This window comes from Chlamydotis macqueenii, chromosome 9 (assembly GCF_036417535.1).
Source record: "Chlamydotis macqueenii isolate bChlMac1 chromosome 9, bChlMac1.mat, whole genome shotgun sequence".
Classification (NCBI taxonomy): domain Eukaryota; kingdom Metazoa; phylum Chordata; class Aves; order Otidiformes; family Otididae; genus Chlamydotis; species Chlamydotis macqueenii.
The window spans coordinates 2,538,561-2,599,508 of record NC_141564.1 but is presented as its reverse complement, the minus strand read 5'-3'; the positions used below and the strand labels follow the sequence as shown (position 1 = coordinate 2,599,508).

Genomic DNA, 60,948 nt, shown 5'->3' with positions numbered 1-60,948 from the left:
GAAGGAACATTTGCAGCATCTGCATGAGTCGATACTGATAAAAGAGGTCCTTGGTAACTAAACGGGAGCCTAGCCTCAAGCAAGATTAACTAAAACCTGCTCCAAGTGACGCCAGCTGCGATGGCAATCGATGCGAAATGAGCAGTCTTTGCTCAGTTCCGTCACCAACCTCTGCAGCAACTGCCGCTCGTGACACCTTCATTAAACACCTCAGACTTGGTAAAACCTTAACGGCAGCCTCAAACTCTGCTGTGCCTGCAGCGTTTCAAAAAGAGGACGCCAGCAGCTCGGCCTGTGCCCCCGCGGCAGATGGGGCAACCTGGGGTACAGCCTCGGGGGGCCCGGGCCCTGCCGCTGCAGCTCCCGCCCGTTTTCCAGAAGGAGCTCCAGGACGTCAACGCTTTACAGAAAACTAAGTTAATGAACAGGCTGCTCAAAAATGCATCTTTTGAGCTCAAAAATGTATCTTGACGTGCCTCAGGGCTCCAGCCAACATCAGGTAACAATGGTATTGCAGCACCCAAGGCAAAATTTTTACATATTCCAGACATTTCTGCAGCTGCCCATCACCGTGGGAGCGCCCGTCAAAGTAATTAAATTAATGTCGGACTAGAGGTAACGAACAGATGTTTTAATGGAGGAGAAACACATCTCCGGTAAGGCAGGCCCGCCGCCTCCCGCCTCGGCGCGGCGGGAAAGCAAGGCGCAGGCGCAGTGAGACCGAAGCGCGGCAGGGCTGACGCGGCCCGGGCGCGGGGAAGAGGGGGCGGTTCCCTTCTCGCCCCGCCCACCGCCGCGTCTGACCTGTAGTAACCCCGTCCCGCCTCCCCCTATCCCGGGGAGCCCGGCCCCGCGCGCCACCCGGCTCCAGCCAATCGGCAGGCGCCGTGCGGCATACGGAATGAGGGCACCCGGCGGCGGCGGCGGGCTCCCGAGCGGCCGCTGAGCCCGCGCGGCCGGAGGCGCGCACTCGGCGTCGGCCGCGCCGGGGCGGCTGGAGGCGGCCCGGTGAGTGCGGGGCTGAGAGGGGCGCGGGGGAGGCCGGCGCGGCCGCAAACCCGGGGCGGGGCGGCCTCCCGCCGCCTGCGCGGGGGCCACGCGGGCCGCGGTGGTGCTGAAGGGCCCGGCGAGGTGGCGGCTTTTTTTTCCCCCGTTCGCGTTTGGGGTTTTTCCGGCGGAGGAGGTGGAGGAAGGCCGCCGTGAGCCACGGAACCGGCCGGGGTTTGCGGGAGGGAGCGGGCTGCCCGCCGCGGCCTCGCCGCCCGGCGCAGGTAACATTCCTCCCCCCACCCGCACCCCGCGCCGCTGCGGGGAGGGGGACAGGCCGCGCCCCGCCCGCTGGGCCGCAGCGTGCCCGGGCCTGGGGGTCCGGTACCCCGCGGTTGCGCCGGGTCCTCGGGCCGGACGCGCGGGGTGCGGGTACCCAGGGCAGGTGAGGGAGGAGCGGATCCGGATTTCCAGTCGTGTTTTGCCGTTTTCGGTCTGATTTCCAGGGGTCTGTAGCGCTGGGGTGCCTGCCCTTGGTGGGCTGGCTCGGGGGGGGACACAGGGACGTTCTTCCCTCGAAGCGTGCGCTCATTTCAGATAGTTCCACAGAAAGCCTGAGGTCTGGTTTGTGGGAGCCAGACAGAACCTGTGGGAAATAAGCAAACAGTAACCCTCAGAAAAAAAAAAATTGAAACAGTGGCGTGATTAAAAATAGTTGTGAGGTAATTTATGGGCGCTGCTAGCTTTCTTCTTTTAAACTTGCTGAAGAAATAACACCCACAAGACACGTAATAATTACGTATGACAAATGGTATATAGCTTTTTTAAAAGAAGAAATACTGCGTTTTGTTTAGGAGTACCAGATTCTAAACCATGGCTCTTTATTTGGCCTCTGAAATGGATTTGATAACACAAAACGTGAAATTCTTTTATTTAAATAGTCTCACTCTCTAACTGTAAAGGTGCGTTTATCAACACAGAATTTGTGAATAAAGAGCAAAACCAATGATAAATGATTTTGAATACTTCTAAAAAGTCTCTTAAGGGTCAAAATATTTTAGAATATTGTAGAAGTCTGTATTGAATGGAATGTGAAAGATCACACAACACAACTCTAGGATGCACTTCTACATTATAGAAGTCTTAAGGAATATTTTAGTTGACATGAAGCTTTTTTATTACGTTGTTCTAAGCAACATGTAAAGAAAAAGCTCAAAATGAAACCAGAAGACTTCATGGGATTTCTGTCTGGTTGCGTCCTGCTGTAGGAGTAGTCTTTCTGCAGAGTGGACTTAGCATCTCATTGTGCAAGATTCTCTGTGGCATATGACTTTTTTAATCCCTAGGGGTAAAAAGTAAAAGCGTTATCAGGTCTTAATTATGTCGTAAGAGAAAAATAGTCATCTGGGTGCGCTCATCAGACTTTCTGCTCGCATCCATCTGCAGCACTGAGCAAGCACATCTTGTAGTATCTGCCTGTTCTGTGTGCCTTGAAAAATTAAGAAAAGTAATTGTTAAGCCTGGTAATTCCTCCTTGTCCTGTGGCTTTATGCTTCAGGAATGGTTGAAGTGAAACGTTGTGAATGAAAGGCCGTTTTCTTTGTGGTGGTTCAGCGTGTTTGTTGTCGTTAGTCCCCAGAAACAGGAGCGAGGTCCAGATTTCATGCTTTCTAAGTTCAGTTTTGATGGCTGGCTGACGAGTGGATCTGACGGATCTGCTGATCTCTGTGGTCAAGACACACTGATGTCCTGAAGTGAGGTGTCAGGACTGTGGTGTGTTGAGTCTGGTTCCTCTTTTCAGAAGTGTTGATGGGTATTTCCTTTTTCCCCCCTCTATTCCTCTTGATTGGAGGATCCTGATTACCTCAGACCACTGAGTAGAGCACATTGGGCTGAGTATGCTGGTACGTGTAGCTTTTTGATTCATGACACTGGTAGAAAACCATAATGCCTACAGGAAATAATTTCTCACATCAAGAGGTCTGGTTCTGCCTGAAGCCTAAGAAAATCTAGATGGTATTTACCGGAAAACTGATAGTCTTTGAAGAACTAGAGGAACCGTCTTCATGCTTGACCTAAAGCATGGTGTGTTCTTGCTGAACTGGTGAGCACTTAAGCCATTGATTCCCCCAGCACACATTTAGTGCTGAGGTAGGGCTTTTCTTCTTCCTTTCTGTTGGCCACTGTGTGGTTTGAGCCACAATCAAGCTAAAGACCAAATTTTTATCAGTGAATCGTCAGGGCATCTGGAACAAAGTGGCACCACGTGGCTCAGGACCAAATGAGAGAGAACTGGGGATAAAGCAAACTTACAGAATCATTCTTGTTCAAGGAGATCCAGCTATGGAGTAAATTTTCAGAAGGTAGCGGGAGGACCTGAATCCTGAATTGTTAAAAAAAAAAAAAAACAACTACATTTTCTTTAAAAATACATCTTCTGAGGGAAGAGTAACTAAACTAAAACCTGTCCCCTGGCAAACAAGCTGCTACTTACTGCCATGGTGACAAAACCAAAGGAATAATGCAGTCTGACGCTGCGTTATTCTTAAAGACTGAGTTCAGGTGGCCTGAATTCCTCTCAAACCCCTTTTCTCAGTTGTTGAGGAAATCTTAAGTAGTTTTGGAGAGCAATTCAGAGAATTTACATAAGACGCTGAATGGGGAGCTGCCTGAAAGCCAGCTAATAAGAAATAGGAGGCCGAAGGATTTATGTGGAATTTAGGCCATCTGAATATGGCCCTAAGATGCGACTTAGTACTACTAAGTAAGGTGTATTAACACTAAGAAGACTTGGCTTCGATTTCGATCCATTTCATCTGCTGCTGATTACTAAGCAAATTTACCATTTAAACAGCTATTTAAGGGTGGGGGGCTTCCTGGCTTTGTTTTCTGGTGGGTGTGGGGCCAGCATGGCTGGGGAGCAGCTCTGCTGAGAAGGTCCTGGTCCTTCCCAGGACAGGGGCAATGTTGAGTGGGGAGCTATACCAAGATTGTCTTGAGGTGTGAGCTTTTGTTTTGTGAGGAGAGGCAGAGAATTGTCACTGTTAGGGACAGTTGTCTCTGTTGTGGAGTGGAGAAGACCTGGCGACCTTTCTGGCACCTATGAGGAGGTTTTCAAGAGAGTGAAGCCAGGTTCTTCAAAGTGCTCGTGGTGGGAGGGCGAGCAGGCGTGAATTGAAGTCAGAGAGGTCTATAAGGCATTTTTCACCGTGACGTCGGTCACGCAGTGGGACTTGCTGCTCGTTGAGGCTGTGCAGCCTCCTTCCATGGAGGTTTTCAAAATCCACCTGGATAAAGCCCTGAGAAAACTTGTGGTCTCACAGGTGACCCTGCTTTGAGCTGGAGGTTGAACCAGAGGCCCCTGAGGTCCTTTCCCACCTGAATTATCCCGTGGCCGTGTTTAGTTTCTGCCCACAGAGCCATTGCAGTGGAATTTTCTGAGCCAGCCTATTTTGGACCACGTGTGGTCTGGCAGTGCAGCTTTACTCATCATACTTGAAGGAATATAGCAAGCACTCAAGCCAGTCTTAAGTAGCAGGACTTTTATTTCTTTAATAATGCAGTTAGAGTTGGAAGAACTGCTTTTCATCCTAAGATCCTGATCTACAGCAGGGTTCGCCATGTAGCGAGGCCTGAAGGGTTCTCAAGGATTTCAGTACTTGGCTTCAAGGTGCAGTTTGGGATCTTAACGATTTTGAGGATGTTGAAGGAAATCACCTGGACAAGGCCAGAGCCTAATCACAGTGCTTTTAAAAATACGTGACAGTCTTTACTGATCCTTGGGAAGGAATCACTCGCACATGTGTCCTCTCATTCCGTGAGTGAGCCTGCAGCTCACGGGCAGTCAGGGTGCTGGGCTTAGTGTCTGTAGCCCTGTGAGGGGAGGAGGAGGTGGCAGCAATTTGTCAGCGTGTGTGTGTTGGGAAGTCGTGTTTCCCTCAGTGGTATTGAGTCTTGTTAATTACCAAGATGTCCCAGTTAATTACAGTATCTGAAATGGGACAAGCTGGCTTCTCGGTTTTATGAGTTTCCTGAAAAGCAGGGAAGATAGGATTATTGCAAGTTACTGACTTACGGATTTTCACCATTGGTTGTGGAAAACAACAGTAAGAAGCTGCAAGTCTTTTCCCGTTTCACTTCAAATTGTTTTTGTAGGTACTGTGTGAATATCATCCTCAGCCTGAATGCTTGTATCTACTAGATGAAACCAGTATGAGACTGGGAAGGGGAAAATAAATGATAAAGATTAGAAGTGACGTGCTGTCGGTTAAGCAGCAGAATAGCAGTAGTACTGCGCTGCCGGTTCCCCGTCTATTTGCTGTGTTATGTTACTGTCTGTGTAGAACAGTCTCTCCTCCTGTGATAAACTCTAAGGATACTGTGAGCTGAAAACAGTTTTTCTGCATCTTTACAGGAAAGACTTTTCTGCCTTTCCCTTCCTGCTGTCCAGGACAGGGTGTGAAACGTGCCTCGCTTTGTTCAGGTTGGCTACTGAAACACGTGAGAGACCTCGACCATCCGCAGGAAGGTTTTGCATGTGTTCTTTGCTGCTTGGCTAGAAGACTCCAGAGCAATTAGTGTGGTATCATACATCAGTGTGCATGAGGACATAAGGTTTGTTGGATCAGACATACAGTATGATTTCTATCAAACAAAATTTTAAGACAGGTGGGGCTGTTCAGCCTGGAGAAGAGGAGGCTCCAGGGAGACCTTGGAGTGGCCTTCCAGTGCCTAAAGGGGGCCTACAGTAAAGATGGGGAAGGACTTTTGACAAGGACAGGTAGCGATAGAACAAGGGTTAATAGCTCTAAACTGGAAGAGGACAGATTTAGATTAGACACAAGGAAGAAATTCTTCACTGTGAGGGTGGTGAGGCGCTGACACAGGTCGCCCAGAGAAGCTGTGGATGCCCCATTCCTGGAAGGGTACAAAGCCAGGTTGGACGAGGCTGTGAGGGACCTGGTCTGGTGGAAGGTGTCCGTGGCCAGGGCAGGTTGGGTTCCGTCTGTTCTGCACCAGTAAGTCCACAAACTACTTGGAAAGTTCTGTCACCAGGGCTTGTCAGTCATTGAGAGCTGCGGTTTAATTGTTCCCATGGTATTGCTGCACTGTGTTGTTTAGGGAAGCTGTGAACAGAGAAATAATTTTCCTAACGGACAGCTTTGAGATGCCTAGAAAAGGTTTTCCAGTTCTGCAGTGCTGATAACTGTGTAGATTTTATTTTTTACCACCCCCTCGTGGGGAGGAAGGTGCTTATGGAGATTTTTATATCGTTCTCTTACAGTCTGCACAGATAACCTGATAGCATCCAATACGCTCAAGAACAAGGCACAAATCCACTTCAAGCATACAGGGCTATGAGCTAGTGTGTGTCCTAGCCACAAAGCCAAGGATCAGGAATGCTGACTAAACTAGACATTCGTAAAGAAACGTGTCACAACTTTTGTTTTCAAAAATCTATCACTTAGCAATAAAACGTTTTAATAAAAGAAAAAAAAATACTCTCTCACGTCCTGTGTTATGCATTCACATATGCAGTTGTGGCCAGGTCCAGGGGGTGAAAGAATAGAGAGATCTGCTAGCCTGACTTTTTTTACAGTGGTTGAAAGTGTATATATTTTAATTATGTCATTAGCTTAATCTTTCATGACTCTTTCGGCGATTTTTTTAAAATGCAAGATGTAATTCTTTTGGATTTTGAAATGTTAGGGGCTCGTGAAACAGATGAAATATTTTATTTATATTCTTCTTCTAGAAATATTTAATAGTTTATTCTGGACTTCCAACTTGTCAACGTGTATTAATCTGATCTGACCATCTGCATAACACAGGGGAAAATAATTTTGCCTGAAAATATTTTCAAAATTCCTGCAAATACAGTTGGTACTGTGACACCTTTCTTTTTAAAAAAGGTCAATGTTCTTCTTTGAAAAGCTTAGCAACGAAGGCTCTACCCAGCCAGGTACTTCAATAGTTTGGTCTTGTTTATATAAGTCTAAGGGTGTGTTTATTTTCCCTGAACAGAAAAACAGAATTCCTTTCTGCCAAAAACTCCCATCTACCTACATGGTATTTGTATACTGACTCAGAGCTACTGGCTTGAATTCTCTCCTGTGAGGACTTCCTCACCTCCTCACCTTCATCCCCTCCGGTCCATATCTGTGGGCACTGGATGTTGTCCTCTGATTTTCAACACCTGAGTTTGCAAATTTTGTTTTTAAGGATGACACATAAGGACTTGGAGCTGAGGACCATGCCTCTTTACATAGAATAAAGCGGCCTCTGCTTTAATGAGTCCTTGTTTTGCGTTTGTTTCATGATATGGAGTTGTTCAGCATGTTCGTAACGGATCCTGCCTTGCTTTGCTTACAAAAAAAAAGAGAGAGAAAAATAAAAAAGATAAAAGGATATTTGTTCCAGTGTGATGGAGGAGAGAGATTGTCCTGATACTCTGTTACTTCTAAGATTAGAAAATAAGATGATAACTCAAATGAGCAGGGTGGGCATCCTTATGCCATACTTAAATAAACTCCAGTGCTGGGTTTTGAACAAGGAGGTAATTTCCCCAAGCTGTATCAATACAAAACCTAGACTTAATTTGAAATATTTTCTTTTTCCTTTGGTATTTCTTTATTTTGTAATATTATATTCCCCACTGTCCCTAGAATTTCAGAGCAGCCAAGAGAAATAAAAACCTTACAAAAGTGATTTGCAGTAAAGCAGCCTGCCGGTCTTTTTGCAGCTGCAGCTCTTGTGTGGCTCTCTGTGGGTCACTCCCCACTTTCTGAGGGCAGAGAGAGAGTGCTGTCTGCCCGTAAATACATGGGGGAATGAAGTTGAAACCTGCTTCTGTAGTAGCCTTCCCTGGGCTTCGTAAAGGGAGATGGTTTTGTCCAGCTTTGACGTTGTGGAGAACAGGGCTGTGCATCTGTGACAAGGGACAAAAAGTTCTGAAGTAAGTGGCTTCCAAGTGACATTCCTTTTGGGAACTTCACGTTTATAGTGTTGTGCTTATATCCATAGGAAGCGTTTGCTTGAGTCCTGTTTCTGCTGATTGACCAAATCTCAGTTTGGTTTAGTTTGAGCCTGTTTGAAATCTGGACTTAAATATCCACAGAAGTTTGAGTGCGTTTCACTTCTCCCTTTCTATTTGTGCTGAGGAAAAGCTCCACGAGTTATTTTCTGCACCTCTATAGTTGCTTTTGATATGCCTCACGGAGAGGCTCACTTCATGACATACAGAACACCCAGTGAGGCTTGTGCAAGTGTTGGCTTGTGGCAACGCTTCCTGGGTCTGTGATTTTTAGAAATGGTGTTCCCGTTGCTTGTCTGCTGTGTGGCTTGGGGGAGGATCTCTTCATTATGTTCAGGGTGAATGTTACAAAGCGCAGTCTGAAGCATGTACGTGGGCTTGGGCGTAGTCATCTTTTCCTTAAAAGGTGGTGGTCCCCTCTGAGGAAGGTGTGACTTCCATCGCTGGCCAGAGAAGAAGGCTTGCTCCTGTTCTGCAGATGCAGTCATCACAGCGGAAAGTGGCAGGGGAGAAAAGCAGATGTTCCTGTGGAAACTTCTTCATTGGATTTGGTAGTAAATCCTTGTAGATGACTGGACACAATGATGATGTTAAAAAAAACCAAAAACAAACGCACCAAAACTCAAGCCATTTGAACCTGAAAATGTATTTATCCTTCAAAAGAGAAAGTATGTTGAAAATGTCAGCACCTCTGCCTTTCAGATCAAATGGTGAAACATCCCATTTGATCGCTTTGATCATGCTGTGGATGTCCCTATTCCTTTGGAATGTGTTATAAAGCGTTGTTCCTCTGGCTGATGTCTGTCTGTGAAGAACTTGAAAGACTTGGAATAAATCCTTTACTTTTTCTTCTGAAGCCTGTATCATAATTTTGTTGTGTCAGATTTGCTTTGTTGTTTGCGTGTATTTGTCTGCTGCTTTTTCTTTAAAGAGGTTCTGGCATAAGGTTAGCCATAACAAAAGCCCATCAAATAAAGAAGAAATGGTAGAGAAACAAGGCAAAGGTGATGTAAATACAGGAACTTCATAAATTTTGGAGCTGGCCACCTGGTATTTTTAAAAAAATGAACATGGGGTAATAGGTAATTATGTTTAGTGGACTCATGTTCATCTAAAAGTAAATGAGAACATTTTTATGCATGTAAAGCTTCTGCTAGAGAAAAATCCACAAGCACCTTTACCGCTAAAAATCTCTGGTACCATTACGTTACATTTTTGTTCTTCTCTGACAAATACATGACTAGCATACAGCACGCAACCAGATTGAATATATGGCAACAGAACATCTATTTCTGTTTTGATTTCTGAGAAACAAAGCAGACCTGTTCACTTCTTAGCATTTCAGGTTTCCCAGAAATCAGAGAATCGGTTTAAGGCTGTACTTTGTTGTAGAAAATGGTATCTCAAACCATTCTGGTCGTTCCCATCTGTTCAAATGGAAAACAGAGTCTGCCTCCCAGTGGAAGTGCTTAGGAAGGTTGTCTTGAACAGCTGGAAAGTGATTGTAGGAATTTGGACAGTGATAAACTGGGCTGTACTCCACTTGTCCGGTAGCCAAGGTTACGCGAAGGAAGGAAGCAATGTATTGACAATACCTGATCAATCAGTGGCTGAAAGGAGCAAGGTGCTTGTTTGCCATGAAGCAGTGTTACGTAGTGGGAAGAAAAGGAGACGAAGATGCAGCAGCACTGGATTGTGCTCCTGGCATAGCCGTTACTTTGCTGAATGATTTAGAATAAATGTTTTCATGACGCTGCTTTTTTCTCTGTATTAGTGGTAACAGTGATGTTAACTTCTTGGGAACTGCTTCCAGGTTGGCTGACACTTGTTCCCTTTAGAGCTTCGTTTCGTTACTCTCACTGATAGAAGATGTATTCATCAAGCCGTTAAATATTGCATCTGTCTTGTGTAATTTAAAAAAATTAACTTATTTAAGGTAAATAAGTTTTAAAATGTTTTGAATAGGAAAATTTCAAAGATGCAGAATTGCAATAAAGTTCGTGTTTTCAACTGATTTTACTATCTTGAAAGGATATTTCTGTCAGAGGTAATGGTAGCTTTAGGAGGACTTGCTCGAGTGTTGCTCCTGAATTAGTGCTGAACCCATTTTATTTAGTTTTAATTCTCACCTGTAACGAGGGTTTAAATTTAAGTTTGTAGCCCATGCAGTCAGACTGTGCATTGAAAGCCCCATAGTTTTTTGGTGTTTTTTTTTTTGGGGGGGGGGGGGGGGAAATAAAGCTGTTTGTCTGCTTTATGATTGTCATCTCAGCTTCTGGGTCTACTAAGAGGAGAAGAAAATGTTAATGTATTGTAAACTCTTCTAGATAATACAACTATTTTCGTCCTCTCAGGATTTAGTTAATGTAGTAGAAAGTCTCTCCTTAGGGTAAAGGACTTCTTCTGTTCATGTAAGTCCTACCATCATGGTATCCTGCTGTCTGACAAGTGCATAATGACATATTTATCCTAATAACGTGCCTTCTGGGTGCCTCCTAAGGAAATAGGGGTATGATTTTACAAAGGTAGCATTGAGATGCGAAGGATGTAAATTAAACCCCTTTGTATTTATAGGAATGTTTAATACCTTTAAACTTGGGATACAAGCTATTTAGACTGCGGCACTTGAAACTGCCAGGGGTGAGCTCCAAAAAAAGTAAGTACTGAGATCATTAGTAGTGAGAGCAGAAGGTTAATCCTCCAGACCGCAGCTCTTCTCTGATCCCACAGTGCACTGGTTACGACCGAGTCACAAGGTGTTTAGCGTCTGGGTCTGTGCTGATCCTGGTTCTCCTACAGCCCAGCGGAGGTTTGATTTGGAGGTTTGATTTGCAGCGTGACTGCAGGGCTCCTTCTCTCTCCTCCTCCAGCTGTGTCCTCCCTCTTTGGGGTGGCATTAGTGCTTGTCTATTCATGATTAGCCAGTTTGAGATAGCAGAAGAATAACTCCTTTTGTGGTGCTAATTTTCTGTTGATTTAGATGCCTGCAGTGACTCACACGAGGCTCAAGTGAGTACCAAAGTGGATACAAAGGGAAATCCACCCTTCTGCCCTGAGGAGAGGGCTTAAACGGGATCAGCAAGCTAATCGCACTCATTCCTAGCCACACAGGCACTCCTGTGTTGGTACGATGGAGGGAAAGACTGGATTACGTTTTGGAGATGAACAATCTGTTTTTATTAGCAGCCCAGCGTTAAATCTGCTTGAGCCAAACTGAAACCATACCCTCAGGCCATGCGTTAAGCACTATCCTTGGAAAATGGCTTGTTCCAGGTCATGATGTGTCTTTCCTAATGGTCTACGTGTGCCCTCCTGTACTTCTCAGAAACGCACTGGAGGTGTCTGAGTTGGCCATCAAGACTGGGGTTCAGCTGTGGATTTGCTTATGCTGAAGCCTCCCAGGCGGATATGTTGTGTGAGCAGGAACAGGAATGCTTTACGTGGCTCTGGGAATCCACCAATGTGTGTTTGTCTATTGGAAGCATTTGAAGAGCCTGAGTATTCACCCGAGGTTGTTTGAGAGCTGAAGGCTCTGGGGTGATCCGAGCAAGGTAGTTCAAAATTACCCTGGATGTGTATGCAGGGAGCAGTTATTCTCCCCACGTCCAAAAAATCTGGGTGGTTTTGAGAGAAGAGTTATAATCAGTAGAAATTTTGGTCTCCCACTGTACCTCTTTGTGTGAAGCTAGTAGGGTTTCACAACGTATGTAGTGATGAAGAGGACAGAGTCCAGGGAGAGACGAATGTCTCTTTGTTCAGGACTTGGAAGTGAGAAATCAGGGACTGGAGGTGAATTAAGTTCATTCTGGGTTTGCCTGCTTGAAAAAGTTGGGATCTGTTCCCAGCTTGAGTCAATAGAGGCAGTTAATTTTGGAAGAGGGTTTCAGGTCTAGCTGGTGAAGGGTTTTGTGGATGATGGGAGGTGTGTGGAAGGTCTCCCTTGCTCTAGAAGTGATGCTGAGACCTAGGCACCAGCCTAGGGAAGAGTGATGTGGAGGGGCTGGAAAATAAGCAAGCAGGGGATGAGGATGGCATCTGCAGTTGCGTGGAAACCACTGGGCTGGAGACAGAGGGGACCACCAAGATGGCTTGGGGCAAGCTGGGCCCTGAGGAGCGACACAGATCTGGCAAACAGTCCCGGGGCAGGGGCTGTCTGGGGATGTGGGAGGTGGTGGACTCTGGAAAGCAGCTTTAAATTCAGGAAAACGTGTTGAGCCCTTCTCGGGGACCAGAGCATCATTTCCACCATTCTCTAGGGCTTGTTGGGATTTTAGTCCTCTCCTTTTCAAGAAATGTGTGAAAACACATCTGCTACAACTGTGAGGAACATCTACTTTCAAATGTAACTGTATCATAAATCTGTATTGCAGAACAGATCTTCTGCTTCGGTGGTTGTACATTGAGGATTTTTTCCTGAGCACCGTTCATTACCTCAGCTCATAGTCCAGGGAGATTCCTTGTGAAGCATCAGCTGTTGCTTCTGCCTACGCTTGGTTTTCTTTTCTACTTTTATATGGATGAATACGCGAGGATTTATAAATGAATAGTAGTAATTTGGGGTTTTTAGATCTCGTCTGGCAGCTTTAATAGCAAATTCCAGATGTAGTAAAAAACCTGCTTCCTTAGGGTTGTTCATGTTGCTTTTTAAGTCCGGATGTGAACTAGGAGGGGCTAATTTCTGATACAGCTAAAATTCTGTATTATGGGCTCTGTTATATTGTCTTGAGTCCTCAGATTGTTGGTTTTTATTGTTGGTGAAGATATCGGGCAATACGTGAAGATAGTCGGTTATTTTGTCCATTAAAGCCTAACCCTGTAAATAACCTTTTCATCCTTTCTATGAATGTTAACAGATCAGAGTTGGGTGGTTTGTTTTTTTTTTTTTTTTTCAAGATTTGCTGATAAGAGAAATCTAATGTATGTTCCTGCAACTTTAAGTTGATGATGGGAATGTTTTTATTTTGCAAGGATATCTTGTAATCTCCAGATTTGAGTTGATTTTGTTTAATTTTATGTGTGAAATCATGGAAGCCAAGAAATGGGGCAGTGAGCACGCTGGGTGCTTACCACAAGTAGCAAATAGCCAATCCACTGAAAGTGTTTTCTGGCAAAGATTATCTGCCTAAGAACTGAATAAATGTGTAAATAACAGCGCTTGCAGACAGGTTAATAGGTATGAAATGTGTACGTTTGCTGCTTATTTTGAATCTGAATGGCTGGCACAGGTTTTTAAGTAAGACTTAACTTCTGCAAAGAGCAATAAATAAAACGTTGACGTATAGTAAAGCAAAGTCAATACGTGTAACGATTACTATTTAATGTAGTCCATTTAATAAAGTGTCCAGGAGTATTTATTACTGGGGCTGAACTGTATTCTCTGCATAGGTAAATATTCCAAGATAGGAATGTTTTATCTGCCACAGGTGGTAGAACCAGTGCTACACTGGGGAAACAGAATCTGAGTCTATCAGGGAGGCAAGTAGCATGGGCTACTGAATGTAATGCTCTTCCAGCCACCTTAACTACTGGGCTTGAGTAGAAACCATGGCCAACTACGTTGTGTGTTAGAGTTGGTTTTATTTTAGCTTAGATGTAGTGGGCCTAGCCTCTCCAAGGCGATACAGTGCAGCGTTAGATGGGCACAAGGTTTTAGTTATTATAAAAGACAAGTGAAATAATGTTTTATAGCCATATTTAATGGAGATTTTCCATTTTTAGATTTCGTGCAGTTGCCTGTGACGGCTCCTGTTGAGTAAACCGAGACGGGAACATCTTGTATCGGCTGTTGTACCTGTACCTGCCATGATGAGAAGTTGCATAAGGTTTATTTTTCTTGTTAATTCGTGCCTTTATTGTAGTGTAATTATTATAAGCAGGTCAATGAGTAAACACATTCCTTTCAGGATTTTTTTATTTCCTCATTTAACAAAAGTTTTCTTCTAAAACTAAAGGATGTAACAGTATTAGTATAAGCAGTGTATCAGGCCAAATCACTGATTATGTGTTAAGCAGGATCAGTCCTGAAAACTGCTGGTTTACTTCTCCAGGCTCATGAATGGGGTTGCTGGTGGCTGCTTCTCTTTGCTGTTGAAAAAAGTCTGTAATTTTTACTTGTGGTCTTACCCTTTCCTCTTTGGTGGCTACTTCAAGGAACAGAATAATGCATAAACTGAACAGCTATTATGCATGTGCAGAAACATTTCCTTGCACAGTTTTTCTGCGAGTTGTATCCTTGCATAGATTAGCAGCTCTTTCCTGCAGGTTTTCATCTGCCAGCCTTCCCTGCATCTCTGGTCAGGGTTTGAAGGCTGAATGAGGCTCTGAGCAACCTGACCTAGTCAGGGATGTCCCTGCTCCTTGCAGGGGGGTTGGACTAGATGACCTTTGAAGGTCCCTTCCAACCCTAACCATTCTATGATTCTATGATTCCTCAAAAACCCCAACGTGAAACCAGGATGGATGTGTGTTCTGGCAGAACCTGAGTGTTTATAGCTAATCTGCAGACCGAAGCGCTAAGTTAAAGATATTTTCCTGTCGTGTATTTTTATTTGTCAGTGATTAAGCAGGAGTTACCCAGGAACAAAATTCCGGTATTCTAGAGGCAGTGGACTTTCTCACAGTGTCATAGTCTAACATTTACTAAACCTGCTTAGGATCCTATTGTCCTCTGCTTTCCATTCCCTGCCCCAAAATGTTGGGTTCCATTACCCTCTTTTTACAGTCAAAAGTAGTCATACACTCCCAAAATTAACAGGGTGACCACAGATTCTGTTTCAGTGAAATTTTAAAGCCCCGGTATAGTATTTCACTAAGTCTTTCAGAAGTTTTTTGTTTCATACTTTTTAAAGGCAGAATGTTAATCAGCAAACAGTGCATCCTTTTCAAGCCTTTAAAGTCTTATATAAACTTGAAAATTTAAAAAATAAAGTTTAATTTTCAGATTAGTTCTGCAAAATTTATTATTAATTATGTTTTCGTTTTAAATTTAAAATCCCATACATTAAAGGTTTGAAATAGCAATTGTTATAGGGAAAAATGCACATACAAACATTGTATCTTAACTAAAACAATTTTTTTACAATGTAATTAAAACTGAGGTTCTTGGAGAGATTAAATTATTTAAAAAAAAAACAAACCCAAAAATTCACTGTTGTGTTCAGCTGCCTTGATTTTGCTTGCAGTAAAGAAAAAGATAATTGTCTTACTGCTAGGAGCCCAGTCTCAAGTTAGGGTTACGTTTTGCTTCTACATTGTCATAATTTTTTTTTTTTTTTAATTGGGTTCTTACTGTTCTGTTCAGCTGACTTTGATGTTCTGCTGGCAGTGGGAGTGATGAATCTGTTGGATGAAGGCATTTTAAACTCAAACTAGGCATCTCCTTTGCTTACCCGGAGCTTTTCTCTTCAGCAACGTAGCAAACAAATAAATGAAATTTTGGATTAAAATGCTTCTTGTCTTCTTCAGTTATACAAGGAAAGAGTGGAGCCTTTACATTCCCACCAGGAAAATTCCTTTGTGTCGTGGCTCAGCTCTCTGTAGACCCATTGCCCTACAAAGATTTTGGAACTTACCGTTCTAATGAGAATACTAGAATGTATTTTTCTTCCTTATTCAGAAAGAAATTGCACTTTTCCCGCTCCCAATTACAATGGCATAGATGCTCTGTAAATATCACGGTCTGAAACCAATTCCCAAATTGTTAGAGACCGGCACAGCAGCACTCTCTCTTGCTGAAGTTTGCTATATCCTAATTAAAAGATTTTAAAGAAAAAACTGGAGTCTTGTTTGGCCTTTAAAGGCAAGACACTGCATTTGCAAAAGATACTTTTTAAACCTTAAAAATTGACATTTTAAGTGAGAAATAGTTTTGTAAGTGTTAATTTTTAAAATAAACTGTTAGAAATGGAGGACTTTTAATAGCCTCACTTTACTGAAGGATAAACGGAAATAATTACCAATTTACTCAGGGTACCAGTTCTGCAACATAGAGTTCTAGAGCTGGACGCTTACTTTTCTGAACCAGGGTGACATTCCAAAATACTTCCTCTGTCTGACCTCTTGGGGTGTTCTTTAGACCCGTTTTTCTGATGCAGACTACGGTGGCTGTAGCGCAATTAATGGTTTGTGATTTAAAGCGAACATTTCCCGGTTTGAGGTAAGCCAGAAGAGAGAGTGTGACGTGGTTATTTTAGAAAGGGTGGAAAAGGTTCCTCTCTCCTTCCGAGGTAGGAATAAAGCTGTTGGCATGACTGCAAAATCAAATGAGAAACTGGTGTTCTGGAAGGGCTCGGTGCCTCTCTAATCAAGGAAAGTCATGACATCCAGGGTTGGACAAGCTCAATTGTTTGTCAAACAGGGAATTTCCTTGGAGAAGTTTTCCAGAAGGTACTAAAACAGTTGCCTTCATTTTTGCTTGTAACAGTGCTTGGTTAAATTCTGTTTCTACTTTGTAGGCACAGAGAAGTTCTCCAGCTTCATAAGGAGGAAAAAAAGTGTCCCCATCCACCCTGAATTGGGCCAGAGAAAATTATAGTTCAGTGTATAAGTTTATGAAAAATTGGTAGACTTTTATTGTGTGAACTCTGGATTCAGCTTTAAATCAGCGCGTTCTATGCTGCTCTCAACAAAAGCACATTTTTTCTGGACTGCAGTAGCTTATTGGCTGGCACGTGGTTATTTCCGTTAAGTATCCTTCAGCGACAGCCTAAGAACATAAGTCTCTTCAAACGATTACTCAATTTGCCCTTTAGCCTATTTAAGTTTGTGGGGTTTTTTTTGTTATTGCTTTTTGCCTTTGATCTGAAAATTAAGATATATACACTTCAGGGTTTGGTGTGTTTTTGGTTTTTTTGGTGTGGTGTTTTGGTTTTCTTTGGTTTTTTTTTTTTAAGCTTTTAAATCCCTTTCCCCCTCTGCTGCTTGATTCAGTAAATCCATACTGTGAAGAGCTTCTGTGTTTTCTTTGAATTTGTATCTCCAAGACCTTGGTGTTGCTTGGTTCCATCAAACTGCCTGTAATGATGCGCTGTTAACGATGATGAGGTTACAGCAGCTTGTTAGGGAAGAAGTTGATGGTGAAATAGTTTTGCTTTGGAGTTTTAAGACATTGCATGGCTTAGAGAAAGATGGAATGAATCTCATCCTACAAACGAAGTATGTTGGATTGATCTGCTCTCAAAAGGACCTACAAATCTTAAGATTCATGAAGTTTCTTTTTACACTGAAGGGTGTTACACGATTTGAACATTACTTTTTCAACTAAAATGTATTTCCATTAGGGTTTTCAAAGAGTCAGTGAATGCAGGACATCACCAAAGAATAATACAGTATTGGCACTGTGTCTTATGAATGAAAATTTATTTAATTTAAAAACAATTATAAATGTTGTGCATCTTATGTACACATCGTTCTTAGTTGCTTGATTTATGGTCCTGCTTTTAATTCAGTTACATCAGTACATTTGAAAAGTTAACTGCGTGAAGTCTATTTATAGTTCATTATGCTTTTATATGCAAAACATTGATTTTATAACTAGTAGCTCATTCAACATTGCAGGAATTAATCTTTAGCCATTATGACAAGTGTCCCCGTTTTCTATAACAGTTTAATTACTTTGTTGATTTTTTTTTTTTAACCTTTTAGGTAGACGGCATAATTTCTCGCCTTCATGATAGACTACATTAGAAAGTTGCATCGTTGTGTTCTTTAAATATGATAAACGATGCTTTAAAAAATGTCAAAGTGGCATCATTAGGGACCCTGGAAGAAGTTGCACATCTCTTCATAGTGCTGTTGCTGTGATTTTTGGGGATATTTCTCAGCCATTTACCAAATATTACTTAATATTAGTTTTCCTCATGGGTCATTTTTTTTTTTTTTTTGTTTCTGTTGAGGATTGAGACTTTTAGCCTAATTTCTGCATAAAAAGACCTACTTTGATATGGATTGCAATAATAAGTTTGAAAATAACCCTCTATTGCCAGCAGCTGTAGAGTTTGCCACTAACATTTTCTTTTCTCTTTTCAGATCTTTTTGGATCCCTGTCTAATTGATTCATGTTTCCGAACTCTTCCTTGTAACCTTCGCAAGCAGCCAAAATGAAGTTGAAGCATAACATCAACCCTGTTCTTCTGCAGTTAATAAACTTTGTAATCTTGGTGTACTCCTTCGTAACGTACATTCCGTGGTACATATTTTCAGGGTCAAGGCAGGCTATCGCAAAAGCCAAGCAGGTTAAAGCCAAACCTGTGAATAATAGGCCTGGGGTCGCGTACAGATCCGTTAACAGCCTACATTGCTTAGCTTCAGTTTTATATCCTGGATGCGATACACTCGACAAGGTTTTTAAATATGCTAAAACTAAATTTAAGGACAAAAAACTCTTGGGAACACGTGAAATCCTAAAAGAGGAAGATGAAATCCAGCCATCGGGAAAAGTTTTTAAAAAGGTAAGTCTTTTTGCAGTCTGCCTTCAAGAATTTTTTCGAAGTGTATTTACTTTCTTTTGCAACACTTCTAGTCCAGGAAAGCAAATGGAGGGGAAAAAATAAGCTTCTCTACTTAGATTAAGTAGTTGTGAAAATAGCTAAATTATCTTAATTTGGAAGTTTTCATTACTCAGCTTTTAAAACAAATCTAAACCACCTTTTTGCATTCTTGAGTAGATACGCTTTTTTATGGTTTCAGTAAAAGAAAAAAAAGCAAATATGTTTTAGGTATTTTTTTAATATTTAGCTGATGATGTAACTGGCTTTAAAGTTTTCCTTTTAGATGAATTAAAAAAAAAAAAAAACCCCAAAACCAACCAAAACAACTCCCTTTGTGTTATTCTGAACTATGGTCAGATAAATACAGAAAAATTACTAGGTGCCTGTACTCAGATGTGCCTTTTCAGTACACTTCATTGTTACGTAAGGATTTACTGTTTGGCCCTATGAACTCAGGGCTTAAATTTAAATTTTTTTGTTTGGAAAAGAATTGTACAGACTTTAATTGGAAGATACTTTTTTTTAGTTGGTAGGTTTGTTTTTTTCCTTTCTTTCAGTCTCCTTTAAGGTGAACTATTTATCTGCTAATCTGTAATCATGGTGTATGTGGGAGATGTAATTTCGATAGAAAACTCTTGTTTCAAGGGCCTGACTTTTTATAGTCTTTTAAGTTCAGGGCTGTATTGTCAGTTGCTGCTTTGTATTTGTTCATTTAAAAACGCAGTTTTGCCTGAAGAAACAAGTTACGATACCATTAACAGCATACGCATCTACGTGTGGATCAGTTAAAGGTTTGCGGTTCTGTATTAGAAGTTGTTAACCACATGCTATAAAGACAGTTTTTACTTACTATTAGTTTTCCTGCAGAATAAAAAATTATCTTTTATTATAATAAAAGATTCCTTAATACTGCTAGTTTTAATTCTGATATAGGAATATGATGTTTAAAGTAGAACTTAATTGTTATTGAGACTTCCTGCCGGTAATGGAGTTAATTTTTCGGTATAAGGGAAATGCTGGGAGAAATGGGTACGTGTAATCTTTCTGGATGTCTGTTTTGCTGCCTCATTGCCCTGTAAAGAAACAGAAAGTTCATGTTGCACAAAGCTGGCTTCTGAGCACAAATCAGAGTTTTGCCTGCCTGGGATCAACACTCTGTTTTTTAGACAAAATTAGTATTATAAGGCTTAAGAGCTGAGGCGTTTTATCCTTTTCCGTTATGCAAGCAAAGTGTTCTGAATATTGGAAAGCTGTATAATGTTAGTGTTGACCTACTTGTTTCTAAGTATTTAGACTTAGAAATTACCTAAGTTAGGTAATTTTATCTAAGCTGGACACAACAGTTCATTATGGTCGATTGCCATACTTGCCCTCGTGGTATTTTGTTCCAAGCTGTGGCGTTATCGCCTAAGTCTACTTTTTTTTTCTCTTTCTTTTTTTTTTCCTCCCCATTAAGGAATACAGTGTTTCTCAGTGCCTCATAACATGTTCTAGCAAGTGCAGAAAAGTGGAAAATTTCACAAAATACCTTGTTGATTCTAAATACCAGGGTTTTTTCCTTTGATTTTTGTCTTTATTGCCTGGAGAACTAAGTGTGCTCCCACTTCTAGCTAAAATTATTCAAAGCTCAGTATTCAACATCTTTAAATCAGATACTACATTAGTCTGAGAGCAATAAGATCCCAGAAAATCTGCAATTCCTTTAGTTTTTATGATACTTTTCAAAGATTTTGTTTATTCCTATGTAGTTCCTTGGAAATTCAGACCTTTACTCGTTATAGCTGATACTGAAACTGTGAAGTTGCAGGAAGGTTCTTGCCATGCCAAGTCATCGAGCAGTGAAAGAGTAGCTTATGATGTTGAAGAACAGGGTGCAATATAAATAATATTTTAGGGGGGACTTTTTCAGAAATGCTCACCTGCAATCTGTATTTTCATATGAGAAAGGCCAAAAATGGACGTTTCAAATAATATTATTTTTAATATATTTTCCACAAGGAAATGTATTTAATTTGTGATGATGGGTTTCCAAATTGTAGTCAAGGTTCTTCAAGCCCTATAAGCTACTTTTAAGAAGACCTTGAAAGGTAACTGAGGTCAGGTAGTTTAATCACAAAAGCTTGGAGCTTTTTTTGAGAACATTTTATGACACCTTCACACTAAAAATTTGAATATGGTTGCCCTAAAATCCCGATTAAAGAAATGTTTGCTGTGCAGCAAGTATTTAATCTCTATACTTCGCTGGATTTTGAAATATTAATACAATACTGATATTTAATAGTATTTTCCAAGGCATTTAAATGTATGTTAAATATTTTTAATAACTTGCGGTTTAGAAGCTGGTGCACTAGAGGGCAGTGTCTTTCTATGTAATGTCATATTTTGAAGTAGACATTGAGGTGCTCTCTCTTTTGATTTAGTGTTTGGTTTTACGTGTCTCTTGAATCAGTTCTCAATGACCTTGACTTCTTGGGTCCTTTTCTTGCAAACTCTTGCACGGTTACTTTCTTTACGTGTGTAAGTAGTTACCTAGCAGAAATAAAGTCTGAAAGCTGTAAATTCAGACTTGTGTCTATGTTTAATGGATTCTGGCACTTAACATCGCTCTCAACAGCTGTTTACGGTAGGAACTGTAAAAATATTGGTGGAAGCTGCTGAGGGAAGGGTCAAGAAGGGAGATGAATTTGAAGACGTACTCAAACGTAAAGAAGGATGAGAGAAACGAAATGCAGAAGAAAGGGACGTACTGATAGAGGCGGTGAATTGATGTGTTGTAGGGAGGGAATAGAGAAATGATGGGCATGAGGAGGAAGGGAACGTGGGAATTTGAGTGTATGGAAGGCAGTAGGAAAAGTAAAACTCAAAATAGCTGCATTGAAAAAGGTGCTCTCATCTGTTTTCTTCACACGTCAATATTCTTTGGAAATATAACAGTATATTTCTATATATTTAAAATAACTGAAACAGTGCTATACTTCCTTTCTGTGGGGTTCCTAACCTCTTAAGAAAGGAAAGAAGCAATAAGACCTTCTTTCACTCCTTTATATCAAACTTGTTTAAGCAATGAGGATAAATTATTTAAGAGAATAAAAAAGGGAAAAATTCAGAATCACAAGTGTTGTTCAGAAAGATCCATTTGTGATCCTTGAATGTTTTCAGCTACTGAGCTTGTCAAGAATTTCCAAGTCTGACAAAACTACTGTGTTTGGGGAGAAATGTCTCAAACTGGCATTAAAATTTTGGCTCTGGAACAGCCTATTTATTTGTCCTGCTAAACAAGTAGGTTAACAAGCAATATGTAGCAAGGCTGTAGTAGGTACAACTCAGTTACCCAATAGTAACTTCACCAGTTGTAAAAAGTGTTTTGATAAAAGAAATCTAGTAGGTCTTATTTTTCTATTTGAGTTTGAGAGAGATTTTCAAATTCATTTTATTAAGGAAGAGGATGTGAAAATATGGACTCCTTAGAAATGAGTTACATGCCAAAAGTTTACTAGATTTTACAGCCCACAAGTTTGAAATTTAGTTAAAGTTGATAAATGAAATCTGGGAAACAAAATGGAGTAATTTACTTTTATAGATTTTTTTCAAAATTTTTAAAATAATTTGCTTGCAGTTATTACTAATGCCATGTAGCCAAAGGAAATGTCTGAAATAATAGACTAATAAAAATTAGTTTTCAGAATTGTCTAGGTGCTCGTATAACTAGACAGGTAAGATAGAATAATTTGAGTCTGATTTTTCAGTGCAGAGTTGGGGCTGTTCAGCCTGGAGAAGAGGAGGCTCCGGGGAGACCTGAGATCGGCCTCCCAGTGCCTAAAGGGGGCTGCAGGAAAGGTGGGGAGAGACTCTTCAGCAGGGCCTGTTGTGACAGGACGAGGGGTAATGGTTTTAAAATAGAGGGAGGTAGATTCAGATTAGATACTAGGAAAAAATTTATTACAAGGAGGGTGGTGGAGCACTGTCCCAGGTTGCCCAGAGAGGTGGTGGATGCCCCATCCCTGGAAACATTCCAGGCCAGGTTGGCCGGGGCTCTGAGCAACCTGATCTGGTTGGAGATGTCCCTGCTCCTGGCAGGGGGCTTGGACTGGATGGGCTTTGAAGGTCCCTTCCAACCCTAACCATTCCATGATTCTGTATCTGTGTATGAAAATTTCTAGGATGTCGTCAAAGGAATAACCTCTCACTCGGTGAGAAAATAGTCCTGTGAGGTGCCAGTGCACACGTAGAAATGGATGACAGAAAGGGAACTGTAAATTCAAATCCAGTTTTACTGTGCAGCAGCTTTCCCATGTAGAGGAAAAGTGAGATTGCTTAACTTTTTCCATGTGACTTTTCAGTACTGAGATTTGCCAGTCATTTCCAGTCCAGTCTTCTGTCCCACTTTTGTCTAGCAGTAAAAAAGGGTGAAAACATTACTGCTCTTCCCTCTGACCTTTGTTTTGGAACAAAGGGAGGGGAATTTAACAATTTCTGACTGAGGACCCTGTTGATATACTGCTTTCTGGACTCCAGTTTCCCTGGTTTTCTATTTTTGTTGTGAGAACAAACACCTAACTATCGTATTTGTGTAGGGGAATAATCGTGGCCCAGATATCCGAGAAAGCAAATACAGAGTATGTATTGTACTGGCTAGTGCTTGTCGCCTTTTATTTAAAATAAAAAAAAATCCTTTGTAAAAAATCAAAAGGCATATGGGTCAGATAACCACAGCCTTTCAGACGGATTCTGGAGCTACGAAATACGGTGGGAATTGTGCGCTTTCCTAAAGCGAAAACCAAAATTGAGGTGATAACACGCGTGGAGATATGGCAGTATTTGTGTTGGAACTTCCGCAGTCCGTGTAGTGTTTGGCAAGAGTATTGTTCGTTATCTTGATTGAACTGCTTTCAGAATTTAAGCAGCTTTCACTTCAAACGTCATGTGGATAAAGATGTAGTAGGATACGTATTATGGATTTTCGTTTTCTAAATTGAATTTATTTTTCTTATTAGGTCATCCTTGGCAAGTACACCTGGCTTTCGTATGAAGATGTATACATTAAAGCTGTTAATTTTGGAAAGGGCTTAGCAGTCTTGGGTCAGCAACCAAAGACTAACATTGCTATCTTCTGTGAGACCAGAGCTGAGTGGATGATTGCGGCGCAGGCCTGTTTCATGTGCAACTACCAGCGTAAGTATGCGTCTCTCATGAAATATTTGTGTCTTTTAATCTTACAACACAATCTAAAAACAGATCTTGCTTCACTTTACACACCGAGAAAACTTTATATGAAGTTTATATGGAGCGTTTAAAACTACAAATAAAAAATACTGCATATGGTAGAGATTGCACTTTGTAGTGTTTTTCCTTACTGAATGGAGCCATGTGTGTCTGTCTGCAGCGGGAGTATGGTTTCAGTAAGTGTATCTTGCTCAGTGAATTTTTGAGAGGTTTCTTTTCTTTTAATCTCAAGTCAGTACAGATTCCAAAGTTTCTATAAACAAACAAACAAAAATCACGCATGGATTCACTGACTCAGTTTCAGGAGCTGACGTCAAAGCTTCATCTGTGCCTGGAGGTTTTGTTTTAACTGGATATTTTGTCAACTCTTCGGTTTTGATTTAGTTAGTTTATTGTATTGTTATCTCTAAAAAGTGAAAAGGAATGAAAGTCCTGAACTTATTTTGGACAGCTCTTTCCAATTAAAAAGTTGCTTACTAATTCCTTTACCAAACTGTAAGACATTCCTTACCTCAAACCTTAGGCTGGGCCTGATATATTCTTAAAATATTTTAATTTCTTCTCTCCACCTCTTGACTTTGTCATAGTCCACTGCGTGTTGTTTAGAACATCCTAATACTCTTCTGCTGTTTCATTGTGGAGACCGCTAGCTGGCTGGGGCAGAGCTGAGCCTGCTCAGGGAGGAGAAGGTGCTTTCTTGGCAGGATGCGTACGCTGGGCAGGCGCAGGCTGTGTTGGAGGTGCCTTTGAGGAATGGTAGGGTTGAACAGATGCGCTGGAGGTGTCTCAAATGTCTGTTTCATCATCACTCCTTAATATGTCATTCAGCTAACTGGGCTGAATGCTGAGTACTGGCCAAGCCTGGCCTTCCTGGGTTCTGTGTTGTTCTTGGAGGACATTGGTCATTTTTCCACAGGGCACTATAGGCCTCACAGGCTTTGGCCTCTCCTCTCCCCATGCCGCGTTTACCCTCCTTCAGTAAGGGCCGTAAAAGCCAGATGTGTAGAAATTTCTGATTTACTACCAAGCTACACTAATAGATGTATATCACTTAGAGATTTTTTTCAAATTTTGGAAGCAAGCCTGACTAGAAAATTGTATCTTAAATGGTCCCTCTCTGCTCTAAGCACAAGCCTGTTGCAGTTTGAGAAGCCGTATGTTCACAAGTGTATTGCAGTTTTCATTTGAATAAGTCCTTACTGCAGGTCTCTGGTTATTTTGTGTGTACCCTTACGCTGTATTTTACTCCCTTGGTTTTCAGGGTGGAGTTGGTTACAAGCTGTACTGCCCTAGCCCGTACTATTTCAAAATCAGCCTGCTTGCCTCGTATGATGGCTGTCTCTGCGGAGAAGGAGACAGCGGATGTTGTTGAAGGCCAGCAGTATGCTGGGTGGTACTAATGCCAGTGTACCAGCTAGGTCCAGCGAAGTGGTCCTTCTCCTCCATTGGGATGCTGGTGAAACCACATCTAGAATCCTGAGCTCAGTTTTGGGCTTCCCAGTAGAAAAAAAAAAAGACCTTGAGATACTGGAGTGAGTCCAGTGGAGGGCTGCCAAGATGCTGAAGAGATTGGAGAGTGTGACGTAGGAGGAGAGGCTGATAGAGCGGGGTCCGTTCAGCATTCCGATGAGCGAGCTGAGATCTTGTTGCCGTCTAAAACTGTCTAACGGGAGTGTACAGAGAGGATGAAGCCAGCCTCTGCTCAGAGGTGTTTTGATAAGACTGGAGGCAACAGGCATAGGTCGAAACGTAGGAACATTTAGTGAGATACTAGGACACAGATCTTCATCGTGAGGGTGGCTAAATCCCAGAACAGGAGCCTAGAATGATTGTGAAATCTCCATCCTTGGGGGTCCTTAAAACTAGCCATGGCCCTGACCCCTGTGCTCTAATGAACTGGTTTGTGCAGATCTTCCCAGGTGCCTTCCAAGCTAAATTCAGCGATAGTTTTGGTCCTCTCTTTGGTGAGTGGCTGCCGCTAACTTGCCTGCCGGAGCTGCGCAGACTGTTCTCCGATGAGATGTCTGTGTTGCTTTTAAACTACGTGTCTCATAATACAGTGTCGGTTCCCTTTTATCCCTTTTGGGATCTGTTGGATTCCTAGTGACTATCCCGGGAATAAAATGCAAAGGCTTGTATCAATTATTTTTTTTTCTTTGGAAGTGAAGTACACTTACAAATCCTAGGAAGACTTCGTAATTTGAGGGGAAAAAAAATGGGAGATAGTGGATGGATGTCGTGTGTGGAATGGTATGCCTGTGTCTTTGGCTTTGCTGGATTGATGTTTTAAATTCCCTTACCGAGACGTGCTTCGGCACGCTGACGTGGTATTGGGCATCGAGGCTGTCTGTCATTTTACGTGAACTCGGCTGACTCGTGTGCCGGCAGATGATGATGTTATTGTGCAGTATTCACGTAGTGGGTTTGCTGAATGAATTAAACATTTGGATGATGCTGAAGAAGCAGCATGGCAAGATTATTGCTGAATGACTGATATCAGCCTTGTTCAGTTTACAAGTTTCACAACAGCGACCTGCCCTGGTGGTTTTGTGACATTCTTGCCAAATATGAAATGGATTAAATCTGATGGTACATGCCCAGAACCGATGCCAAGAGAGCAGGTTCCTCTGCTTCATGCCTAGTGTTGGAGAGAACGCCTTTTGTACTCCAGAATTAAGACAGGGAAGGTAATTTTTGTTATAAATTACTCAAACAGGTGGTTTTATGATTAGAAAGACTTGCTTGATCGTAAATTTTACGTTGTTTGAAGCCAAGTCCTGTATTTGCAGGAGGTAGAGTGGGATTGCTAGTTTAAAAATGACAAAAAAAAAAAAAAAAAGTAGTAACATGAAAACAGATTATTTTCCAAAGTATCTCCTCCTCATCTATGTCAAGAGCTCTTCACGAGCGTGGGCAGATAAAGCACCTGAGTGTAGAACCAAATAATGAAATAAATAGGAAGGGTTATGTTTCATTTTTCAATCGTGCCTTCCTGAAGCTTGAGGAGAAGGGGTTTTGTCAGAACTGATTTGGCAGAAGCCTCTAAAGGTATACTTTGCTTTTTATTTTTTATATATGATGGATGCTGAAATACTCAGTTTCACATTTTAGTTACATGGAAGTGGCAAAAGTTCTGTTTGTTTCTTTAGGCAAGGCTTTCTTCTTGTATGTTAACTGGCAAATTTAGTAGTGTTGAGATTTTTCTTTTTGTCAGACTTGCAGAGCAGTATTCCTAGCAGAAGTCCAGATATCAAAGACTCACTTCTACTATTGCATGTGTGAAGATGAACACAAAAGAGAATCCCTTGTCGGTGTGTCAGGAGAGAAAAAAAATTACCTGAATTTTCAAATTTGCCTGAAAAAGTTGTAGGTGTTGATGTGGAGAAGTGAGAATTTCACAGATGGGAGTCATTGCTCCGATTTTTTTCTCTCCGTGACGCCAGTACCCCATCGTATAAATGGTATATCTCTCTTTGGCTCTGTTGTGTAGCTCTAAGCTGTCCTTGAGGTACTTGTGGATGAGTAATTAACTACAGAAATGGTGATTTCACAGATTAGACTTTTCTTTCCGGGCGGTGTGTCATCTCGGTCATGCTTGTTGGCTTGGGGAGACTGAATTTCTGCTGGATGTTTATGTAACAGGGGTCACCGCAGTGAGTGGAGAGAGCTCGTGGGAACTAGCAGAGGCACTCTTCTGGACTTTGCTCCCACCAAATTAAAGAAAACACAGTACATGTGCGTTTGCCCTGCAACAGTTCTGAACTATGATGGACTGTTTTAACAAGGAAAAAAGAAGTAGAGGTCAACTATTTACTTTTCTGTGTAAGAAAACGGCTTTTGAGTTCTTCCTTAGTATGCTGCACTGGGTTAGTACCTCCCTGGATTTCAAATCTTAGAGTACAGCAGAGCTTGAGAATTTTTTTTTTTTAATTATTTTTGCTGCAGTGAACGTATGTCTTATTAAAATAAGTATGTTTAAATGTTCAGCTAAATCCAGACTAAAATACAAAAGAAATTCAGATACAAGATGTGAACAGAACTCCCAGCACTTGCTGTAGTAATTATTAATTATTGTGTTGATTGATCGTACAGCTTTTCTGAGATGCCTCTGTTCAGTATTCTGCTTGGAAAATAGGAAATTACTTTTTTTTTTTTTTAAGAGTAATACCTCTGCCTTTTTGAGCGACCTTTTCCTTCTCTAGTCTCTTCCTGTCTTTTCTCATGCAATTCCCATAACAATGTCAGGAAATTAAATATGATTTTAAAATTCTTAATATGAAATAATTGTGGTTTAACACTCTTACTGCTAATGGAGCTGTCCTTAAATATGGGACACAGAGTTTCTAACGGTCAGTTTCCTAAATATTTTCTTTCCTTGCTGCTCTGTAGTCTCATGATGTCAGTTGAATGTCTAATGATTGTGATGATTAAACCATTATTATGTTGTTTGAAATAAATAGGAGAATGATAGTCACAGATTTATTCCTGAGTGTGAGACTTAGTCTGCTGCTGACATGAGTTACAATGTTAGAATGATTTCTTATTAACAGTCAATTGTGAAAGGCTAGTAACAGCTTGTGAAGAGAAAAGAGCAGATCAGAAGAGAATTACGTAGGGTAATGTGGTTTTGGTATCTCTAGACCTTGAAAAATGGTGGAAAAATAGTAAATGGTCACATAGACCATTATTCTTTATTCCTTCTGGGAGTAACTGAAAATTATGCTGTATTTAAATCCACATAATATGTTGGTTTGTTTTTTTTTTTTTGAAGCATGAAACTATACCACCTTCATATTAGGTGAGAAATATTTTTAATATTTTGACTAGCTTAGAATAGGTTAATCTCAGCCCTTTTTTGTAAACTATACTTGAAAGTGTAAAACACAGATTAACCACTTCCCCCCCCTCTCCACCCCCCGTTTTCTGTTGCAGTGGTTACTCTGTACGCTACTCTGGGAGGCCCAGCAATAGTCCACGGGCTAAACGAAACGGAGGTGACCACCATCATTACTAGTAAAGAACTGATGCAGACAAAATTGAAGGTCAGAAAACTGTTCTTTATCTCTTTCCAGTCTATCTGTTCATTGTTGTTAAAAGACCTGGTTCCTTTGTACAGAACGAAGATTTATTGCCCTTCTACGGGGCAGACGCTTCATTTAAAATAAGATTTATGTCTCTGTCTTCACATACAGGAAAAAAAATGTAGTTAGCCTTCAGTGGGCTTTAGGCACCTCAATGACTTTGGAGAACAGGAGGAGCAATTTACACTACTGAAGAGCTGCAGTGCTGCCTGAAAAACCACCTTTACAAGAAACTGCTGTGGTTTCTGGGTGGATTTAGTGCCTGTAAATTTAACAGTTGAAGCAAATGGCAAGACCAGAAGAATGTATAAACTGGATTTGAATAGCTAAATGGGATCATCCTCCTGATTTGTTGTTGGATGTTTTCCCAGCAGAGAGCGACTCGTAAATCTAAAGACAGGTGCTCAAAGAGTTTTAGGGCTGTTTTCCAGTGCGAGGGAAAGCTTATTAAACATGGAGAACAGTAAAAAAAACTTCCTTGACTTACTGACCCAGATCGAATGCACAGGTGGAACAACTAATCTGCATGAGTTTCATCATGGTGCGTTTTGGGGGAGGTAGACCTTTCATGTAAGGGAATTCTTTTAATTAAAAACTGTGTACTGTTGCTGAACTTCGAATGAGAATTTCCCAATCCTTTTTTTTTTTCCCAAAGTTACTAGAATGACTATATATATATATATATATATGATGCACATTTATTTCTGCTTGCAATAAAAGAAATTCCTCTGCTCAATTTCCTCTTCTTCCACTAGAACTGTTTTTCATTTTATTTGAAATGCTTAACTAGTGCTTAACTAATAGTTTTCTGTGTTTTTGCTAGCTGTTGCTTATTTTCAACAGCATAGTAATCAAGGAGCAGCATAGGAATTATTGTGAGCTCAGTTTGCCAGATACCCAGGACCTTTTCTTCTCAGTGCTCTATGAGAGTGGAAAGTCAATTATCTCTACAGACCTTTGCGAGCTTATTTGTGGACTGTTCTCAAAATAAGATCAAGATCAGTAAATGGTTGGAGAAGTTTTTGGGCTTGGAAGTGGAAAGTTCAATTAGTGCTAAATGTGGCAAGTGTCAAGCTTTGCAGCTGTCCGAGCTAGACAAGTTTATCCTCTGGTATTTTAAATCCTCAGATATTTTGTATCAATGCTGTTTTTGTAATATATACAGTAGACAGGTTTGGGGTTTTTTTTCTCCCTTCTTGTTGGCACAAACCTCATGTTTGATTTCTGAACCCATGTTCATTTCCACAGGAAATAGTTTCTCAGGTTCCCCTGCTACGACACATTATTACAGTGGATGGCAAACCAACGACGTGGGCAGAGTTTCCCAAGGGTGTCATCGTTCACACCATGGCTTCGGTGCAAGCTATGGGCGCCAAGGCAGACACTGGTAGGTTACCTCTTCTTTCTCTTTGGATCATCTCATGTTGTCCTTCTTTGACCTCCTGGAGTAAACCTGGGGAGACTGCAGATCTCTAAAAATTACATGGTGATTAACCTTTTATCATCTACTTCTTCGTTAAATAAAATCTGTGGGGTGTTTTGGTTTGGTTGTGGTAGGATTTGGGGGAGTGGAGTTTTTTTTTTGTTTTTCAGGAGAGTACTTTTAATAAAACCTGTCTTCTCCACAACAAGCGTCACATGTTGAAGAATAATTTTTAAGGATAAACATTTAGGCCAGGATAGAAACTTAAAATCACAGAATGGTTTGGGTGGGAAGGGACTGTTAACGCCCATCCACTCCAACCCCCCTGCAAGGAGCAGGGACATCTCCAACCAGATCAGGTTGCTGACAGCTCCGGCCAACCTGGCCTGGAATGTTTTCAGGGATGGGGCATCCACCACCTCTAACTTAGAAAGTGTTCTTCTGATCAGACATGTTAAAAGCAGATTATTCAGAGCACGCAGAAAAACCTATTGTGCATTTTATAGCAAAAGATGTCAATAATTCATTACCGTTAGGTTTTGTTAAGTTTACAAATAACAAAATGTAAAATAGCCATTTAAATCTGATAAAACTTGGTCACTTTTATAGCATTTCTGAAAGTATCTGAAAATAAATCTAGTATTTATTGAAATCTACTTTCAATCTATGTAACATTTTTAGAATTAGAATTCAGAATTTCAAAAGATGTTTATTGTAACAGATTTTTACTCTTGACTCTGGAGAGCTGCTAAGCTTAGTATCTTAAGATTTCATTGTATTCAGTACTTGCTTTCTTCTGGACTTACACTTTGTGTTTTCAGAATCTTTTAAGCACTGAGGGCAGATGAATGTTGGAGTGGATTTTGTTTCAGGAGTAGGGTGGGTGGTTAATCCATCTGCTGTTGATATTCAGGGGAGTGGCAGGTTTGTTCCCAACATTGTGACCTCTTTATAGGATGCTTTTGCTTTTTTGATGTACCAATTTTATGTACTATTAAAACTGTTTCAGACAACACCAACAGAAAAAAAAAAAGTCTATAATTAGTTAGTTCCTTGAGATTTGTTAATCTATGTGCTATGTAAAAAAGGTGCCTAATCCTTCTTTGTTCAATTTTTTAAATATCACACGCTATACGCTATGATAAAGGAACATTATCTCTGTCAAGTTAACCATTCATAAATTGTGGATTGTTTATGGTTAAACATGCTCAATTAATATTACATTAAGTAAATAAGCTGCTGCTTATTGTTTTTTCCTCTGTGTTGTTCATCAATGAGTGGGAAATTATGAAATATACTTTCACGCTTCTCCTTCAGCCTATGTTGTGCCACATGTATTGCGCATTATGCAGTTTTTTCCTCTGAATAAGCACAACTGCTGTTGTATTTTCTTGCTCTCAGCGCAAGTATTTGAAACGCACTGTAATACTATTAAAGCTATTGAACTTCCTGGAAATATTTGTAGAAATTTGACCATGCGTTGGCTTAGCGGTGCCTTGCTGCAGGTGTGCTGAATGAGGCGGCGTGGTGTTCCCCAGCCGGGGAGCGCGTGAGAAAATAGGTTGGCAAATGGGGATTGACCCCGCGGCAGCGTGGAACCAATGCAACATGCCTTCCTCTGGGTGTGGAGCTCAGTGGCATTTTGGAGAAGCCAAAACTCTGCCTGTTTTTTCTCTCCTCTGCAGGAATATGGGAAACATAATAGAAAAAAAAAGTCATGATTTACCAGGGAATCACTTTGCTAACACAACGAAGTTCCTACTCTTTGTGAAGGCACTTAAGCTTGATCGCAATCTTTTTAATCCAAAGCAAAATGTAATGGCAATGGTCACGTCACGTTAAATCGGAATGACTGCAGAAATACGTTAGGATATCTGATCTCCCAGCCTGATAGGCTCTCCACACATTTTATGTTCTCTTTTTTGACACAAATTACAGGAAACAAACAGCCAGCCAGGCCTGTGCCCTCGGATATCGCCGTGATCATGTATACCAGTGGATCCACAGGAGTTCCCAAAGGAGTTATGATCTCCCATTGCAACATAATTGCTGGGATAACTGGAATGGCTGAGAGGATTCCAAATCTGGGGTATGTACCAACAATTAGTTAACAGAAAGTAAAACACTGTCTGTTTTACATTGCTTTGTCTGTGGCACATCATACTGTGCACTGATGGCTGAGCTTCTTCTGGTTTTACCTTAAATGACATGACTGCTTTGTATGCCGTTTGTTCTCATCTTCTGTCCATGGGCAAGACTGGGACGCAAAAGCCCATGAGGGCCACCTTGCCGTAAAGTGGTTGAAAGCTTCCCTAAGCAGTACTTCCTTTGGTTAGCGTTAAATCCTGTGGTTTCTTTCTCTTCAGTGCAGTTTTTAATCTTGTCCACAGAGTTGCCTTTGCAACCATAACGTGTGGTTAATTGTCTTGGGATGAGTAAACATTGCACTTTGTTCACACAAGTCTTGAAACAAAAACCCAATTATTTGAAATACATTCTCAAGCTCAAAGGCATTTTCCCACTTTCTCTATTTCTGCAGTAAGTTCTGTGTAAATTTAGCTTAAGTACTCATCTGAGGACTCTAATGGTACAACAGAAACCTATCTTTTAAAAATTCTTTACAGAGAAAAAGACATCTACATTGGCTATTTGCCTCTTGCCCATGTCTTGGAGCTGAGTGCTGAACTGGTGTGTCTGTCTCATGGGTGCCGCATTGGGTACTCTTCGCCTCAGACGTTAGCTGACCAGGTATGTTACAGATATAAGCTAAAAAAAAATAAAAAAATAAAAAAAATACACAGTTACTCACATCAGATCTTTGAAATATTTCTTCAAAAATCTTTTCTACGAGTCATGGAATGGAGTATTGGTGGTTATGACTGGTACCCTGGACTAGTTTTAATTGTTAAAATACAATTTAAATGAAAATGATTGTTTGAAAAATGTGCTGTATCATTTTGTTTCTCGTCTTAAAGTCTCGGATGTGTCTGCTAGTAAACTTGTTCTTTGTTTTAGTCCTCTAAAATAAAGAAAGGAAGCAAAGGTGATGTTACTACACTTAAGCCAACCCTAATGGCAGCTGTCCCGGTAAGTAACTGAAGGGTAAATAATTTTAAAAAGAGAATTCATAATTCAATTTTTTAACAACAGAGTTAATGCAATGATTGTTTAAATAAAAAGGTAGAGCCTTTGTTTAGCTAGCTTAAAATAATATTTTTTCGTATTTATTTGTATGTTGGGGATAAACATTCATCATCTGACTGTGAACATTTTTCAAAGTTTAAATAGCTAGGGGGATTAGACTGCCGTTTTAATTAGTCATCTCTTGTTTATCATCGGAAATGAATAGAATAAAGATAGCTGACAGCAGGCAGCTTGGGGTTAGCTTGTGCTCCTGTTCAGATGTTTGCTTTCTTTGTTTCTGCGAACACCTTGCTGGCCCTTAGCAGTGGAAGAGGAAGCAGCCTGGGAGTGGGTTGCCATCTGAAATGTACTGGAATTTCCAGATCATGTTTCCTTTTTGTTTTACTGAATTCAGGATTTGTGTTTCTTGGAGTTAAAGCGAGTCTTTTTATGTAACTAGGAAATTATGGATCGAATCTACAAAAACGTCATGAACAAAGTGAATGAAATGACGAGTTTCCAGCGCAATCTATTTATCTTGGCCTACAACTACAAAATGGAACAGATTTCCAAAGGTTACACTACCCCGCTCTGCGATAGGTAATTCTAATTTTACTTTTAATGGCACCAAAAAAATGCTTATTGAAGTCTTACCACGTGAGCAGTAGCTGATTTTTTTTTTTTGTACTTTTCTTTGTTTTAATGTTGACACTTTGAAATGAACACGTCTGTAATTAAGTGTAAATTGAAACAACAAAGCAGTAGTTTGTGTTATGGTTTTAAATATTTACTGATATAATTTAAGTGAGTGTAATCTAAATTAAAACTCAGTGGAGATTTAAATTCATTGCATTATTTTAATCTGGACTTTAATAATGGATTTGTACAGTTCTTGGGTAAGATGGGAAGTCTGTTCCTGTAGGTAACTGTAGACTTGGCATTTTCACAGAAGTGATCTCAGGTTGGAAAGAACCCGTAAGGATCCTAAAGTCCAACTCCCAACTTCAGTGAGGCTAAAGGATAATATAATTGCAAAATTGACACAGCTTATTTAAATTATTTTGGAGGAGAAAAATCAAAAACTTTACTGGCTTACTAAATCTATGTTCTCAAAACATTTAACCCATCTTCAAATTAGAACGTGGAGACAAGCTTAGAAATCTGTGTCTTTGAAAACTTAGGTGCACTCCTTCAAAGTTTTCCTTGAATGCCATAAAAGTTTATTTGAAAACGATGGAAACTTTCAGTTCAGATACAAAATGAGGTACTCTCTTGTTTTATTTTTAAGCAACAGATATATACTCTTATGTTTGCATTTTAGCCTTATTTTCCGGAAAGTACGAATGCTGCTAGGCGGAAAAATTCGCATCCTGCTTTGTGGAGGAGCTCCACTCTCCGCAGCAACTCAGCGGTTTATGAACATTTGTTTCTGTTGCCCTGTAGGACAGGGCTACGGACTGACTGAATCTGCTGGAGCTGGAACGATCACGGAAGGTTGGTGTCGGCGCATCCCGCTGAGTGCTGCGATCCGCGCTGAGCGCTCTGCGTTTTTATTCTAAGAGGTCTTTGGAAATCGCTTCTTCAGTAGCTTGGAAAAAAATAATCAAATAGTGGAACTCTAATACAAATTATGTGGTTTCCAGTGATGTTCTTTGGGGAAGGTGCCCAGATGCAGAAGTGTTTGGGATTGAGACTTCAGGAAAGTGAATCACAATATAGAATCCCATAATTGTTATGGAATATTAATTTCATAATAATTCATAATAATACTAATTTCAGAGTCCAGCAAACACTGTTTAGAGTTGTTGTGCTGCTTCTGAAGCATGACCCACATGGACAGCTTACTCTCAAAGCTTTGTTGATCTGTAAATAGAGCCGTCTGTTACAGGATAAGGATTTTATCTGCATTACTTTAATAGATCCATTGGTTTTCATGGAAGTTCTGTTCTATAAATCAAAGTTCAGAAATAAATAGCAGCTAATTTTCACTAAATAAGATGCATGACAGTTCTTCTAATCAATTTTGGTAATTTTCTTTTTCTGAAATACTTTTTTCCTTTTTTTTTTTTTTTTTTTTTTTTCTTGTTCTAGTTTGGGACTACACTACAGGGAGAGTGGGAGCACCTTTGGTCTGTTGTGAAATCAAGTTACAGAACTGGGAAGAAGGTGAGAATTTCTTCTGTATGTGACTAAATTGGAGTATGTTTAGAACTTTAGCTATTTTTCTATTGGGCTTTGCTCAGTAGTAGTAATTAGAAGACTTTATTGGCTTTTTAAATGTTAAGTGCTGCTTTTGGCTATAAAAGTTTGATTTTGAGGGAGAAAAAAGGTAAAATACACTTCTCAAATTAGAAAATCTAAACAGAAGCTATCAATACCAGCGGCATTTTGACTGGGTTGTATTATGACTCTTTGGCCATATTATTTATTTTATTCCAGTCACTGTACTTGTATATGCAAGCATACCTTCTGGATTTCTTCTTTCCTAAAACATGAGGTGATATTTATCTTTTTTTAATTATTTGAGCCTGTATGAAACTGATAGAACACGTTAATCCTGGCAGAAAGATTGCGTAGAGGTGGCATTTGCCCTCTGCATGTGCGTGAATTCCCCTGTTTGCAAACACACATGTGAAATACCTGTTTAAATGCTAAAAAGAATTGGAACCACCTCTTCTCCTACTGAACTACTTGGGCAAGTGGCAACTTTGGCTAAGGAATTGCTGAAGTGTTTAGTTCTGTATTTAAATAGTAAAAATAATAGGAATTCTTGCTTTGGAATATATTTTAATTCTTGTTATGTTAACAAAACGTCCTTTTAGGTGGATATTACAACACTGATAAACCATATCCTAGAGGTGAGATTCTTATTGGAGGGCAAAATGTGACTGTGGGCTACTACAAAAATGAAGTACGAACCAAAAAAGACTTCACCGTTGATGAGAATGGGCAGAGGTGGCTTCATACTGGAGACATTGGAGAGTTTCATCACGATGGATGTCTAAAAATTATTGGTGAGTTAATAAATCCAGGTGAACCTATATATAAATTTTTCAGGGCTGCTAAATACTATAATTAATAATAAAAAAAAATATATACATGTCTTGGCATGCAGTCTAAAGCCTTACCACGTATGCCAGGGAAATTCTGATACATTAATGTAAACCTGATTGTGCGTTTAAAAGCTGGTTTTTAAAACAATTGCTTTCTTTTGAAACAGTCTTAACATTGACTCCTCTCTGTTAGTGAGACTGGGTAGTAATTAGAGAGTTAAATATAGGCTAGTTGATCTAGATAAGCTGCCCTGGATTTTGTAAATGTGGAACTTGATTCAGTGAACAGACTCTTTTGGTAATAAGTGTTCAGGAATTACATAAGCCTTTCCTTAATCTTGCCATTCTTTATAATGAGAATATCCCTTTATCATAAAGGAACTAGGGGAATAAAATATGTTAAGGTAAAGGTGTTACACACAAGGCTGTGATACTCTTAACTCTTTGACACCTGTGGGCACAGAAATAGGTGCCTTATAAACTACCAGGCATCTCTGTTGAAGTCAGTGGGTGATTCAGTGTGCCCTTTAATCCTGAAAACGAAGCTTATTTGGTTTATTATATAAGAAAAAGCTTAGGTCCTCTCGTAGCTGCCTTGCACTGGTCAGACAGATACAAAACTGCCTTGCTTGGTTGCCCAAGGCAGCATGAAGGTAAATAGGTACCACGGCTACCTGGGTGAGACTCGGTAGTCACCTTTGCCTTCTTTGGGCCGGGTGCATTAAGCTGAAGTAATTTGGGCTTAATTTTCAGTTCCTATTGTTGTGTTTCAAATAACAGGTGAACAGTTGCTGTTGAAATATGGGTTTGGCCTGGGAATAAATAACAAAATGTCACCAAATGGTGCATCTCCTCCCTTAAGCGTCGGAACCAGACAGCACAAAATGCGTGCTTCCAGCCAAACGCTGGGGTTTGCATTATCCTGGTTGTCATCCACTCGTACGACAGCGTTGTCGTATAGGAAATGCTCTTCTAAAGGCGGAAAATGTGTGTTGTTTTTGTGTGAGGGACAGATTGATAAAATGCAGAGCCTGGCAACCAGTTATTAAATGTTTCTAGTACGTTCACCAAACATGAGACAGCTTCCCTTTTGTCATTTATACCTACAAATCAGAAAAGTATAAAATCAGCGTCTGAAGTTTTGTGTTCTGTAATTAACGTTTCATTCCTTTTTTTTTTCCTCGATAGATCGTAAAAAAGATCTTGTAAAACTCCAGGCAGGAGAATATGTTTCTCTTGGCAAAGTAGAAGCAGCTCTGAAGAACCTTGCACTGGTAGATAATATTTGTGTGTATGCGAGCAGGTAAGGGGCAGCTGATGCTTTTTTATTGCTGTGTTCTTTGTCTGTCCTACTGAAGCCGTAAGCGAACTTCTTTTGCCACTCAATGTATGGAATGCATTAAACCAGTTGAAAAAGGATTTTACTTAGAATATGATGGAATAACTTCCTCTGACGAAACTGAAACACCTGAAATGTGTGCTTTTAGTTTTTCTTTCCCCTTTTTTTTCATTATCCGTGGGAAAATGAGTCTTTTGTTCCCTTTTGCCTGGTCTGAAAAGCAGCTAAGCTCCAACTGCATTCCTAACAGACATCACTGGAGCACTTTGGAGATGATTACCTATAAAAGCCCCAGGACACCTTGTTCCTTGCTGTATTTAGCTGTCATCTGTTCTTCAGATGAAGTACTGTTGTACTTCAGAGGAAGGCAAGGGGGAAAAAACCCACCATCAGCTTAGAAGGTGGCTTGTGCATTAAAAATACTTTTCTTTAACCCCTGCAGTACACCAGCAGAAGCCTTGAAGCTTGAGAGAAAACACTCTGTAAATACTATGCAAACGCACAACTAATAAATTAAGATAAAATGTTCTTTCTACATGTCCTGCTGAATTAGGCATATAAGGGTTCAAACATGTCCTAAGTTTCTATTTCTACAATTTCCTACCTGTGCAGAGTATAGGCTTAAATGTATAAATATACTTCAGGTTGTCTTTGTTTCCTGTTGTCATTTTGATGTTTGGAAGGTAATTTTGGAGCTTCTGAATGATCAGAAATATTCTGATTTCCAGTATGGGCCAAAAAAGCCCTACTTGATAACTTTGAAAGAGGCCAAGACAAGCATACCAGAGAATTGCTCAGTGGTAATAAACAGAAAATTAACTTTGGGTTTGTTCACCTGGTTCTCTGTGGTATTTTTTGTGTGTTAATTAATGGTAGTCATCCAGTTTCAGTTTAGACAGGTTTGGATCAATAGGCTAACACACATTGGGCATGCCACTGCTGAGAAACATTCCATTGCATTAAGATTTATTTGTGGTTTTGACCCGTTGAGTGAGTCTCATGTTTGCTTGCTTTGACTGCCTGAGGTTACGTGCCTGTTTTGAGCAACCTCTGTAGTCTGTGGAGAAAGACATTCCTACAGATGGGGATTTCGGCGGTCCTAGGATTGAAGTTCACCGGTGGAACTGTACTGTCAAATTTTGTGCTCATTTTGCCAGGGCAACGTAACGTAAAATGCACCTGTCGGCCACTTGACTCTGTGTCTTGAGTATTAATTAAAAATAGGAAAACCTACAAGCAATTTTTAAAAGCAGTTTACAAACAGAGTCTGAGTACATTCCAGCCTGGCTTTTCTGCTGCTGCTGTATTTCTTAATCCTTTCCCGTGTGTAATTTGGCCCAAGTAGCCATGTAATACAGGTTCTCTGAATGATTGTCCATACGCACATTTCATTGTGGATATTTACTCACCTCAGCAGCGTGAGCTCGGAGCCTTTTTGTTAGCAGTGCCTATGACCTCTTACATCCTGTCTCTCCTTATACTTTGCCAGGGTGATCTGGTGTGCAAGGAGAGTCCTTCCTTTGTAGCCATTCTGTCTCCCACGTGCAGAAGGACAAGGAGGGCAGACTTTTACAGATGGTTACATCTGTGATCTGACCTTAGACTAAGGAGGTCTTGAGGACCAAATTCTGAACATGTCTTCCTTCACGCTGTTGATAATGACCTCCAAGATTGAAGAAGGTAGCAAGTTCAAAAGATCTGCAGAAGAAACGGTAGTGGAGAGGGAAGTAGCTGCTCCAGAGAGATGATGGATACCTCTCAAGACAAACAGTGCTTTAACATTTGAACTGCAACAAGTGAAGATTTAACTCAGTGGTACAGAATGAAAAGCTGCATGTTCCAGGCGCTGTGAGCTCCAAGGTGCTCTTTCCAGGAAAAGCATAGTTGGATGAAACAGTTTGTCCAGAGGAAGTATACTTCTACTCAAGAGGCTGAATTTTAGATGAATGGAAAGCCTATGGCTTACCCAGCCAACTGCTGACTCGTGTATGCTCTTCATCCCCAGAGACACTGGTGGTATTGCCAGACATGACCTTACGCATGTCAGAAGACTAAGGAACCAGGGATGAAAGTGCCAGAGTCCTTCGTGTTCTGGACAGTAATTCAGTAACAAAGGAGAAAATTGCAATGTACAGTAATCAAAAGGGTGTTTAGAGTTAGTATTTTAAAATCATCTTGGAGACCTTAAAGGCTAAGCTGAAGTAATTTCCATACTGGGGTTAAGGCTCTGGATTTTGCATTAATGATCTGTCTGGTGAACGAGAGCGTTGGAAAGAATTAATAAATCTGTAGATAGTTAAGGTGGGACAAGACCAAGGGTACAATGGAGGACAGGATTAGAATTCAGAGCAAGCTTGACTAGATGGAGATGTACTTGAAAACAGCGGTCACTTTAAGGAGGGGAATTTACAAAATTATACTTTCACCTAAAAAGCCTGGAAAAATACAGGATGAGGACCGCCAGCTGGTAGCAGTTCTGTAGGAGCTGACGTGTCAGCAAATGCCTTGCTGTTACAAGAAGGTAAATAATACGGCATAATCGGATGTATAGCCTACAAGATGCGCAATGATCTTTTTGATCTGCCATGAGTTCCATGTGCAAGGCTTCAGAAAAGGTGAACTCTTGAAAAGAGTCCGGGAGAAAAAAGGGAACATCTGGGCAGAGATCTGTGATGCATGACTTAGGAGTAAAAGACATTGCTGCAATTCCTAAAGAAACTGGCAGAGAGGAAGGAAGGCTAGAATGGTGAGAAGGAAAAAAGAAATAGTAACTCTCTGTTGGATGAATAAGTGACTTCTGTGGAAAGGAGAGGGACATCTGAACACTTGCTGTATGGAAGGAAACAGACATAAACTGCAGAGAGGAAGAGTCAGGAGTAGCCATCAGAACAGCTTACCAGTGCTGAGAGTAATGAAGCACTGGCGTTAGCGCTTGCCTGAAGCTTAAGAGTAGTTCAGACAAATGTCTGTTAGATGTAGCTGACCTTGCTTCAAGGAAGGTAAGTGAAGTAGATGATCTTTTGAGATGGCTTCCAGCTCTGTGATTCTGTGATCTGCGTTGTTAGATTGTGCGGAGTTGCTGTGTGAGGTTCTGCTCACGTTTTCCCTAAACTTTATGCCATCTGAAAAATCTTGAATACCTATTGCAGGACACATCGTGCTTCAGTGTTTTCCAAAGACTTTGAGATCACAGGTGTGTTCTGGACATCTGAGGAGCAGACAAAGACTGCCAACAGTAGAGTTGAGCGTATGGACGATCACTTGAAAGAGAAGTGACTTCCCTTACAGAAGCAGGCGTTCTTTGAGGTGTGTTGTGCATATGCTCATTCCACCGCCTGCTCTCCAACCCCTCTTCACTGCAGTCCTCTACTCCTCTGCAGTAACTGGATTCTGCAGTTGAGAGAGGAAACTGAGGTAGGGAAGCCACGCACCAGTCTCCTTACTGGGATGCAAAACACGAGGAGAGGCAGGGCACATTGACATCTTGTGGGTGCTCCTTCCCCAAAGCTTTGAGCGTGAGGCACGGTGGAATATGCATATGGACAGCACACCTTGAAGGAATCCAGTTGCTGTAAGGTAAGTAGCTTCTCTTTCTGCTTATTTTTAAGCAGGCTGAGGTAATTTGTGTGCTTTTTCAGAAAGATTACCAGGTGAACAAAAGCCAACTGTTAAGAGCAATATCTCTGTATAAAGTGCAAACCTCGCAACTTTAGGTGTTATTTTTGAAGACTTGCTGACTTGACAAAATTCATACTAAAGTACGTTATACTTCTCAGTTTCCATTCTTATGTCGTTGGATTTGTTGTGCCAAATCAAAAGGAGCTCGCAGAGCTAGCTCGGAAGAAAGGATTTAAAGGAACTTGGGAAGAGATCTGCAACAGTTCTGAGATGGAAAAAGAGGTGCTGAAGGTGCTGGCTGAGGCTGCCATGGCAGGTGAGTAGCTGGGTAGATAATTGCAACCTTGTGAACCATAATGTGTGTGAAACAGGTAAGCTTATGTGTATATAGGTAATGTGCGGGTGTGCCTGGCACTCTAAGATGTCCTGTAGTGTCTTTTTGACCTTAGCTTCTGGTCCAAAAGAGTGTGGGTCACCTGTAGATCCGTGATGTGTGCGCTGGGTATCACACAGTCTCATGTGCTACATACGTGTGCGTGGCTGAAATAAGTGTGGGAAGAGGCAGTGAACAGTCACAATGGCAGTTGTGATTTATTTTTTTTTTCCAGTGCCTATTATACTTCCCCCTCAGCTGTATCTTTTCATACTAATTGGTCACAGTCTATTTAACTATTCTGGCACAGAATTGAACAGTGGCACAGTGATAATTTTGGTTTTTTTTTTTCATGATTTCTGCCTTGTTTTTGCTTTTGGCCATTACTAAGCACTGAGCTTTTTTCATAAAGCTGGCAGTTATGACCACAGAATGTTTTTTAAATGGTCATTGTGGATATTAAATTTGTCTTTGTAGGCATTCTTTTTAAACTTTTCTGCAATGAATGCATTCTGCTGTCTGTTTTGCAGTCACTCAGTGTCGTTAAATCCTTCTGCACCTCTTTTTTTTTTTTTTTTTTTTTTTTTTTTTTTTTTTTACCCTGGATAACTTTATGCTTCCAGCAACCTGTGTTAATCTTCATCACTTCTCTGTATTACTTGTGACTATATTAAACTCTGATTAATATACTTGCAGACTTCAGTTACAGGAACATACTCTTAAGATGAGTCCTGTCTCAGTGCTGCAGCAAATGTTGGGTTTTTTTTGTTTGTTTGTTTTTTCCTTGCCCCATGCCTCTAACCCATTTTTCTTCGCTGCCTGGAGCATATGGGTAAAGTCACTCAAAGAAGCTACTGTGATGGAGAGCATGGACCAATTTGCTTCCCTTTTATTTTTTTTCTGCAGCGCTATTCTAAAGAGAATTTAATGTGGTGTTAAAATTGATGAAACAGAGTATTTTATTTAATCCTGAGGCGTTTTTTATGTGTTTTGATGTTATTTTGTTTGGTTTTGGTTTTTACTTTGACATCATGGGCTTTGCTTCTGAAGTGATATTGTGATTTTTAGTGCTAAATTGCAAAAAAACCTGCCCCAGCCCAGTGATTTAATGTCAAGGGGAGCAAAAGATGCAGGAAAATCTAAAAATGACAGGTTGCACAGGATAATTATACGTTTGTGGAGGTTTTTTTTTAACCTGAAAGAATAAGACTTTTTTAGTATTGCCCGTCTGTTGATTGCTTTTCTTAGGGTTACTTGTTTTTTCTTCGCTTATGAGTGAAACAGTAGCAGAAGCTCTTGCAAATTATATAGTGTAAGGGAGCAGCACAGATACCCAAACAGCTTGTTTCAATATTTCTGTGGAAACTGGAGAACAGTTACTGGTGGATCCTGTCACTCTTACTTGCGACCACATAGGTTTTCAAAGCTAACCATTGGGGTTTGAGGAGCATTAATTAATTAATGTCGCGTGCTTTTTCTGTGTGAGAATGATTCCTCCTTTTGTGCTTGGTTGTGGAAAAATGGTTACATTTACATCTTGTGTTAAAAACGTTTATTTTTACAGCTAACCTGGAGAAGTTTGAAATACCAGTAAAAATTCGTTTGAGCCCCGATCCTTGGACCCCTGAAACTGGTCTAGTGACAGATGCGTTCAAATTAAAACGCAAAGAGCTCACGGCGTACTATCAAATGGACATCGATCGAATGTATGGAAAAAGTGTGAAATAGTTCTTTTTTTTTTTTTTTTCCGCACCACTTTGCTACGATGAGCTTGGATCAAATAGGAAATACTTGAATTGCCTGTCTCAACACTTCAGATCAACACCCAAAACCACCGTTCCTCATTCGCAGCTTAAACTGTTCTTTCCGATAACGTCACCGTGATGACTGGCAAGTTGAGTAAAATGTTGCGGCAGCAAACTTGTGTCTGTCTCCTTTTTTCCAGTTTTTCTCTGCTACCTTGTCAGTCTGTGGATTTTTCCCGGAGTCTTTTTGGGGAAACCATGATTCTGAAACCTCAAGTTTTTAAACATTTATAAATCCTGTATAATGTTTTATTTGTATCTTGAAAATTTGGATGTATATAGAGAGAACTTGGCTATATAAGAAATGGTTATACCAGGGGCCTTTTTTTTACCTAATTATTTAAAGATAAGAAGGTATTGATGTTGTGACATGATGTACATTGAGAATGCTTGTAATGAGATCCTTGTTGAACAGAGGACCAGGTTATTTGCTGCTGTGCTATTTTTCTGTGAGGGAGAAAATGTTTTTGACATTCCAGCTTGTGGAACACACCTTCAATATGTGCCTACTGGTTACTTTTATTTTTATCTGAAAATGAAGATTGTCGTGGCACAGCTCTGCGTAACGGCAGGTACTCTTACAGGTGGTAGTTAAAGCCTGTTGAATACAAAAGATGCTGTTAACACAGCAGAAGTTAAACCGAAGAATAATCTCTCAAATACAGAAATTCCTTTTTTTTTTTTTTTTTTTTTTTAACATAGCTCACGACCATTTCGTCCAGTAGTTGAATTGTGTGGAGTGAATAAGAACTCTCGGCACTAATTTCACTTAACACTTGGTAAGTTGGATGGCCTCCTTTTAGCAGAGGGACTCTAACAACTTTTATCTTTTCTCATTCGGTTTGGACATTACGCTGGATTTGCTCTTTCATTGTCGGTGAAAGCTCTGCCCTAGCTGCAACCCAAATCTTACTGGGGGGGATTTTTAAAGTCATAATGACAGTTACGTTCTCAGCTCACACAGTGCCTAGCTGCCCTTTGTGCCATTAAAAATCTCCCTTGAATTCTGTGGTTTTTTGTTTAGCCTTTTTTTTTTTTCTTTTTTTTTTTTTTTTTTTTCTTTAAAACCAGGTATTTGAAGTATTTGTCAGCCAGTTATTTATGTGGCTTGGTTTGTCACACCCAATTCTTTCTTTGGGAAGGGGTCTCACTTTCTGTTTTACTCTAGATCTGTGAATGTCGTTTGAAGAACTATGGGAGATCTTTCCTTCTTCAGTGAAAGCATTTAGATTTGTTTCAGATGTTAATTTTATTTTCAAGGTATTTCTAGAAAGATTTTTAATCAGGGTTATGTGAGAATGTGAAAAGGCATACATCAATCAACTTTGTGATGGAGCGAGTATTAAAATGGCTTTAGTGTGGAGGTCATTCTGTTGCGTATCATTTCCGTTACTACTAAAACTCAAGGTCTTGATGCTCGCTTAGTGCCCTACTGTGGTAGCGTTAGCGATTCAGAATGGCAGGGGAGGGAGTTCCTGTTGTTATTTGTGACGTGGGAATTTTGGGAGATGTTGGATACACAAATTCTCACTTTAAAAAAAAAAAAAATCTGAAATATTATTTAAATTAACACTTTCCATTGATTATAGAAAGCAGTTTCCTAGGAGTCAGAAGTAATCAAGTAAGTTCCCTGTACTTTAGTTTTGATGAGACGATGAGAAGGCTTGTGCTGTATTTTATGTTACGTTACCATCTCTCCCACTAATTCAGGGATTTTTTCCCTGCTGCTGTCTCTGAAAAAACTCTTACCATGTGGTGAAATCTGTTGTAAGTAGTCAACAAAAAGAAATCGGAACCGCATTTATGAGATAAATGCCTTCAGATATCTAGATCATACATCAAAACCTGGCAAATAGAGATGAGACTACTGAGGGGAATTGACCTGCTTTTGGATAATTCAGAAGAGATCTGAAATTGGTGTCTTATCCTGCTAAGGGTTTAAATCCACTTTTGGATAAATGGTGTACGTGAAACTTCTGAAATGATTCGGAAATAGTAGTTTTAATTTTTCTTCTAATTCAGCCATAAGATTGGGTCGCACTTGAACTGTGCATTCGATTTTACAGTTCTGGTTTTTAATATTTAAAATGGATGTTGATATATATAGCTTCTCTTCTTTAGCCGTCAGGTTCATTGTGGGCGTTTATTTCTTCTACAGAATGTGAAAACAAAGCAGTTCATTAATTTTAGCCACATCATTGAGGATAGAAAGACTTTTAATATATCTGTATGGGCTTAAAATATTTGTGATGTGTATGTCGGGTTTTTGTTTTGTTTTGGTTTGGTTTTTTTTATAATTTTTTTTTATTTATAACAAAAGACTTTAAGACTGGTAGATTCTGAGTACCTTCGTGTCCTGTTGAGGCCACTTGTCCTGCGAGTGCCCACGCTTCTCATTAATCAACTGGGGCTGTAATGGGAAGGTAAGTCACAGTTCCTGTGACTCTTTTTTCTTTTTTTTTTTTTTTTTTTTTTTTTTAAATTTAATTTTTTTATGTATGTCTTCCCGTGCCTAGTGTGACAACAAGAACAAAAGTACCTGCTGGAATGTATAGCATGTGTCCCAGAGGCTGCAGCTGTAGTATAAGTTAGGAAGAGTGCGTGGTTGGAAGTAATGTTCTCCATCACATCAGGAATTTTGTAGTGGGGAGAGCTGTCACTTTTAAACACACTTTCTGAGTTCAAACTAAGAACAAGGGGCATATACCTCACCTGAGGGGCCCCCAAACGGGGGGATTTTTAACAAAGCTTTTGTAAATACCAACTTCCCAGGATTCTGAATCATTGGAAACTGTAATAACTTATTCTTTTGTGAAAATTTACGTATTTTGTTATAAAAAAAAATGACTGACCTAGAAATTCCAAGGATGCTGTGAATCTCTTTTCAATTCCTACAATATTTAAAAATATTTCAGGACTTCAGGCTAAATTCAATCTAGATGTCATAAGTGTTCTTTGCAGGGAATAGCGTTTCTGGTGTAGGTTAGGAAATCCAAAAACCGTGTCAGAAAAAGACCTTGCAAGTTTAGTGATGCTGCTGCTGCTGCAGTTTACACACAGGCAGGACCATACCTCAACGGGAAGCCATATCTTGGCAGTAAAATGTTTTGCAGAAATGAGAGCAAAAACCAACGTGCAGCTGAAAATAAGAACATAACGCAAATCTACGTCCTACTGGTTTGTCAGATAGGGTGCAGAGAAGGGTATGGCATTGAAACCACACATTTAAAAAGTCCTGTAAAGCTTGTAATTTTATGTGGAAATTGTGATAGGACACAAGACACCTTTGCAATAACCTTTATCCTGCTAAAATTCACAAGCTTTTATTCTCTACTAAAACTCCGTTTAGGTGACGCGATGTAGTGGTTTTAATTTTTATTCATGCGATGTGTTAACTACTTTGGACTCCGATCTAAAACAGTGTACATCTGTTTCTTTACTTGTAAGAGGAACAATCTTCAACGTGCGTACATCTCGGACCAGGCTGAAGCGTGAATTGAATGACCAGTTGTATATTATTGTAATTGGTTATTTAACGTAAACTCATTTTCCATGTGATCTTGGTTGTTACTATGAACTGCCTGAACATTGTATATCCTTATTGAGTTATATTGTATGAATTATTTATTTGTAATTGGATATCATGTTTCAAAAATAAAATTAATTTCACAAATCTGGCCCTGTACGTCTGGTTTTTTAAGTGGCTTTTCACTTTTATCTATCTGAGCCCAGATAACAACTTACGGTTTCAAATTAGTGAATTTAAATCACGTTAGTTGAGTGTGTGGCTGTTCAAGAATGGTAGTGGATTAGGCTAGTTCAAAACGTCTTGGGTTTTCTTGGGTTTTTTTTTTTTCTTACCAGGGAAACCCGTTGGGTGGTGAGTACATCCTCTTGCTTGCTCCTTGCCTGACATTGCTGGTAACCTTTGCGAAAGGCTCCATCCCTGCTTTGCTTGTGTTTGGTATCTTGACAGTTTTCCATGTTGATAGCCATGGGTTTGTGCTTTGCGAGCAGTGAATATTCTGGTTGACTGCTGGGCCGTTTGTGCTCTACAGCTATTGCTGATGTTATTGGTGTTGGAAGTAAGTTCATGTATCCAGAGTGGGTAACGATCACCCTTACGTGCCAGGCTTGCCAATTCAGTAAAAGTGATGCCTGATGCCGTGAGAATTTGGCCAACTTGTGTCTTTGAAACGATAATTTCAAATCTTGTCAAATATTCAGAATAAATGTCGATGGTTTCAAGATGAATGCAGGGACACGAGTTACCCAGCGAGTCTGGTTTTCGATGACAAATTTAATATCCCACTTTCTCTATTTTAGATGTGTATGAGCTGCCATTCACCCTCTTTAACAGCACGAGCTATGGTAAGACCTTACGTAAAGCTGTAAGTTTCCAATGTTTTTTACGGTCCAGGTGTACTAGGCTTAGATTTGGTGATAAATTTTCCTTAAGTTTCTGGGCTCAAGGGTCAGATCCCAAAGAGGCGTTCGATGCTTGTAGCTGGACTTGAGAGATCTCCAGCACTTAAATTTCAGGTTTTGATCACAAGCTCACAAACCCTTGCTGATAACTGTCCAAAGTGGAGGCATCTCAGCTGATGCCTCTTCCCCCCCGCCTTTTTTTTTGGTCTTTATTTACAAGTTCCCCAGATGCTTAGGGTTGTAGTGCTGGCTAAATGTCAAGCCTTCCCTACTGAATAGCTGAGCTTTATTTTTATCCCGTTAATCGGCCATGAGAAGGCTCCAGCTTCCTCCCGATTTTCAGTTACATTCAAAGTAGTCCTTTGTTTGCTTTCCTTCAAAAATACTGTTTATTTTTAAGGCTGAAAACTTTATTTCAAAATCACTTAGGATAATATGACAAACTTTAATTGATCTTGTTTTGTTTTGGTTTTTTTTTCCCCTTAGGCATCCGTGGTTATTAAAATGCCTTTAGGGGGCTCTTTAATAAAATAAAGAGAAGTAAACAAGTTCTGAACCATTATAGTAGGTAATTTATTATAGCAACTAATTTCAGAAAGGATAAACATGTAACCGTGTAAGAGGCCATAGTTTTCAGAAAATATTATTTTAAGGAAGCCATTAGAGAGGCATAAGATCCAAGATAATAGAATAAAATTACAAATTAAAACATGGAAGTCCTGAGTTGCTTTTCTTGTCTACACTAGAAAAATCCAGAGGAGACAGCAGGGAAAGGGAGTGAGTACCCAAAGAGTTGAAAAAGTGAGTGATTTGTTAAAAAAATATAATTTTAACACCTAGGAATAGTATTTTTGAAAACTTTTAATGTTTCTGTATGTATACGATTTCTGTCTTGGCAATAAAAGTTAGACCAAGAGCAACGCCTATGCTACGCTTCTACGGCTGGGCCTGTTCTTTGGCACGGCCTACGGAAACGGAGTGGAAATGGCCTTGGCCTGTGCAGAGCCGGAGCCGCTGCCGCACGTCCTGGTAAACGATGTAGAAAATGACCGCTGTCTTTTGAAATGAAAATTGCCACTCTCTTTTGAAAATTTTAATTTTGAATTTTAAAAATGACCGCTGTACAAGTCCCCGGTGTGAGAGGGCCGGTGGAAAAGCAGATGTGGTTTCCCTCGGGTTGGTGGGTTACGTATCACAGACCTTAGGGTTATGCAGACCGCCAAGTGCAACAGCAGCAAAAATGCCACCCTTTAATTCCTAGCTCCTGAATATCCATGTATTTTGCTACGCCCAGTCCAATTCTATGACAAGTGTGTCTTTATTTTTTTCTCTAAAACTGTTAATGGCAGAATCGGTTGTTGGTTGGTTGGTTTTTTTTTTTTTGGTAATTGTTTCCAGATAATTGAGAGACAACTTAATGAATGTAAATGGTTTTAATGGAAACGTTCATACGGCTTTCTGTCGATACACAATCACAGGCTTGGTGGGCAGTGTCCTTAATCCTTCTGAAATGGCAAAACCTTGCCAGAGATCCGTACGTTTCCGTAGAGTTTCTGCTACTTGAGGCTTCTAGAGGAGATGGGGAGAACGTAGCATCATTTTGAAATGTGAAAATACTAATACCAAAAGAGAGAGTGCCTATTGCATCAAATTCTCATAAAATTCACTGTATTCGAACCTGGTAAAAAGTCCTGGATGCTTAGCTAATGAATACAGATTTTTATTTAGAGATTTACCCGAATGGTGCTCATCAGATGCAGTTCAGTTTCATGTAAATAAGATTTGCATCAGGGAACTTGATGCAAACTCGCTATTTTTGATACCTTTTCCATGTATCTATAGTTTTTAAAGCCTAAGTTTGTAATTTGTAAGATTTAAGCATGACTTGAAAAGCAGAGTTTCCGTTATTTAGCGTAGTTGGAAGGTGGGTTGTGGATGTTTAACAAGCTGTAAGGAAACTAGTTGCTAAAACTTGTTAAGAATTTTGTCTCATCAGCTCTCTGGATCTCACCCACGTTCACTGGAGCCCACCTGTCTTTCAGGCCACCAGACTTTGGGTTGACCCTACTTGATGCCAACCAGCATGGCGCTTCTGGCAGATGGTGGTTTCTGAGAGGTGGTTTTACAGTCTTGATAAATTTGGTAAGTATTTCTTTGAAATACTCCCCTGTAGTTATTCCTCCATGTGTCTAGTGATGGATGATGTGACGTGACGTTTTCCAGAAATGGCAGGTGATGGGTGTCATGGTGTCGCCGTTGGGGTGGTTTCCTTTGGATCCTAAATCCAAAGAGCTGCTGCGGGCTCTGGATAGCCTAACTTCAACTTGCTGAAGTTGTGAGTTGTCCTTCCAATGACAATTTTGGTGTTTCCACCGAGCAGGCAGAAAAGTTTCTGTGCCCTCGTGTGCTCTCCAGTACTGGACTCTGCTTATTCCATGTTTGCTTCTGTTTATGTTCACAAATGGCCCATTGATAAACTGTTTTGCAATAATTTTCCTAATGTTTTCATAAATAGATGAGATTTGGGACTCTCTCCAGTGTTTTTCCCAGTGGTATGAAGGGATGCTTGCCTTTAAATAATTTTTCTGTTTACTTCCATCAGCTTTTTTTTTCTGCCAGTAACTTTTCATTGTGCCACGCACTGATTGGGTCACTCGCATGCACGGCAGTGGGAAATGGAAATCCTGATTTTAAAAAAATAAATAAAGGTGTAAGCAGGGGCGCAGCAAGCAGAGGGCAGTCTGACTTAGTCCCTGGGTCGGTGGAAACGGGGCATTCATCAGAAATACGCAGGTGGGCAGGGAGCAGGCCCGGGGAGCGCTGGGCAGAGGCCTAGAGGCCTTCCCGCTCCCGGGCCCAGATGTGAGCTGCTACTGCCATCTCTCCATAAAGATTTATTTTATTTTTTAAATTTTTATTTATTTTCTCTAGCCAAGGATAGTATATAGGGAAAATTCCTGTGCTCTGGGCCTGCTGTCATGGCGTGTGCCTTGCTTAAATTACTGTGGTGTGACAGCTCTTGCATGACAATGGTGTGGACAAATCGGAAAACATCAAGTAGGCAAAACACGTTGAATTATTAAGTTGTAGTAAGTTTCCAGTATATGGTGGTAAACCAGACACCCCTCCCTGTCCCCTCCAATTTTTCAGAGCTTCCCTGTGTTTACCACTGTGGAAAACGTGCCTGAATAACTCTTTCAATATTTATAAGTAGATTAGCTACAGATTTTTTTTTTTTAACTTTTTTTTTTTAAAGAAAGTGGAGCGTTAACAGAAGATAGAGTTATCCAATCTTAAGCAGCTTGGAAATTACCCACCCTGGCAGCTCTTTGAAGGGAAGGGTTGGCCAAGGTGCAAGGAGAAACGTATTTTACATCAATTCTCTTTTTCCTTGGGGAAGAAGCAGCTGAGATACTTGGAATAACAGAGAAATCTGTCTGATCCCACCTGCTGGGCCTGTGCTCTGGGACCGCCAGTGCACCCCGGCCCAGGGATACACTGGCAAGCGTAGGGACGTCCCCGGGGTTGGGGATGCTGAGTGCTGGGCGAGCTTTGTGGGGGCTGGCGGACATCGTGCTCCTCAAAGCTTTAGCCAGTTCTCTCTGAGAACTCTTGAGTTACTTGCCACCTGGCAATGGCTGTGACTTTGTGGAAATGCCACACAAAACGACTTGCCGCGGCATCATCGTCTTCCGTGGCTTCTGGAACTGGTGTCATTAGCGACGACAGCGACGGGCACCCTGGAGGTAACTGGTTTGGGTGAGGAATCTGCAACACAAGGGTTTTGTTGGTTTTTTTTTTTTTTTTTTTTTTTTTTTATCCTTGAATATGGGAAGATGTTTCATGGTGATTTTCTTTCACTCTTGCCAGAAGTGGTTTTTTTTGTTTTTTTTTTTTTTTGTTTTTTTCCCCTCCTTTTGTAGCTTTAGCTGTTCGGATGGGTTTTTAGGGCCCAGGCCAACCTGGGATAATTGCAAACTGTGCTCCAACAATCTCAGGCATTTGAATTATAACTATTTCCATTTGTCTATCTGTGTTTATTTACTCCTCAAGAAAGCTCCGGTAGTATTTAGAACAGCTTTGTTGTGCTAGAAGCTTCTAGCCCACTGTGATTTGCGGATTCCTGTGCTGATTCAGTGCAGCAAAGCCTCAGAAAATCTGTGAGACCACAGGCTGACACCGTCTGATTTTTTCCATTCCCACCTCAGGCTGAGACTACAGCGCACTCCCCTGCTTCTTTCAATTTCTGTTTTAATTAAGACTTATTTTTAAGTGTTTGGTTGTTTCTCTTCCATGCTCTTACTTTTTCCTTTGTATCTGGCTGTACCTCCAGGTTTCCCATGGTATTCCCTTCACCTTCTGTGTCCGACCGGAGCCAGCAGCGTTGGCAATGTCATGGCGAACACCGGCGGTGGACGGACTCCCAGTCTTCCCTTTTCAAGGAGTTCGCCCATACGTTTGTCCTTCATCGCCGCTGAAAGTGCCTGTGAGTGATCCTGCTCTGCAAATTACCTATTTATTAATGTTGACACACACACACAGTTTAGGACTCAATGTGCTCTGTGTTCCAATATTGAGGGGGCTTATGCGTACTTAAATAAGTCATCTTTGTATTCAGAGATGTGGGAGTTGTTACTCAGCGGTGCTTGAGAGTGCAGGAGAATCCATGTGGGAGGTTGAATGACTGGTGTGGATGACTGACGTCATCTACCTGGACTTGTGCAAGACATGTGACACTGTCCCGCACGGCATCCTTCTCTCTGAACTGGAGAGACATGGGTTTGATGGACGGACCACTCGGTGGATGAGGAGTTGGCTGGATGGCCGCACTCAGAGAGTGGTGGTCAATGGCTCAATGTCCAAGTGGAGACTGGTGACTAGTGGCGTTCCTCAGAACAAGCAGCTTTTCTCTCTTTTTCTCTCTTGCCTTGTTCTTTTCTTGTAGCAGCCTAGAATCCTTCTGGAGCTCTTTGAAACCCAGCCAGCAGAAGATGACTAGCTGGTGCTAAGGGGGAAGCGGATGCGTGAATGGTGTCTTGCAAACAACTGGATAGCAGGAGATGAGCATCTTGAAACCGCAAGGTACTGGGTGAAACGGGGGGAGCTGGTAACGTGGGTCCTGCTTAGGGGTGCTTGTGGATCGCACAGGCTGAGCCCTGCGTACCCCTCAGTCCTGGACAAGTTTCCAGTTTTACTTCTTGGTTTCTCTTGCACTCTAATTGACTCCTGGGAAGCCTCTGCCCTTCATCTTTAGAAAAGCAGTAATATGGAGTTAATATAGACATAAGGGTTCCTCGTTTGGTTTTTACTTATGTTTAGCGTGTATTAATTGTTTGTGCTTTATTGTTGTAACAACAGAAATCCAGCTTATTTTGTCTGTAATTGGTTTTGCTATCAAGCTCTTGCATTTTTCCCCTTTGTTTTTTAAACCTAGATTAAAACCTCTCCTAAGTTGAATTTGGCAGAAACGCTGCTGAAGTTCTGCGTTACCTATGTGTAAGCAGCTACGCTTCATTCCCTTATTAATTAAAACGATGACATCCAGATTTGGAGCGTTCCCTGCCCAGCATAGCCTCGGTGTCATGGCAATCTCATCTCCGTGGCAGCGCTGGTTTCTGAGCATCGCTCGTAGCCATGGTAACGCAGGGTGACGGGGAAGTCCGAGCTGGTCCCTGTAGTTGTTATTTTTAAGGGCGCTAGCGCAGGCTGTAGCGCTCGTCTCACACGTGGGTTTTTCCATGTGATAACGAACCCGCTCGCTTGAAACCTGACTGGTTCTGAAATGAAGGGTTGAAGAAGAGAAGAGAAATGAAATGGAACCGCTAATAAATTAGAGGGCAAAGCCTAGGCTCACTTTAGAAGCCTTATGACTTTGAAAAGCTTTAATTTAACAAATTGGCTACTTTCCTGAGCTAAATTAGACAGGATCTGGGCAATTTATTTGAAGTGTCTGAGCGCCGGATGCCTGAATCAATGCCTGTATCTTTTATTCATTTTTGAGATGGATCAGAGCCTGAAACCAGTCATGAGGGGGAAGGGGGAAAAAACCAAAACCCCCAAAAACCAAAAAGGCAATTGGCCTCTGCCTCAACCATTGAATCTGCTGCTTCTCTAGCAGCTGAGCTTCCGATTTAGTAGCGTGCTTTTCAAGTTCAATAGTCAGCAACAACAAAAGTCTGACTCTCTGCGGAATTTCTAGAAACTGATTAAAAAAAAACAAGTGATGTGGCATCCTCAGGGGGTTCCAATCTGTGCCCTGTCCTGAATGATTTTGCAGCTGCTTTTTCTCCTTCTTGTAAGAGACTAATTTTGTTTTTTTTTCACTCCCACGTCACGCAGGAGACCAGAACAAGGTGGTTCTGCCCTTGCTGCCTCAAACTTGCAGCCCAGCACAGCTCATTACCCAGTTCCGTGGCAATTTTCTACTGCCTGCTCTTCAGTTATCTTCTGCTGAAGTCTTCAGAGAGTCAGCCTGATATTTAAAAAAAGACTTTATAATAGACCGGAGCATTGATGGGAATTTGGTTTTGTTTGTCTCGTTAGTTCTTGGGTTTAGGACAAAATAATGACGTATTTTAGATGTGTTGGTTGGTTCAGCAGCAAATCATCAAGTTTATTGTCAAGACTCCTTAATCCCAGATAATCGTTTTTTGGGGTTTGGTTTGTTGTTTTGTATGGGGTTTTTTTGCTTATGCTGGTAGCTAATCCTAATGCTGAGATTATTATACCCACAGCAATTAAATCTCCGTGCAGGTTTTCATTTTAATATGTTATTTACAAACACAAATTATTTTGGATGAACATTTTCTAGGTCTGGGCTTGAACCCAAGTAAGATATACCAGGCAACGAGGACTTGGGCAGGGAACCTTCCAGAATAGATGCAGCCCTCTCTGCTCAAGAATGAGCAACTATTTGGAAGGATGAAAAAAAAAAAATCTGGTTAAACCATGGCTGAAAAGGAGGAGAGTGAGAAGCGCAGGGTGTGCTGGCTGGAAGCATTTCTGGAATGCACCAGCACCACCGGCGATGCAGGGGTAAGGGGCTGAGCGTCACCCTCAGGGAGATGAGGGCAAGAGAGATGTTGGGAAACCACCCGGAGCGTTGCAGAGCTGTCCCAGCTGAGCGCGCTTCACAAATGTATGGGGTGTGATTGCTATCCAGGGCTCGGAAAAATGCGCGGTATCTCGCTAAAGACGGTCCTGCCCCAGCAAAAACACAGCAGCGTGGTTTGATGTCACGCGCTAAGTATGTTTATAAACAGAAGTGTCAGAGAGAAGCTATAGGGGAGGTTGACAAACAACATGGGTGTGGGGTGCTGAGTGAGGTGCCCACGTGGGTATTTTTCATTCTCTTTTATTTAGTTTCCTTAAAATCTCCTTCCTATCTACCTCTATAGCCAAGCAGGTGAGTTTTAGAAGGATGTGTAGGAGATGCTTTGGCAGCTTGGTTTGTGAAGGATGTTGATGGTGAAAATGAGAACTTGGGAGAAATCAAGATTGATTTATTGGTGATCAGAGGGCTGGAGCAGCTCTCCTGTGAGGCGAGGCTGAGAGAGCTGGGGCTGTTCAGCCTAGAGAAGAGGAGGCTCCGGGGAGACCTGAGAGCGGCCTCCCAGTGCCTCAAGGGGGCTGCAGGAAAGATGGGGAGAGACTGTTCAGCAGGGCCTGCTGTGACAGGGCGAGGGGTGATGGTTTCAAAATAGAGCGAGGTATTCACACTGAGTGTAAGGAAGAACTTTTTTACACTGAGGGTTGTAGAACAGTGTCCCAGGTTGCCCAGAGAGGTGGTGGGTGCCCCATCCCTGGAACCATTCCAGGCCAGGTTGGCCGGGGCTCTGAGCAACCTGATCTGGTTGGAGATGTCCCTGCTCCTGGCAGGGGGGTTGGACTGGGTGAGCTTTGAAGGTCCCTTCCAACCCTAACCATTCTGTGAGTCTCTGAGAGGGACAAGAGTCGTGGATGGAGAAGGTGCTGGGAGCTTTACCTCAGGAGAAGTTAACTCTGACATGTAGGTAAGGACTACAGAAGATCCAGCTTTCAAAGCAACAGCTTCCAGTTTGCATCTTCTCTTCGCAGTTGAAGGACTTTATATGAGAGTGGCGTGTGTCCTTTTGCCTGTGGGACGCACAGGGCATGGAGCCGAGCCTGTCAACATTCAAATGCTTGTGAGCGAGTCGGGGAATTTAGTGAATATGGCTACAGCAAAATTCCATAGTTATGTGACTCAAAGGAGTATTAATTCATCCTATGTGTCTAGAGGTATTTTTTTTTTTCATTTCCCACCTGGAACAGCAATATTTTTTCCCCAAACACGTTGCATTTCCAGAGCTTGTTAGGACAGCGCAGGATCTCCTGTGTATGTGCAGAATTCCCCGCTTCCTGTCGCTTCCTGGATCCGTGTGAAATACCAGCCTCGTACAAGGAGCAAAAAGACCACACAAGACCACATGTTGTTTACTCTGGTCTGATTAGTCACACGTGACACGCAGCCAAGAGACGAGACTGTTTTCCCCTAAGTTCTAAAAGCATAATCCCATCAAACCGATGGTTGTCTTTGCTTTAACAAAATATCTTCAAAAAGGGATGGTGTCTCCCCACTGAGATGTAAATGCCGACGCTTGAACAATTCATCCCCTACAGTTTCTTTTAGCATTTGCAAGTAAGCTGCCCCTGCTTAAATTAGGGATTTAGGTGTTTCTAAGTTCCTTTTCTTTGCTATCTCTTTTTCAAAATTAATTTGGGAAGTTAATTTTGATTCCTTCCATCAGCCTTGTTGTTGCACTGTCAAAGTGTGCTCTGTCCCCTCTTTTTCTTCAGCGCACAGCACTGGGAGACTTTTCCGTGGGATGGAGCCATCTTAACTTCTTGTATCCAGGCACTAAAGGGGAAATCCAGATTTTACAGGAACCAAAGGCAAACTGTGGATGGGCTCATCGTTTGAGACTGGGAGTTCGGCCTCGCGTTCCAGAAATCACAGCTTCGTGCTTCCCCCCCGTTTGCTGTGCAGAATCCTTCCCTCCGGAGAGGAGGCGTCTGCTGTTGCTTTCTCTGCTGTACATCTTCTGTCCTCTTTGCCGTACGTACACCTGAGGGTCATCCAGTTGATGCTATTTACACCCCAGATTGCTGTTTTGTGTCTTGCGTTGTGTTTTCCAAAGCAGACTTTTGGAATAAGAATACAAATAACTTCTCTGAGTATTTTCTGCTCTGAAAGCGAGATGCCAAGATGCAGTAAATCAGACTGAAGTGCTGTTTTAGTTGCTGTGGCTTGGAAGGGAACTGCTGGAGAAAAAGGCAGTGATGAAATCTAAACCGCGTTTGCGATCCCGCGAAGATTCAGGTCAACAGGGTTGAGAGCAGAAATTAATGGAGTGTGATGTTTGCTGCAACAGCTCCAGTAAATGTGGAGGTTTCACAACAAAAACTCAAAGGGAGTGTTACAAACGCACACGCTGCTGAGTGCCTGATGTTGTACCAAAGCCCAAGGGCCTGGAACATCAGGAGGAGAAAGGGCCTAACATCTGGTATCCATGTGAAAGTGAAAAATCCCCTATGCGCTGAAGGTCACGGTGACCTGGGATGCTACGCTGACACGGCTGTGAAACAGCATGGGCTGCTTTTTACTTTGTGAACAAATTTTCCAGGATTGGAAAAAATAATAATGAAGAGAAATGTGGCTTGTTCCTCTAAGGCCTCACAAGTGCTTTCACTTCAGCTGGGCTGGATGCGTGCCACTGAGAAAGCACTCTCCGTCCCTTTCATCTCTGCCCTACACCGATTTCGGGGAGAGGAGAGTGAACTTACCTCTCTTCGTGTGTTTTCTCTCCACGGGAGAGATGGAAGATCACCGCGATACTTGTGGTGTGTTCTTCGTTGTATGCTGCGGCGAGCTTCTAAAGGGGTAGGATTGCTTTTGCGGCACATGTCAGGATGGTCTCCCTCCCTTTTTTCAATCTCTTTTGAACACCCCGTATTCAACTCTGTCCTCAAGAGAGGAGTGATAGCAGGGATTAATTTGAAGTGCCCGTTATGCACTAGCAGGTACTTCAATCTCAAGGCAGAAAACTCGGCACAGCCAGACTGGTACCTTTCTCTGTAAAAGCAGCTGGATTCTTCACACTCAGCAAAATCCCTCTGGATTCAGCAGGAGTTCTGGGCACGTATCTGAGGCAGAACGTGCTTGTCTAAATGTTGGGGTCTTTACCGTTTCTTGGGGTGTGAAAAAGACTAAGCAACAACTGTCTCCTTGACTTCAGAGTTTGCGCTTTCCCCAGTGGTTAAATTTTTCTATGTTTTTCTTCCCAAATTCTTCCAAGTGCAGAAGACTTGGATAACTTACACCTCTGTGCCGGTGCAGGGGAAGTCACCGGCTGTGTGAACCCTGCCCCGTTCGTTTCCTGAGACGACATCGTGCTCTCCTGCTCTTGGTTTCCAAATATTATTTTTCCAAAAAGCCCAACGCAAAACGACCGACCTGTGCCGGGCTTCCGTGTAGCCAGCAGGACCGAGAAGCAGAAAGAGAGGAACTAGAGGGAGGCATGAACTCGCATGAGTGACGACGGTACGTGCTCCTTGTGAAGAAGGCGGCAGAGTCCCAACTGAAGTCAATGCACCCTAGTAAAACGTTTCCTGGTGAGAGGGAACAAAGGCGTGCTTTCGCATTTGAACTTGGGTTACGTTTAACTGCGTAGCCAGATGGTTATTAATGTCTCTATAAACTTTCTGTGCAAGCATCTCTTAGTTTTTCCCAAAGATCTTTAATTTCTGATCTGTAGTCAGGTTCAAGTCAAGCACTTGAATGTTTTCAGGATTTTTATCCCCTTTATTTCTTATCCTTCTCAATTACTGGCATCTACTGAATTTCTCAGATCATGAAGAATCTTTAAATGAACAGAAAAGAAAACTGAGGAGAGGTCCTCATGCTGTGTGCAGAGGAATTTTTCCAAAATCCTCTAAATATTCATTTACATCCCTTCACCTACAATTTGTTCATTAGAAATCTTGTCTAATGCAAATCAAAGTGCTAATTCCAAGTTGGAATCGGCTCGGAGAGAAGATGAATGGTCCTTTGTAAGGCACCTTTCCACAGTTGGAAGAGTAAGCGCTGTCTGTTCAGTGAAGAAACAGAAACATGTTTGGATTTGTCAGTGAATTTCTTCTAAATACCGCTAATCAAATTTATAATGGCATCCAAAATTTGTTACATTGCTAACTGTTTTAAATCCCAAGTAGAGGTAAACACATGTCAAACACAGCTGATTGCATAAAGTGCAACTGGATCTAGCGTTTGACACCGAGTGCAAAGAAAGCTTTTAGTTTATTTTGTTTCTGAAGGTAGTGCATCCAACAGATAATTCCGTTTGGAAAAAAAAAAAAAAAAAAAGGAAAAAGAAAATAAAAAAGCATTTTAAAATCAAACCAACCTACATCCTGTGTGCAACACAGAGAGAAAAAGATAAGGTAACATGAAGTATAAATTTCATTTTGTTGTATAGAAATATATATTGATAAAAATAACTTTGTAATATATCTCAGCTACAAGAAAGTGAATTGAGGATGTGATTACTTTGGCCTTAGGTTCTTCTATCAGCCACTGAACAATCTTTATTTTTTAAATGCAGTTTCTGGTTATTGCTGCCATCGGTGTTGCCTGTTTCCAGTCACTCATAAGCTTTCTGAAATTCAGTTTAGGGGTTGGAAAGAAATTACTATCCCAAAACTAGAAGACTCTCACAACACATGCCTTCCGGTAAACGCTAAATTTAGGGTAAAGTGTTATTACAGATATCATTGAGATTTTCTGTTGCTTGTCATCTCTCAGGAGCAGAAACCAATTTGCTGTACAGATCTTTATTTTCATGATCATAGAATCACAGAAGGGTTTGGGTGGGAAGGGACCTTTGAAGCCCATCCAGTCCAACCCCCCTGCAAGGAGCAGGGACATCTCCAACCAGATCAGGTGATATAGGAATCTGCTGTGAAGCTTAAATAAAATTTGAATTAAAGCAAATTTTGGAGAAGTTGGAAAGAAGGCCGGTGGATGCCTCTTCTAGACCTGTATTCACACTAGTGAAGATTGTAAGGTGGACCTGAGCATTTTGCTAAGCTTTTCACAGTTACTAACTAGGCAGAGTGTTACTTCAATTTGGTATGCAGATGGTAACAGGGTACGGAGAAAATTGCCACCTTCCTCTAGAAATTTCCTGCGTGAATCATATAAAAACTGTCATCTATTTCTGCAGTATGAAAAATAAGGAAGAGTGATGGAAAATGACACCGAACCTAGAGCCGTGTGAGAATTGCTCAGATGCCAGCCCAGCCATCTGGTAATGCTGTTGCGCTTACGAACGCAACGGTTATTGCTTCTTCAGGCAGCGATCGGCAAGTGCATTACCCATCACAGCACGTGTAATTTGTAGGTATTACTCGATTCATTTTACAAGTGAGCTAGCGGTTTAACAGCTGTGTCTTGTGTGTTTAGTCTTACCAGCACACTAAGGGGAAAAAGAAAGAGAAATGCAGCATCAGGCCATGGATTATGCCTGTAACGAAGGGTTAGGCATATATTTTCCATGGCAGCTTGCAGAGAGTCATCGTGTTGTCTTCATAATGGATTCTGTCTTTGTTCAGTTTTCTGACTGTCCTCAAATTTTTTACTTGGGGAAAGGGTTCACATTAGACTATCTCTTAAGCTGTGTTCTGAAGAATTCCTGCCCCATGGGATGTCTCAAGCCTCAACTTTTGCGTCCTTTGGTGACGGAGATTGCTGCCACAAAAGGCTCTCTAGGAGACAGGGACCTTGAGAAAAAAAAAAATCTGGCATCCGAAACAATGTTGTGACCTTTTCATTGTTGGAGTGCCTGGCTGTAACTCTGCTTTATTGGTCTGAACGTTTTCCAAAAGGGGGCTCGGGAAGGTGGGAGTAACAGCACGTGGATTATTAAATGTTATAGCCTAGGTTGGGAGTGATGCAGA

At 41.1% G+C, this 60,948-nt stretch overlaps 1 protein-coding gene across 3 annotated transcripts; it reads left to right on the top strand.

The window, feature by feature from the left end:
- Positions 1 to 889: 889 nt before the first annotated feature.
- Positions 890 to 47,218, top strand: ACSL3 (acyl-CoA synthetase long chain family member 3). 3 transcript variants are annotated; one of them, XM_086754277.1, is made up of 16 exons: positions 890 to 1,008; positions 13,739 to 13,842; positions 18,047 to 18,468; positions 23,502 to 23,679; positions 28,663 to 28,772; positions 30,060 to 30,198; positions 32,173 to 32,323; positions 32,859 to 32,982; positions 33,250 to 33,321; positions 33,818 to 33,957; positions 34,679 to 34,851; positions 35,449 to 35,523; positions 36,180 to 36,371; positions 37,599 to 37,713; positions 41,526 to 41,683; positions 43,305 to 47,218. In XM_086754277.1, the coding sequence occupies exons 3-16, from the start codon at positions 18,118 to 18,120 to the stop codon at positions 43,466 to 43,468; spliced, it is 2,142 nt and encodes a 713-aa protein (XP_086610403.1). In that variant the 5' UTR covers positions 890 to 1,008; positions 13,739 to 13,842; positions 18,047 to 18,117; the 3' UTR covers positions 43,469 to 47,218. The 3 variants fall into 3 exon arrangements, with proteins under 3 accessions (XP_086610403.1, XP_086610404.1, XP_086610405.1); XM_086754278.1 differs by lacking the exon at positions 13,739 to 13,842 and having other exon boundaries at positions 913 to 1,008; XM_086754279.1 differs by lacking the exons at positions 890 to 1,008; positions 13,739 to 13,842 and adding an exon at positions 16,483 to 16,552.
- Positions 47,219 to 60,948: the final 13,730 nt, after the last annotated feature.

Coding starts and splice junctions, on each gene's coding strand:
- ACSL3 (XM_086754277.1), top strand. CDS start 18,118: ATGAAGTTGAAGCATAACATCAACCCTGTTCTTCTGCAGTTAATAAAC. Junction 30,199..32,172: donor GGGCGCCAAGGCAGACACTG/GTAGGTTACCTC, acceptor CACAAATTACAG/GAAACAAACAGCCAGCCAGG. Junction 41,684..43,304: donor GGCTGAGGCTGCCATGGCAG/GTGAGTAGCTGG, acceptor TTATTTTTACAG/CTAACCTGGAGAAGTTTGAA.